The sequence below is a fragment of the Aedes albopictus genome, chromosome 2 (genome assembly GCF_035046485.1).
Source record: "Aedes albopictus strain Foshan chromosome 2, AalbF5, whole genome shotgun sequence".
Lineage (NCBI taxonomy): Eukaryota > Metazoa > Arthropoda > Insecta > Diptera > Culicidae > Aedes > Aedes albopictus.
Genome location: NC_085137.1, coordinates 516211209 through 516283297, shown reverse-complemented (window position 1 = coordinate 516283297; position 72089 = coordinate 516211209). Strand labels below are relative to the sequence as shown.

At 39.0% G+C, this 72089-nt stretch overlaps 1 protein-coding gene across 1 annotated transcript; it reads left to right on the top strand.

The window, feature by feature from the left end:
• Positions 1-45003: 45003 nt before the first annotated feature.
• On the top strand, positions 45004-47040 carry LOC109409791 (uncharacterized). The gene is made up of 2 exons (XM_019683295.3): positions 45004-46389; positions 46518-47040. The coding sequence occupies exons 1-2, from the start codon at positions 46285-46287 to the stop codon at positions 46818-46820; spliced, it is 408 nt and encodes a 135-aa protein (XP_019538840.2). The 5' UTR covers positions 45004-46284; the 3' UTR covers positions 46821-47040.
• The last annotated feature ends 25049 nt before the right edge of the window (positions 47041-72089 follow it).

The following is a 72089-nucleotide window of genomic DNA, read 5'->3' as shown; positions in this document are numbered from 1 at the left end:
CTGTGTGTGCCGATGAAATGATCGAAATGAGTGTGTGCACCACTTATATAAGTTTCGTCGTGTCGCCTCACAGAACTATGCTTGATTGTGATTGGTTGGGTAAGACTGATCTCGAGCTTTTACTAATTTTCAGCTCCAGCCTCAGTCAAGGCACATCATTCAATTGAGCCCCAGCTAGGAAGCATAAATTTGTGGTGTTGTAGGTTTAAAGCTTTTACCATAGTTGATGACGTCAAACCCGACATCAACCTATCATTCACCTATTTTGATTTTAGCCACCAAACCTAACATAGACCCAATAGTTGATCGATGTTGGTCCAACAGTGGCCCAACATTCGATAAAAATTGACCCGACTTTAACCCGACATTCGACATTTTTTCAGTCTGGCGGAATCCAGAAAGAAATCAGAGGGAACAGCTTTTATACCCCTAGATTAGCAGATGCAGCTCCTCCCATTCGGCTGGCTTTCCAGAATATTTCATTTGCATGGCCCGCCCCGCCTGCTTCAGACGCTTCAAACGATTAATCAACCCAGAAATGGAAAAAAAATTCATTAAGCGTTAAAGTAAACAAAATATTGGATGATTTAGATCATTTTAATTCGAAAATTGTTAGAGTTAAACAATGTTTTACGGAAAATAGTTCTGATAGGGTAATACGTTGCTGAATTCTGGGTGGAACCATTAGTGGCCGGAATTCAATCATTCATTTTTCGGGTGAACCACACTTTTCTCGATTGATGGAGTAAAATTATCTGATTTACAACTCTTGAAGAATCATTTTTTGGTGATCCTGATAAGGACCGTTTGATAAAGTAACGATTTCAGGAAGAAAATGGCATGAAACCGCTTTGCCACGCAATGCGTGTTGGTTTTCTCCGTGCTAATCCTGCAGGATGCCACCGAAAATTGGTAGGCCGCTTTCTGCCGTGGATAAGATTCATGACGCTATCAGCACGATAGCCGAGAGTCGCCGATGGGTAGTGCTCAGGTGTGGAGGTGACATCCACCCTGCTTGACTGATCCAACGAAAATGACGAAAGAAATCAGAGGGAGCAGCTTTTATGCCCTAGATTAGCAGATGAAGCTCCTCCCATTCGGCTGGCTTTTCAGTATATTTTATTTGCATGACCCGCCCCGCATGCACCAGACGCTTGAAACGGTTAATCAACCGAGAAATGAGAAAATTTCCATTTAACGAATAAAGTAATCAAAATATTGTAAGGTTAAGATCATTTTAACTCGAACAACGTTATAATTTATCGATGTTTCACGAAAAATGGTTCGGATAGGGTTGATAAATTCCGGATGGAACCATTAGTGGCCGGCATCATCATTCTTGCGGGGCCACCAAGCATTCAATCTTTCACTTTTCGGTTGCACCACACTTTTACCGATCCATGATGGAATGAAATAATTATCTGATTCACAACTCTTGATGAATAATTTTCTATGGTCCTGAAAAGAACCGATTGAATATTGAAAGATTTTAGACAAAAAATGACATGAATTTATCATGCCACGCAATGCGTGTTGGATTCCTCCGTGCTGAATGCTGAACGCCGTCGAAAATTGGCCCGCCGCTTGTTGCCCTGGATGTTCCTGATGCTATCATCAATGCGCCACCGCCAATCAATCGGCGAAAGGGCCGAGCCCCGAGGACAGCGACGCAACTCGCAAATTCGTATGTCGCTGATCTTTCTGTGGATTTTGCTGCCTCTGCCACCACCGCCGAGCAATCGATGAAACGTATTCTTTCCTTCGTCTGCCGCGTTAGACGGTTAGAAGGCGAATGTGCAACAGCACCCTTGCCGACAACCACCGACGCCGAACCAACACGGTCGTCAAAGAATAATGAGCGAAAACGCAAACGAAGAAAGTGGGCAGCTCTCGTTCGATGCGTTCACCTCGAGACGACAAAGGCAAATGAGGGAAGATGCGAAGAAGCAGTAGCTTTTATATTCGACGGGAGCATCCAAAATGTGCTCCAAAATGTGCTCAATCGTGATTGGCTGGAATAAACATGGGTTCACTTTTCCCAATTTTTCAATAGTTTGTTATTGAAAAACAGCAAATATTATTATTGGACATAATTGGTGTAAAGATTTGCAATCGATTGGTGCCAAAATTTTGAAAATTCAACAAGAAATGGCTGAGCTATTAACGCTCAAAATCTCCACTTTAAACGTAACGCGGCTGATTTCTGAAAATTTAGAATGACACCCGGTATAGAAAAGAGAGACGTAGTCCTACGTCAAAAAGCGTACAGAGGAGGGGAGGGGTTCCAAAATTTGAAAATGGCATGGACTAAAGTGTCTCGATTATACTAAAGTGGCGAATCCTTGTCGTTTTGACAAGTCTCCTGCTCGATTGGAGCAATGGGGATGGCATGAAAACGACTGTTCCAGTTTTGACGTTTCTCCTCTTTGTTTTATCCAGGTTCGTTAACATGGACTTGTTGTCCCGACAAACGTCGTACTTCCTACCTACTGTGTTTATTGACATCCATTTTAAAAACAGAAGGATTTCAGTTTTGTTTCGTTTTTCTTGCATTTCTGGTCACTTTTAGGGGAAAGAGGGGCATAACGCCCCGGCTGAGCATATGTGGCCATAAACCTGAAAAGATGCTTATTTTAACCCTCAAAAGCCCTAGACGAACCACTTTTTGACGTAGGACTACGTCTCTCTTTTCTATACCGGGTGTCATTCTAAATTTTCAGAAATCAGCCGCGTTACGTTTAAAGTGGAGATTTTGAGCGTTAATAGCTCAGCCATTTCTTGTTGAATTTTCAAAATTTTGGCACCAATCGATTGCAAATCTTTACACCAATTATGTCCAATAATAATATTTGCTGTTTTTCAATAACAAACTATTGAAAAATTGGGAAAAGTGAACCCATGTTTATTCCAGCCAATCACGATTGAGCACATTTTGGAGCACATTTTGGATGCTCCCGTCGAATATAAAAGCTACTGCTTCTTCGCATCTTCCCTCATTTGCCTTTGTCGTCTCGAGGTGAACGCATCGAACGAGAGCTGCCCACTTTCTTCGTTTGCGTTTTCGCTCATTATTCTTTGACGACCGTGTTGGTTCGGCGTCGGTGGTTGTCGGCAAGGGTGCTGTTGCACATTCGCCTTCTAACCGTCTAACGCGGCAGACGAAGGAAAGAATACGTTTCATCGATTGCTCGGCGGTGGTGGCAGAGGCAGCAAAATCCACAGAAAGATCAGCGACATACGAATTTGCGAGTTGCGTCGCTGTCCTCGGGGCTCGGCCCTTTCGCCGATTGATTGGCGGTGGCGCATTGATGATAGCATCAGGAACATCCAGGGCAACAAGCGGCGGGCCAATTTTCGACGGCGTTCAGCATTCAGCACGGAGGAATCCAACACGCATTGCGTGGCATGATAAATTCATGTCATTTTTTGTCTAAAATCTTTCAATATTCAATCGGTTCTTTTCAGGACCATAGAAAATTATTCATCAAGAGTTGTGAATCAGATAATTATTTCATTCCATCATGGATCGGTAAAAGTGTGGTGCAACCGAAAAGTGAAAGATTGAATGCTTGGTGGCCCCGCAAGAATGATGATGCCGGCCACTAATGGTTCCATCCGGAATTTATCAACCCTATCCGAACCATTTTTCGTGAAACATCGATAAATTATAACGTTGTTCGAGTTAAAATGATCTTAACCTTACAATATTTTGATTACTTTATTCGTTAAATGGAAATTTTCTCATTTCTCGGTTGATTAACCGTTTCAAGCGTCTGGTGCATGCGGGGCGGGTCATGCAAATAAAATATACTGAAAAGCCAGCCGAATGGGAGGAGCTTCATCTGCTAATCTAGGGCATAAAAGCTGCTCCCTCTGATTTCTTTCGTCATTTTCGTTGGATCAGTCAAGCAGGGTGGATGTCACCTCCACACCTGAGCACTACCCATCGGCGACTCTCGGCTATCGTGCTGATAGCGTCATGAATCTTATCCACGGCAGAAAGCGGCCTACCAATTTTCGGTGGCATCCTGCAGGATTAGCACGGAGAAAACCAACACGCATTGCGTGGCAAAGCGGTTTCATGCCATTTTCTTCCTGAAATCGTTACTTTATCAAACGGTCCTTATCAGGATCACCAAAAAATGATTCTTCAAGAGTTGTAAATCAGATAATTTTACTCCATCAATCGAGAAAAGTGTGGTTCACCCGAAAAATGAATGATTGAATTCCGGCCACTAATGGTTCCACCCAGAATTCAGCAACGTATTACCCTATCAGAACTATTTTCCGTAAAACATTGTTTAACTCTAACAATTTTCGAATTAAAATGATCTAAATCATCCAATATTTTGTTTACTTTAACGCTTAATGAATTTTTTTTCCATTTCTGGGTTGATTAATCGTTTGAAGCGTCTGAAGCAGGCGGGGCGGGCCATGCAAATGAAATATTCTGGAAAGCCAGCCGAATGGGAGGAGCTGCATCTGCTAATCTAGGGGTATAAAAGCTGTTCCCTCTGATTTCTTTCTGGATTCCGCCAGACTGAAAAAATGTCGAATGTCGGGTTAAAGTCGGGTCAATTTTTATCGAATGTTGGGCCACTGTTGGACCAACATCGATCAACTATTGGGTCTATGTTAGGTTTGGTGGCTAAAATCAAAATAGGTGAATGATAGGTTGATGTCGGGTTTGACGTCATCAACTATGGTAAAAGCTTTAAACCTACAACACCACAAATTTATGCTTCCTAGCTGGGGCTCAATTGAATGATGTGCCTTGACTGAGGCTGGAGCTGAAAATTAGTAAAAGCTCGAGATCAGTCTTACCCAACCAATCACAATCAAGCATAGTTCTGTGAGGCGACACGACGAAACTTATATAAGTGGTGCACACACTCATTTCGATCATTTCATCGGCACACACAGCAGCGGACGGACAGCACCGAGCGGCAGCAAGATCCCAAAAAAGATCCGCTTCAACGGATGAGCAAGCGGGTGGCACCGCCCTCTGTCCAATGAAGCCTCGATTCTTTTCGGATCCATCGGCAGTGGAGGCAGCAGCGGAAGCAACATCCAAAGAAAAATCCGCCTCGGCAAACGAAAATTCGATTGGCGTCACTTTTCGTTTGCCGGGGCCCCGATTCTTTCATGGATTGCCGGCGGCAGCAGCAGCGAGATCCCAAAAAAGATCCGCTTCAACGGATGAGCAAGCGGGTGGCACCGCCCTCTGTCCAATGAAGCCTCGATTCTTTTCGGATCAATCGGTGGTGGCGGCATGGGTGGCAATGAATTATACCAAAATGGTTCTTTTAAGGGCCCCAAAGCTTCCGAAAGAGTTATTTGGAGCATTATTCAATTATTTCTAAAAATTCAACTAATTCTAATTTTTATAGTTTAGTTTATCGATAAAGTTTAATTTTTATACTAAATATACACCGCTGTATATTTGGTATTTGAAATTCCAAATTTACTGTCAATGTCATTCCAATCGAGTAGGAGACCTGTCAAATGCGCTTTAAGGTTGAAGGATTCGTCATTGACATATTCGTCATCATTGAAAGTTCGAAAGCAGTTTTCTCATTCTAAACTGAAATTTCTGCAGTGAAAATAAGTTCACTGTACTCCAATCTTCAGCCGCAATACAGTGAATACATTTTCACTGCGGAAATTTCAGCTTTGTACGAGAAAACTGCTTTCGAATTTTCAATGATGACGATTATTTCAATGACGAATCCTTCAACTTTAAAGGCATTGCTCGGCAGCATCATCGTCATGATACGGGAATCATCATTACCAGCAACAATCGCCAGATTTCGAGTCTTTAGCATATAGTGATTTTACTCTGCCGTTATTTTTGCTAAATAGATACACGTTTACTTCATCTGTGAGCCCCAAATTCTTTATTATGCGTTAAAAATTAGTCCTACGTCAACATTGCGGTTATGTCTCAGACATTACACACTCCTAGTTTTTTCAATCGGCTACTACTCAAAGACCATACAATCAAAAAATTTGAAACCAATTTTAAATTGAATGCGGTTAGTTGTTCTTCCAATATCTGGGTGTGGCATCCCCCCTGACCCCTCCCCCCTTTCTGGGTATTGAGAAATGCCTTGCCACGGGGGTATTTTTCGGCAATTTTATTGAATATCACACATATTATCATTCTGAAATTTGTAATGTAAAATGTATTTGGCCATAAAATGATCGCTCTGTGCTATGGGCATGTCACCGCTATGGAACCAGTTCCGGACAGGTTTCCGGACATAATCTCCGGAGGAACCTGCTACATACTGTATACTAAGGTTCGCATTCATAATCCTTTTTTGCTGCTTCAAATATTGAATTTAGAAGTATGATGTCTTAGAAGAGTTTGTTCTATATACTTAATTCTTTATTTTAAAATTTTCACCTAGATGATTAATCCACCTAAAAGTGCGATAGGAATTCACTTTTCTCAAAAATAAAAATAGTGTATTGGTGTCTTCTACAAAATTGTAGAAAAGGGTATTATTGGAAAGTTTGCCGAACCAACTATTACCTTATTTGCTCAACTTTAAGAGTTATGTGTCATTGTTTGTGGACGACCCCTTGTAATAGGTTTTCGGATATAACTTTTTCTATGGATTTTTAGGATTTTTCGAGTGTTCTACAAAGTTGTTCTTTGTGATGGAATACACCTCATTCTGCTTTTTTCTTCGTACTGGATTAACGCTCCAAGCGGTACAGCGCCTGCATCTCAACTTCCAAAAATTTCAAAAAGACTCTATGGAGTTTTTGGTGAAATTCTCTTTATTTTTTTATTTTCTAATGATTATAATACTCCTCTAAAAATTATTACTGTAAACTAAGAAAATTTTCTTAGTATTTATCCAGTAGTTCATGCCGGAGATCCACTTGAAATTTCTTTAGAAATTTTTTTTGGCATTAATTCAATAATTTCCTAAAGAATCCACCAGGAAGTCCTATTGGAATTCCTCAACCAATTCCTGCTGGTAATGCACCAGGAATTCTTGGTGGACTCCTAAGAGCAATTACTGAAGAAATCTTAGCTGATATTGTTTGAAAAATTCCAGCAAGAATTCCTGAAAAAAAATAGTAGAAATATCTGAAGCAATCCTAGCAAGAATGTCAGGTGATGTTTCTAGGGAAATTCCTAAAGGTATCCTTGAAAAATCTCTGGAGAAATCACAAATGGAATTCCTATAGGAACCCTTGGAGGAATTTCATGCAGCAAATGTAAAGGAAACTTTGGAGAAACCTTTGGGGCAATCTCAGCAAGAATTTCGAGAGAAATTCCATTATTAATTTGTGGAGGAACTTAAAGAGGATTTCTCAAAATACTTTTTCTTTGATTCCTCCAAAAGTTTCTCTTTGCATTTTTCTGAGCATTTCTCCAAGAATTCCTTCAGGACCTCATTTACGAAAAACAACTCTAGAATGCCCAGTCCACAGGAATTTCTACAAAAGTTCTTTTTGTGATTTTTAAAGGTTTTTTTTTTTCAAACATTCCTCTACAAATTTCACTTCAAATTTTCCCAAAATGCCTGCTTGGTTAAAACCACGAATTCCTCAAGTTGTACTAGAAGAACAATACCTCTTGGAATTTATCAAAGAATTCTTCTGGGATTACCTCTAGACATTCTTGTTGGGATTTATTTAATTATTATTGATTGGATTCATCCACCAACTACTACTGTAACTTCTCTTCTGTAACATCCTTCAGAGTTTCTCTTGCGCTTCTTCTAAGAATGTATCTAGGGATTGTTTCAGGAATTCCTTTTCGTTTTCTTATTGGAAATCTCCTTCAGATTCCTTTGAGAAATTAAGTTTAAATTGATTCAGATTTCTCGAGGAATTCGTGATGGGAAACCTCTTGGAAGTCTTGCTGAAATTCCTCAAGCCATTATTGACAGAAATTATTCAGCAATTCCTGGAGAATTCTTAAAAGCATTTACAGCAAAATACCATCTGGAAATGCTTGTGAAATCCCAGCAGAAATGCTTGGAGAAATCCTGGTAGGAGTTCTTGAAGCTATCACAGCAAGAATTCATAGAAATATTCCGGGAGGATTTGCATAAACTGTAGAATGTTTCTTAAAGGGACAATCCTTGCCGAGGGAAGAATCCCGGCAGAAACTTCTAGCACAATCTCATCAGGCATTCCTGGAGGAATTCTAAGAAGATTTCTCAAAAGATTTCTCCAGCATTTTTTTTAGGGATGACTGCTGGGATTCCTCTGAAGATCCCTCTGGAATTTCTCCTTGAAATTCTTCTCCAAGGATACCTCTAGGAATTCCTCTTGCAATAAGGACTGTTCAGTAAAGAAAGTGGACACCTGTTTTTCAATAGAAAATATTTATTTTCGAACAAATTCATAAGTTTATTTTTTATTTAATACAATCAACATACATGTGGCCGAATTCACGTGAGTTTCAACATTTACTTCGCATTTCTGAAGAACGCTTGGACTTTCCTCTTGATACCTCCCATTAGATTCTGCACAACTTTCTTCGTAACATTTCGTTGTGCTGCAGACCAAATTTTCTTGAAGCAATCAACAGAGCTTGCTTCTCCTCCATCTTTCTTGAGATGCCGCCTTATTATTGTCCAGTATCTTTTCACAGGACGCAGTTCAGGGAAGTTTTGTGGATTTTGCCCTTTTTTCGACAAAATCGACTTTTTCCGTCTTGAGCATCTCTAGTGTAGAAGAAACGTAATGAGCGGATGCCAGATCCGGCCAAAACAATGGAGGATCCGTATGTTTTCGATATATGGGTAGAAGTCGTTTTTAATGCATTCCTTTATGTTCTTTTCACCGTTGATTGTTCCTGTTGTGAAATACGAAGTACTGTTTAAGCCGCATGAACAATAGTATTGCCACACCTAAAACTTTTTTCCAAATTTTTCGGTTCTGATGTACCCTCCATCATCCAGCACATCTGTCCCCTGCTCAGCGTTGAAAAATTGCGGTACCGGAAGTGATACTAGTACACAAATCTCAAAACGACAACTTTTTGGAACACCATTTGTGCAGAATTTATCTGCTAGTCGCTAAGCTAATCCAACCCATCGCTCAAAATTTCTCACTTTTTTCGTTTTCTTTGAATGTGTTGCCGAAGTGAACAATGTTTTTACACACTGAGCAAAAATTCGCAATTTTTTGTTTAGTTTTAACTCTAAACTATTGGTAAACAGATGTCCACTTTCTTTAATGAACGGTCCTTACATCCAGTAAACAACAGGGATTCCAAAAATACCTTCTGGTATTTCTTAGAGAATTCTTGCTGAGATTTTCATGGAATATCTCCAATAAACATAAATATTGCTCTTTAAAGTCCTGTAGGAATTACTGGAGGATTCTCTGCAGATATTGCATTGGAATCCCAGAAAAAAAAATCAGGAGGGTACCTACCTGAAATATCTAGAAAAAACCCCAGTAGAAGTCATGGAGCAATTCCAGCAGTAGTTCATAATATATTCTCAAGAGGATTCCCAGTAGAAATTACTTATTTCTGGAGAAATCCATGATAAATTACAGCAGGAATTACAGGAGGAGTCCCAGCAAGAAATTCCTATTGGTAATGCAAGAAGAATTGAGGAGTCCAGGTGCAAAGAGGTGTAAGTGACCATTTTGTTGATTTTGAGCTGAGCATATAAAAAAAATTCTTATAATTTTAAGCTTTTAGGAACTTTTTCAAGATTATTTTTACGATGAATTGCAATGAAGCAGAGAAAATTGGGTCCATTTTGAAACCATATACATTTTGCGTGGGGGAAAAATTAATGGAAAACTTTATTTACTCAAATTTGGTTTACTCGAAAGTATATTTTTGTCACTTTCACCCATTTGCTTCTAACCTCTCTTAATTCTTGTGTTAGTCCTTGCAGAAATTTATGGAAGAATCTCAAGAGCAATTGCTGGAAGAATTCTTGGTCAAAACCTCTGAAAGAAGCACAGGAGGAATTTCTGAGAGATTCCATGGAGAAATCCCTTCAAATGTCGCAATGAGAATTTCTGCAGGAATCCCAGGGGATATTCTTGTAGGATTTTTGAGAACAAAATCTGAATGTATCCTGGAGAAATACCTGGAGGAACCCTTGAAACTATTTCTTCAGCAATCCCCGCAGGAATCGCTTAGAGAAGCTCATCAGGTTTTTTGAAGACATTCATCTTGCAATTTTCCTAAGTAGTTTTAAACATATTTTTATACATATTCCTTCTGTGCTACCTTCAAGGACTCCTCCAGAGATTTCTCCAAAGTATGCTATAGCAATTGTTTCCAGCATCACTTCTGGAGAAATCTCAGTAATAATTCTTAAAGGAATTTCAAGTTGCTTCCCAGCTGGAAAATTTGTAAGAATAATTCCGGAATAATCGTCATGTTAATCCCCGTGGGAATCAAAACGAGATTTTTTTTTGAAAGAATCACAGTTGTAACCACTAGCGTGGCCAGATGTTCCTTTTTAACTCGTTCTTCAGGAACAAACAAGAGAACGAGAATCATGGAAAAGATGGAACTTACTCTCACTTCTATTCCTCTATTTCTCATGATTATAGAAGAGAATGAATGAGAAGTAAGAAAAATAATCCGGATCTAATGGGTGCCCAGGACCGAAAGTAGTAAGTAAGTAGTGACTGTAATTGGTTGAGGTATTCCAGCAATAATTTCTGCAAAAATCATGGGAATTTTCCCAAGTATACTTCAGGATGGTCTTTTAGGCTTTCATCCCAAGTTGAGATGCAGTCGCTGTTCCACTTGGAGCGTTAATCCAGTACGAAGAAAAAAGCAGAAAGAGGTGTATTCCATCACAAAGAACAACTTTGTAGAGCACTCGAAAAATCCTCAAAATGCATAGAAAAAGTTATATCCGAAAACCTATTACAAGGGGTCGTCCACAAACAATGACACATAACTCTTAAATTTGAGCAAATAAGGTAATAGTTGGTTCGGCAAACTTTCCAATAATACCCTTTTCTACAACTTTGTAGAAGACACCAATACACTATTTTTATTTTTGAGAAAAGTGAATTCCAATCGCACTTTTAGGTGGATTAATCATCTAGGTGAAAATTTTAAAATAAAGAATTAAGTATATAGAATAAACTCTTCTAAGACATCATACTTCTAAATTCAATATTTGAAGCCGCAAAAAAGGATTGTGAATGCGAACCTTAGTATACAGTATGTAGCAGGTTCCTCCGGAGATTATGTCCGGAAACCTGAACGTTCGGAACTGGTTCCGTAGCGGTGACATGCCCATAACACAGAGCGATCATTTTATGGCCAAATACATTTTACATTACAAATTTCAGAATGATAATATGTGTGATATTCAATAAAATTGCCGAAAAATACCCCCGTGGCAAGGCATTTCTCAATACCCAGAAAGGGGGGAGGGGTCAGGGGGGATGCCACACAATTTCAGAATGATAATATGTGTGATATTCAATAAAATTGCCGAAAAATACCCCCGTGGCAAGGCATTTCTCAATACCCAGAAAGGGGGGAGGGGTCAGGGGGGATGCCACACCCAGATATTGGAAGACCAACTAACCGCATTCAATTTAAAATTGGTTTCAAATTTTTTGATTGTATGGTCTTTGAGTAGTAGCCGATTGAAAAAAAGTGGTTCGTCTAGGGCTTTTAAGGGTTAAGGTCGTATTCTGCCTTAAAGAGCAGTTTACTCCTTTACCTAAGAGACTTCAACTTTTGACCCGCGTGTCCACAAAATTTCCCATTCAAATAAACAATTCAAAAAAGTGCTACTTTTTAGGGGCCGGGAAACTGCAGCGGGCCAAACGCTTTTTTGGGTGAGGCAAAACGCCCGCTAGCATTTCCCGCTTTGACTTGTTGTGAAATACCTAGGGGCTCCATCGAACTCTTCCCAGCGGCAAATGAAGGAGTAGGAGACGCGTGGTGGTTTAATGCAGTACTTCCCAAACTGTGCGCCGCGGCGCCCTGGTGCGCCGTGAACATTGCTCAGGTTCGCCGTAGGCTCTTGAGCAACATTGAAAAGAACAAACTTTTATTACTCAAAATGCGAAACATCTTTTTTAGCTTCTTGTACCGACTTTTTGAACCCTCTAGGCAGAATACCCTCTTCGAATGAGTGCAATCAGTATTGTACCTTTTAATGCCACCCTATTTTGATTAACTGACACAGAGGAAGATTACAAGTGGTAGGGTGCCTGTACCAGTTATCGCACTACCTAAGAAAAACTATTTCTACAAAAATAAGAAGAAGACCGACGAATGTAAACAATAAGTCAAATGATTGATTTGTTTCAATACTTTACAGGAAAAATATAAAAACGGAGCCAAAACTACTTTTAGTATTTATTACGGCGTGTGCCAATGATAGGAACCCTGTACCAGTTATGGACACATTTGTTAATTTGGGTTCCACTTCGCACTACTTACATGCATTCCTTATGGGAGTTGCCATAACTGGTACACTATGGCGAAATAGGGTGCAAGGAGGCCGAAAAGTTAAGGAAAATGATTTATTTCTACCATAATTTGAGCAAATTGTGAAGTTTGAATGATTGCAATCAACTTTTGTGATCGTGATCTGTTGTTCACGATTTTTTTCTTGTTGATTTGTATCTTTAAAGGTTGAAAGTCAACTATGGCGAATTTGAGGTACTATAGCCATAACTGGTACACTGAGCCTAATCGAAATACATACGCGTATCTGTCAAAGGATAACCAAAATAGAGCGCAATTAAAAGGTACAAAACTGATTACACTCATTCGAATCTTTTTTGCTGTTTTGTTTAGTAAAATTAGTGTCACATTCTTTTCTTATTACATTTCAAAGTCTTGCTTTTTTGAGGAAGTCATCGAAAGAAAATCACTAAAAGAGGATTTCCTTTTCCAAATTTTTAGTTAATCATATATAAGGGAAATTGCCTATTCTCGGCCGTTTTATTCTCTTCGTCTTTGTCATTCAAAGTAAATATTTCAAGGATCTGTTTGAAGTTCTTTACAGAATTATTACTGTCAATGTTTCGGTCTTCACGTTCTCTCAAACGTTTCGGAATGACAGTTTCACTAACATCACTATCACAAAACAATTCTACGATAATTTCATGTATTTTTCTGAACACTTTTCTCTTGTGTTGTGTCACTTCTAAAGTTTCTAAACAATCTATTTTTATATCTATTCTTCTTGAAATTTGACAAACTTCTTTATATTACAAATTTGAAGATTAAGTTCTGTGATAATTTTCTTGATTCTAAGAAAACGTCATATTGAAGATTTTTTTTGCGAATTGTATTTAAAAATTTGGAAATTTTGAAAATTTTGAAATCATAAAACTTTTTTGTAAAAAATTGTTGGTGCGCCGCGATATTTTTGAAATTTTCAAAAGGCGCCGCGGTGGCAAAAAGTTTGGGAACCTCTCTGCCCATAATCGCATAGTTGACGTAACCACCATTGACAATGTCAGCATTCACAAGCTAATATCTATCGCATGTGCATAATTGTGACCAGTTTTATTCAATAGATCGCAAGATCTAATCACTAGCTAGATGTCGATGTGAAAAAAAATCATAAACTTTTCATTATTCATTGTTAAAATTTCAAAATTGTGTTGAAAACTAGACTGGCGCTTACGTCAACTATGCGAATATGGGCAGCCTGGTTTAATGGCTTTCATATAATCAGCGCTCAATGTTTTAATTTATGTGCGCTGCAAATTAGGGAATCTTCCCAAATGTGGAAAACCGTCGTTTTTCACGCTTTTCTTACGACAATAGCAGCCGTTCTTTGGCTTGAACTGCTCAGTTTTAGTTATAGTTTGCTTGTATTTAATGAAAATCTCCACAATATGATGAAATTGCGTGAAGGCATTGTGCCCCCGTGGGCGTTATGTCCGCAGTTCCCCTACCAACTATTTTTTCAAACAGAACCCTACACAAATGCAAGAGTGAAAGAGTTTTACTTCCGTTGACTCGTTCCCGAGCCTATTCATAACATACAAACACCATTCCATTTTTATTTATATGTAATATAGATAACTTTTCCGAAATCTATACTACCAGAAGATAAGAAAACGTTAGTGTCCATCCATTACAATACTATCTTATCTATTTTTCCAAAAAATTGACTAACGTTTTTAAAGATAGCAATTTTGATTTATATCGCACACTGAAATGGCTGAAAAACAATCAGCTTATGCACTGCAAGTTAGCAAGATAAATCATTAACATTTGTTTTCTATCTAATCTAGTTGTTATGCGTACCTATTTCTAGCAATGTCGTTTTTCTAATGTTTTCCAAATGAAGAGTTTGCAGCTGAAATGCATGGATTCCCAATCCACGGAAACAGATAAACAAAAAACTCTTTTAATTTTTTATCAAAATGTGTCAACGTGTCACATTTTCCATTAAATTAGTTAAACCTTCAAGTCAATCAGAAAATGGACGCGGTGCAAAACTGCCACCACCAACAACTGTCGCATGTGACAGTAAACTTTTTATTTAGGAAATAGAAAAAAAAAAAATCAAGGCCTACTGGATGGCACCCGGAACCAGCAAAGTGTCATGCACGGCAAATACTCTCTGACAAGTGCAACCCATACCAAGAGACACTATAGGAAAACATCACGATCCCCATTCAGCTGTATAAATAACAATGTTTTTCTCTATCAAATCGTTTAATAAATTTTGTATTTAATTCTGCTCAATTTCATTTATTTGGTGTCGACGATGTTCGCTCGAGTCTTTTTTTCGCCATGTTTTAGTGCCATATTTGTGTCTCTCACACTTCGATATGGTGGCATGTCTTTCTCACTTTAGGATTGGCGGAACCCCAAAAATCAGTGCAATTTGTTCTTCCATTGTGCGGAAAGGTGGTTGAATAATCAGAAATTATTTTTCTGCACTTTCCCTGTGAAAGGAGTTAAAAAAAACGGATGAGGTAGGGGTGAAACTGACGACATTGCTCATTTTTGTGTTGTGGTGTAGGAGGGAAACCCTTCAACATTTTAAATGTGTCTTTTGAGTTCCACGTGTTTCTGACAATATTTGAGTTTTTTTAGGGTTGCTGTGATTTGAATTGTGTTGCAAAGCGCATCAAATTCAACGAGTGAGAACAAAGCCATGATTCAATCAAATCAATTGACGTTACTTGCCGTGTAAAACAGTCTACTTCGATTTCTAGGAAAATTTCACCATCAACCCTAGCAATTATTGTCAGTTTTCCTGGACGTCATAAATTTCCACTACATTGCACATTCAGGAGACCTCGAACTGATTTGCAAAATGGACGTTCACCTGAACGAGCAAAACATATTTTCGGGGTTTACATTTTCCATTGTTTTTTTTTCTCTGCGCCAATGTTTTTTCTTTCATTTTTTCGCTTCTCAGGTTAAAATAGTGGCGAGAAGCCCTCATGCCACGTGTCGATGGTTGCTGTTTTAAATCATACGCCCACCCAGCGCTCCAACGTGTCAGAATACACAATGACACCCAAACGCCCCCTCCTTCCCCACCACCCACCCAACTCTAATAAATGAAAATAGTGATAATGAGAAACACAGAGAACCAGGAAGCGTCAAACGACAATCACATGAAGTGACATGAGGAAGCGTTCTGTGTTTTTTTTTCGTTTCACTGCAGATATACCGATTTTTTCCCCCCGAACCCGGACCCGATAGTGTTCGATGAAAAACGCGCCCTGCATGTCGATGGGGATAGGTACACAATGTTCGAAAAGTGTCTGGCTGACAAGCCTTAATGGAATTTTTCCCCTTTTGATCGCGCGTTTGATGCTCTCTTTTTGATAGCAAATTTGCCAAAAAATGTTAGACATTATGCGGATAGGAAAAAAAAAAAAAGAAACGGAACTAGTCAGATGGTAAACAATCGTTTTGCGATTTGTTATTTATAAATTAATCATCTAAATTGATATTTGATTCTGGACACGCTGGAAATTTCGGGGTTCTATCAGGTAGGTAGAAATGCTGGTTGAAATTGAAAAAAGTTTGGATGTTTTAAAAGCAGCGAACATACACGACAATGTTTGAACTATAGGTTGATGATCATTTTAAGTGTAGAATCATACCCAGAGTTCAAAAATACAGGAAAGTGGATATTTTTTCAACTTTCCATTCAAAGCTGACGATTCAATGTTGCTCTCTTCATACATATCATTCTCCGTAACCAATGTTTCTATTGAACTGAAATTTTCCATGTTACTCGCTAACATCTTTTATTTCCAAGGTAGGTACGTTGGGAAATAGTTTTTGAATTGAAATGCTTCTGTTGGATTTCCCCATAATCGGTTTTTGAAATTCCTCCAAGATTTTCTGCTGAGTTAGTTCTTTCTCGTAATCCTACAGGATTTAACCCATATCCCCCCAGCGTCCTATAAATAGGACAGTCCTATTGATGTGAATATCTTCAGAATTATGCAAAATATTAGAATACTTTCTTCAGAGAATATGCTCATAGTTGACAATATAGTTTGTGACACTTTGGTGGCGTAAACGGTGCTGCAAAGATTACATATTGGGGTGGTGGGGGTAAAGTGGACAGGTGGGGTAAAATGGACAAGGTACAGTTTCATGGCTTTTATTGTTTTTCAAAATGTTTCAATGATTGGAGCTTATGCCTAAGCATGAATCATTATACTTTTGCTGATCTTGAACATTAAAATCAAATAAACCTTCTCAAGATGACAAAAACTTCAAAAATCACGTGAAAAATCGGAAATGATGTAAAATCTGCTTATAATTGCTAAGGTTTTCTCGTAAGTTATTCTCAAATTATTACAAATTTTAAACCCTAAACCAATAAAGTCCACGTAGAAGAAATTTTTTGACAGAAAAAAAAATTTAAGTTTTGTAAAAAAAAAGTTTTTGGAAATAATTTTAACAAAATCAGACCGTGGGGGTAAAATGGACAATCGCTTCAAATTTCACCAAAATTTCATATTATTTTTTGGAAACTTCAGAATCATCAGCCGTCATACCTATCGTGAGATATTTGAAGCAAAAAGTTGTAAAAAAATATTTTATATCAACAAAATATAATTTTCATCCAAAATAGTGCTTGTTTTTTACACTATTTTTACAATAATTATTTAAGTGTGTTCTAAAGTTTGTATTAAAAGTTTGAAAACAACAAAATAAAGGTATCGTATGAAATTTGATAGTTTGTATTTAAAAACATAGAAACAATATGCTGTTGTATAACTTTTAACGACTTGTTCATTTTACCCCATCGATTGTCCATTTTACCCCCACCAAAATAATCAAAGAAAACAATATTTTTTAAATGCAACCCCTTACAAGATTTCTAGAGTATATCATTACCTTCCATGTTACTCGGAAAAGCAGATGGATTTTGCCGCATTTCCGCGGGAAACGACCAAAATGCTTAGGTTGTCCACTTTACCCCCACCACCCCTTGTCACAATCTATAAGCTTCATTTTCAAAAAAATATTTCCCTGGAATCTTGACAAAGGTTAATAATTTATAATTCATTTCATCGGCAGAGTTGTTGTTTATATGCTTGTATGTTTATATTTCTGTATGTTTGTCTATTTGTATGTTTACATGTATGTATGTTCCGGCATAGTTCTGGAATGCGTCAATATATTTCAAACAAATTAGGCATACACATTCCTAAGGATGCACTATGGGGGATTCCCATACAGGCAGGCGGACAAAAATATTTTCATCATAAGTATTTTCGAGGATTTGTTAGTTTTCTTTAGTTGATTCGGCCAAAATATATTGTTTATGAACATTATTAAACATCCAGATCAAATTTTAAAATGGGCGCATTTTTTAAATGGTTAAATAACTAAAAATATATAAAAAGTTTTTTTTTTATTTTTTTTTGTAGGTTTTGTTTTATTTTTTGTACCTGGAATGATTAAAATGTTGTGGAATTACTTCGAAATTGAGTTTCTAAGGAATTTTCTAAGACTGTTTGAGAATCGTCGCTTAATTTCAAGGGGCGCTCCCATGTAAGAAAAAAACGATGAATCTCCCAAGACCGCAATTTACCGCAGCATTTCGCAATGGAAATCGTTAGTGTAGACCTAAAGCTTGGCCATTAGGGTGTCCCAAAATAGAAAAAATGTCAAAAAGTTAACTTGCTCACCCTTAGAATGATAGTGGGGGGTCCTAGCAACAATAGTTCCATACATGAAAACTCAATCAAAAAATATTTAGAGGTTGCACGCATCGATTTTTTGAAAAATGAACGATTTTTGGTATTTTTACCAAAAAAATGCTAATATGAGTTGAAAAATAAAAGAAATAAAAGTCATCAATCATAGTAAATCATAGTTCTGGTTCCCGCAAACAAAGTTTGGAAGGAACTTGGGTCATCAAAGCTGATTTTATATATTTAGCAAAGGTTAAAATATAAAAAAATCGCGATTTTTTTCACCAAATTTTTCAAAAATGCTCAATTTATAAGGATTTTAAATTTTTTCCTGATATTCGCAATTCCCTTATTTTATAGCAAATTTTGTTTAGATTATTTCGGCTGAAGACAGTTTTGAGCTATCTCCTTCATGAGTTGAGATATCGGCATAATAAAGATAACACAATCAATGAAAAAAATCGGATTTTCTTATGTTATTTGTTTTTTTTTTCATTAGTTTCTATGACTACCATGCAAAAAAAGCAAATAACAAATTTTTGACATGTTATGATATGCAAGTAGGGTAATTGTTCCCTTCGTTGTGGTAGTACCTAATGTTGCGGTAGTGGCAATTGAGCACTTTTTCGACTGAAATGTTACCAAAAGGCATTTTTAATGTATTATGCTTAAATTATGAGATTGCACCATTTGTGTGCTTAAGATTTGCCCAAAAACCTATTTTAAAAAAATATTTTCCTTAATTTTTTTGCTGCTGTGTTCCTATTGTTGCGGTAGTGTTCCTAATGTTGCGGTATCCCATATGATTTCAATGGGATACCGCAACAATAGGAACCAAAATTAAATTTTACCTCCATAATAGGAACAGTGTGCCTATTGTTGTGGTAAGCGATTTATGATCAAAAACAGAGAGAAATGATAGTTTTTATATTTTTCCAAGCAAATTTGGATAGAAAACTACCAACTAACGTTTTGCAACCCTTCATTAAATGGTACGATCATTGTTTTTTAAATGAATTTACCTTAATACCACAACGATGGGCACACTTACCCTATACATTTTTGAAGATTTCCAGAAATAATTGGGTTACTTTGATAAGTTTTCATTGATTGTGCTTACCGGTTCAAAGAAAGACTCAAAAAGTGGCTCGTTGCGATATTTTAATAATATAAGTGACCGCAAGTCAGACAATCAAAATCCATGTGTGAAGTTCTATGATATATTTTGAGTGATGTGTAGATCGCTCAACAATGTTTACCTTTATCAAGTAGACTTTGGTGCTCTTGTTAAACAAACATATAGGTTCTTTCTAGTTATACCAGAACTAATGCTCTAACATTGAAAACAACTAAAATGAAAATAAAATAGCTAATATCATTCCCTGTTGTGCATTTGGACGAGTCGGACGTGTGCTCCGTATCTCACCACGCGATAGACCTCGTAGAAGTAGAGTTTTTTCCCCCGCAATTGCGGAAGGTTTTTTATATCGTGCGTTCTCCTGCTTGTGCGAAGTGTAGTGTCGCAAGGTGGTATCCAGCGCAACGCGGAAGCGAGGTGCTTGCATCATCGTACATCAAGGTCAACGAATAATCGCATCCAAAAGTCATCATTATCGCCATCATCAGCCCCTCCGTCAACAAAGAGGACGGCGGCGACGGGTGCGAAGGCAGACGCGACGGACAGCTTTACCATCTGCCTGCCTGTGATAAATATCTACCTGCTCCGGTCAGATAAGTATCACTCTTTCGATACACTCTTTTGTCCGCCCAATTTGTTTTGATCGCTTTTGTCTATTGTATGCCCAGTCCACATTCGACCACGTGCTTTTTTGACATCCATAACAGTGGTTCCCAAACTACTGTATACGGGTAAGGGTGTACAAACTGTAAATAACAGAACATTTTTTTTTGTTTTTTTTATTAGCTATTTTTTCTTTTTTTTCAATACCGTTTTTTTTGCATCCTACAGGGTGCGCTAAAATAAACATAAGAATTGAATTCGTATATTATTAGTACAAGTTTTTTTTTTGCTTTATTTTTTTTTAATATATTATTAACATTGTTTGGTTTACAAACCAAACAGTTGTCGTCCTAAGGAAGAAAGTGCACTGTAAATACTTTAAGGTTTTTCTCTTCCTCTTTTGCACTTTTGAGTTATTTTCCATAAATTTGTTTCCACATGGACGATTCGATTGGAGGCGAAACGCCTCCCAATGATATCATTGCTCGTACGCGGTTTTATCAGCCATCTTCGCCTGGACCTTGGGTTGTCTATTTCCGGCGCAAATGCAAACCATTGAATATGCTTTCGATTTCTCGAGAGCTGACGCGTAAGTATCCTGGGACCGTTATTCACCAAGTGAAAGCATCCAAGCTGCGTGTTACCGCACCTAGCTACAAAGCAGCAAATGAAATTGCTCAACACGAAGCGTTTACTGTTGAATACGCGGTCTATGTGCCAGCACGAGAAGTGGAGGTGGAGGAGAAGATCCTCGACGAAATGCTGACATGTGAGGACATCAAGACCGGCTTTGGTCGATTCAAAAATAGGTCAATTCCTGATGTGGCTATCCTAGACTGTAAACGCTTATCTAAGGTTTCCATGGAAGGAAATAAAAAGGTGTACTCGCCTTCAGCGTTTTTTCGAGTGACTTTTCCAGGTTCCGTCCTCCCGGAATTTGTTGTAATTGATGGTGGTTTCTACCCAGTGCATCTTTTTAGGCCGAAGGTTTTTAATTGTACCAAATGCAAGCAGTTTGGTCACAGTGATAGCTTTTGCGACAACAAGCCCCGTTGTGGCAAATGCAACCAAGCTCACTTGGAGGACTCTTGCACACAGGAAGCGGAAAAATGTAGCTACTGTGGCGGAGATCCACACGACTTGCAAGTTTGCCCGGCTTACAAAAGACGCATTCGAAATGAGAGTCGCTCTATCATAAAGCGCTCCAAACAGACATATGCGGAGATGGTGAAATCTTTTAAAACACCAGATTCCGTGTCTGAATCAGCTGTCCCAGTTGAAAATCCCTATCAGGAGTTGTCTTCCGATGATCAGGACGATGGCGAAACTGATGAGGGTGGATCTCTTTCGGAGGTACACGCACCTGGAAAAAGGAAGTCATCATCTTCCCCGGGATTGCGCCGAAAGGTCTTTTTAAAGTCTTCCCTCAAAAGTTTGCCTAATGATAAAGGAGACGGGGTAAACTTAAAAACTCCGAAGAATCAGGTTCCTCTAGCTTCAGCTCCATGTTGTAGCAAGAACCTGTCACCCCCGTCTCCGCCTGTTAAATACACTTCAAAGAGAAATAATCGACAAGGTAGCAAGAAAAAAGCTCCCAAAGTTCCTCGCAGTTCAAGCAAGCCTCCTAGACCCAAGCGAGGACTGTTTACTTTTAGGGTTCTCGTGGATCGCTTATATAATGCCCTCAGCCTTCCAGAAACATTAAGAGGCATTATTGATATGTTTATACCTACAGTAGAAGAATATTTTCGGAATCTGACACAATCATGGCCCCTCCTTGCTGCGATCATATCTTTCGATGGATAATTCTTCAAGTGAGGTACAAGATATGATCACTGTGCTACAGTGGAACTGTCATAGTCTAAAACCTAAATTAGACCTGTTTAAGTTTTTGATTCACAACTCTGATTGTGATATTTTTGCCCTTTGTGAAACATGGCTTTCTTCTGAAGATGAACTCAACTTCAACGATTTTAACATTATACGCCAGGATAGAGATGACCATTATGGGGGAGTACTTTTGGGGATCAAAAAGACTTACTCATTTTATAGAATTCCAATCGCGACTCATCCTGGCGTAGAAATCGTCGCTTGTCAAATAAACGTAAAGGGTAAAGAACTTTGCGTGGCTTCCGTTTACATTCCTCCAAGAATTTCAATTAACCGCCGTCATCTTTGGAATGCGGTTTCTGCACTATCACATCCAGTTTTAATTCTGGGTGATATGAACGCGCATGGTACAGGGTGGGGCGAACCATATGACGATAATAGAGCGGCCATTTTCTATGATTTGTGCGACGATTTCAATTTGAACATTTTAAATACAGGGGAAGTGACACGTATTGCATCTGACGGCAAAGAAAGTCGTCTCGACCTATCACTGGGGTCAAGCTCACTATCATTCGATTGCTTGTGGAAGGTAATCGAGGATCCTCATGGTAGTGATCACTTACCCATTATAACCACCATAAAGCATAATAGTGAAAGGTCAGACCATCCAATTCAGGTTCCTTTTGACCTCACAAGGAATATCGATTGGCAAAAGTATGCAGAAGCGGTATCTTTTGGCATCGAATCATTCAATCCCCTCCCACCTTTGGATGAGTATCGATTCCTGTCTGAACTGATATATGTATAAGAGTACATTAGAATCACAAAAACGACGTGTTCCAAGTGCAACCTTCAAAAGAAGACCAGCCACACTAGGTTGGGATGATGATTGCACCCAGTTGTATCTTAAAAAATCTGATGCTTTCAAAACTTTTCGTAGGCACGGTACCTCAGATCTTTATCAAGAGTACGCAAAGCTCGAAAGACAGCTGAGAAACCTGCTGAAAGCGAAGAAGCGTAGTTATTGGCGACACTTCATTGAGGGTCTCTCAAGAGAAACTTCAATGACAACGCTTTGGAGAGTGGCTCGCAACATGCGAAACCGCTCTTCTTCTAATGAGAGTGACGAATACTCCAACCGTTGGATATTCAGCTTTGCGAAAAAGGTCTGCCCAGACTCAGTCCCAGCACAACCGATTTCTTGGGAAACATCCCCAAGAGACGGTTCTCTGGACAGACCCTTCACTATGCTGGAATTTTCTATGGCTCTTCTTTCATCAAACAATTCCGCTCCGGGACGCGATATGATCAAGTTCAATCTTCTAAAGAATCTCCCAGATATCGCGAAAAGACGATTACTGGACCTGTTCAACTCATTCATGGAGAACAACATCGTTCCGCATGAATGGAGACAGGTCAAAGTAATAGCTATTCAAAAGCCTGGTAAACCAGCGTCTGATCATAATTCATACCGCCCAATTGCTATGTTATCATGTTTAAGGAAATTGTTGGAAAAAATGATCCTATCACGACTCGATCATTGGGTCGAATCGAATAACTTGCTTTCAAATACACAGTTCGGGTTTCGCAAGGGCAAAGGAACAAACGATTGTCTAGCGTTGCTTTCAACAGATATTCAACTGGCCTTTGCGGAAAAGGAGCAACTGGCTTCAGTTTTCTTGGATATTAAGGGCGCCTTTGATTCAGTTTCCATAGGAATATTGTCAGAAAAACTGCACAATAGTGGACTTCCAGGAATTTTAAATAATTTCTTGTATAATTTGTTGTCAGAAAAACATATGAGCTTCAATCTCGGACAACTGACAACTTCCAGAATAAGTTACATGGGCCTACCCCAAGGCTCATGTTTAAGTCCCTTGCTTTATAATTTTTACGTGAAAGACATTGATAGTTGCTTGGAAGGACAATGCACGCTAAGACAACTTGCAGATGATGCTGTGGTTTCTCTAAAAGGCCCACATGCAGAAATGTTGCAAAGACCATTGCAAAATTCTCTAAATAATCTGTCAATCTGGACAAGAGATTTAGGGATCGAGTTTGCTCCGCAAAAAACTCAATTGGTTGTGTTTTCTAGAAAGCGGAACCCAGCCCAACTGAAACTCAATCTTTTGGGAATAGAAATCGACCAGTCTTTGACTTCGAAATACCTTGGGGTCTGGTTTGATTCAAAAGGCACTTGGGGTACCCAAATCAAGTATTTGGTGCAAAAATGTCAACAAAGGATCAATTTTCTACGCACAATTACCGGAACATGGTGGGGTGCTCACCCGGAAGACCTCATAAAACTTTACAAAACGACTATTCTCTCTGTTATTGAGTATGGCTCTTTCTGCTTCCACTCAGCAGCAAACTGCCACCTAATAAAGTTGGAACGAATTCAATACCGTTGTTTGCGTATTGCTCTCGGCTGTATGCACTCAACGCATAATGCGAGCCTTGAGGTCCTGGCAGGGGTGAAACCTCTCCAGAACCGATTCTGGGAGCTCTCGCTAAGGTTACTTATCAAGTGTGGAGTGAGCAACACACTTGTCATTGAAAATTTCGAAGAAATGCTCAGTCTGAACACTCAATCCAAATTAATGAGAATCTATCTGTTCTACATGTCATCTGATATAAGCCTACCAAGTTATAATCCTCCCCGTGTACACTTCACTAATGACAGTTCCTCTGTTAAATACGATCTGTCCATGAAACAAGCTATTCATGGAATACCAGATCAACTTCGATGTATATCTATTCCTCGCATTTTTAACGAAAAGTACCAAAATGTCAATTCCTGTAAGAGATTCTTCACTGATGGGTCTCGCATAAATGGATCCACTGGTTTCGGTGTTTTCAATGAAAATTTCACCGCCTTCCGCAAACTTCAGGAACCTTGTTCGGTTTATGTTGCTGAGCTGGCAGCAATCAACTTCGCTTTGGGGATGATTTCCAACATGCCCGTAGACCATTTCTTCATCTTCTCGGATAGCCTTAGTTCGATTGAGGCACTCCGGTCGATGAAACCTGTAAAACATTCATCTTACTTTCTTACAAAAATAAGGGAGCAGATGGGTGCACTGGTCGAAAGATCATACAAGATTACCTTTGTATGGGTCCCCTCACATTGCTCAATTTATGGCAATGAGAAGGCGGACTCTCTCGCAAAGGTGGGCGCAGAGGAAGGTGAGATCTATGATAGAAGAATTTCACATGATGAATTTTTCCATTTTGTTCGCCAGAGTTCTCTTCAAAGTTGGCAAAATGATTGGCGAGATGGCCAGCTGGGACGGTGGTTACATTCCATTATTCCTAATGTTTCTTTGCGAGTGTGGTGGTATGGTCTGGATGTAAGTCGCAATTTCATTCGCGTGATGTCAAGACTTATGTCCAACCATTACTCGCTAGACGCGCATTTACACAGGATTAACCTCGCGTTGAGCAATGTTTGTACTAAGTGCGGTTCCGGTTATGATGACATCGACCACGTAGTTTGGCAATGCCCGTATAATGACGCCTCCAGAGCGCTACTTTTGGATACCCTTGAGGCCCGAGGTAGACAACCCTTTGTTCTTGTGAGAGATGTGTTGGGGACCCGCGATGTCACATACATGGGATGTATTTTCGACTTTCTTCGCTCTGCTGGTATAAAAGTTTAATTTGCTTGTGTTTTCTTCTCCAGTTTTTTTCTCTGTTTTGTCCTCTTTGTGTTACCAAGCTGCTCCTGGCCATCCGGAAGACCAAGTCCCACAACAAGTTGGTACCAACACCACAAGGCACCGAATACGCTAGCAAGATGCGATTCACCCCCGGATGAGCAGCAGTGAAACCTTTGGCCCAATCCTTACCCTGTCCATCCCTCAAAATGTGACCTTCTAACCTCGAGCTGCCACGAGTACCCTGGCTTCCACCCATTACTAACAGATATCATTAAAAAGTTATTACTCTGTATAATGTATACTATTAAGTACAAAGAAAGATCCTCGGCTCCGTAAAGCGTTATACGCGATTGAGCCCCAAATAAACGAACTAGATAAAAAAAAAAAGCTAATAAAAACTGTAAGAAAGAAACATATAGTTTTTTAGTTTCAGCCAATCGACATAAAAAATTAAATATGTGCATGGAAATGCAGGTATTTTCACGAATATAAGGATATTTTTTCTTCTTTTTATTCGCGAATTTTAATTAAAGCTAATTCTTTACACAATATTGATTTCTATTATATAATTTGATTTTAAAAGTAAACCATTAGCGCACATATTTGCAGCTAGGGTTGGATTTCAGAAAACATCAGGATGTTTGGATTCCACTATTATTAAAAAAATAAAACTTAGTGACTGGCCTAATATGTTACAAGAGGTGTTAACCTAAGAAATGTCAATGTTGAAATCTTTCTGCTGCGCTGCTTACTTGTTAAAACATAATTTTCAACCAAAATTACAAGTTTAAATCGGTGGCTGGCTACTGTTATCTGATCAACAGATGAAATCTAAGAAAAAAAAAATCTTTTCGTATTCACAAAGCGGATGTGAAAAGTTATGTTCAGCATATGTAGATATGAAATGATGATTAACTCTCAAAACATTTACATATTGTTACTGTCATGCTGTATGAATCAGTAATGATCAAAGCAACCCAATAATTCCTGAAATTTTTCAAAAATGTACATTTGCACATATTATAATGTCTAAAATTTGTCGTGTGTTGTTTTAATTGCATGGTAGTCATGGAAACCTGAGTGTCGCGGACTGACTCAATATGCTCTCTCAGCGGGAGCCAAACATCGGGAGCCAAACATTGAAGATTGAGGTTATGTTAAACCTTTTTGAACCTGTGTGATTGGTTGAAGAGTATTGTTATCTAGGTGCTGCGGTTGTAATCAAAACTGTTGTCACGATATCTCCATTTGCCGCTGTCAAGCCGTTGGAAAGCGAGGAGAAGGATGCACATTGTTTTGAGCCTATTTCAGATAATTTTTTAACAACTATCCATCAAAATTTCCATCGCGAATGGAAAATAATAAACTTTTAACACGAGAACATCATTGGAATAATGGTGGATTGATCATGTTTACCATTTCCGAACAGCGTCGCGACGGCGTGTTTGACAACCGCGCTGAGAGAGGTGGTTGCAAGAAAATTGAACGCTCGTGCGTGTTTACAAGCTGTGTGCCGGGAGTGAGTAGGTGTGTGTTAGCGAGCTTGAAAAATAAATCCGCTTCTATTCGCACCACTCAGATGGAAACTAGTGAACAAAATCGACTAACGTGAGAAAACATGATTTTTTCATTGATTGTGTTATCATTATTATACCGCTATCTCAGCTCATGAAGGAGATACATAGCTCAAAACTGTCTTCAGCCGAAATAATCTAAACAAAATTTGCTATAAAATAGGAGGATTATGAATCGCAGGAAAAATTTTAAAATCCTTATAAATTGAGCATTTTTGAAAAATTTGGTGATAAAAATCGCGATTTTTTGATATTTTAACCTTTGCTAAATATATAAAATCAGCTTTGATGACCTAAACTCCCTCCAAACTTTGTTTGCGGGACCCACAACTATGATTTACTTTGATTGATGACTTTTATTTCTTTTATTTTTCAACTCATATTAGCATTTTTTTGGTAAAAATACCAAAAATCGTCCATTTTTCATAAAATTGATGCGTGCAACCTCTAAATATTTTTTGATTGAGTTTTCATGTATGGAACTATTGTTGCTAGGACCCCAATCTATCATTCTAAGGGTGAGCAAGTTAACTTTTTGACACTTTTTCTATTTTGGGACACCCTATTGGCCATGGATTTTGGGCCTGGGAATGTATGGGAAAAAATGCCGATTAACAAAACATGAATTTCATGCTTTTTTCAACTTCTTCTTCTTCTTTTACCGCTTTTCTTACAATTGTTCAACTATTTCACTAAACCACCTGCTTGTTGGAAAGCTTGTTTCATAACCTTACCAATGAAATATTGAAACCAATAGATAATAACGATATTAAGAAAAAAATCAATTTGAAATTTGTTGTTGTTTTTTTTTGCGAAAATCACATTTTTTAGCTTCATTGCACAATATCTTTGTAACTACATCAGCTAGAAACTTGAAATTCTGGATTTCTCATATTTTATATGTTTATTATTGATAGAAAATTTCAGAACAAGCATTGGTGAAAGTCACTTTTCTGATTTTTGTCCGCCTGATATCATATATGTAGTGGGATGTGGAGGTGGTAGTGGGGGTATTGGAATTCAAGATGGCGGCCAAAACTTCAGAATGTATGGTATTTAAGGGCAAAGCTGCTTCGGATACTGTGGAATATGTGTATCTATCTAACGGGCTTCATGAATAGAACTCCAAAATGAATCTCCGACGCCATTTTGAAATCCAAGATGGCGGACCATATCCAAGATGGCGGCCATGAAATGGTAGTTTGAGCTGTTATACCATGCAATATAGGTATCTATCGATCTGGCTTCATGAGTAGAAATCAAAAATCGATATTTGACGCCATTTTGCAATTCAAGATGGCGGCCACGGAATGGTAGTTTGAGCTATAATACCATGCAATATGGGTGTACATCGATCTGGCTTCATGTAGAAATCAAAATCGATATTTGACGCCATTTTGAAATCCAAAATGGTGGACCATATCCAAGATGGGTATCGCCATTGATCGTTCGGGCTTGATTAGTAAAAGGGTAGAAGGTCAGGGTAGATGGTAGGGTAGCGGGAAGGGTAAACGGTGAAGCAGACGGTCGGGTAGAGGGTTTGGGTGAAGGATAGAGTAGAGGAGATGGAGTAGAAGGTTATGGTAGCAGGTAGGATAGACGATAGGGAAGATAGTGAGCAGGGATGGCGAGTAGAGTTGAGGGTAGGGGAAGGGTTAGGTTAGAGAGTAGGGTAGACTGTACGACTAAGCACAATATAGAGAGTATGGTGAACGGTTAGAGTAGAGGGTTAGGTAAAAGATGTGGCAGTGGTTATGGTAGAGGATATGGTAGAGGGTAGGGCAGGTGGTAAGGTTGAAGGTTATAATGGAGCGTAGGATAGAAGATTGGGATAGAGAGTAGAGAAGGCAGTTAGGTAGTGGAAGGATGAAGAATTGAGATGATTTTAGATCCCGAGCAGGAGCGAATTACTGACACATAACTGCAGCATACCAAAGTCAGGTATCATACCTAGACGAGGTATTGGTAGGTTATCCTGGTACTGAAAATAACTTATTTTGGTATTTTGTAGGTATTGATAAAATACATCAACCAGTTATTGGTTTGGTTTTGAGGACTGCTTGAGGTATTTTTCAATTATGGAAAAATCGCTATTTGTATGGAAAAATCGCCGATTATTATTTAGGTATTGCCATACCTGATGTCATTATTCACGTGTTATGCACAGAATACCCACCAGTTATTATTTTAGATATTTTACCTCTTATGCAGAGCTGCTTAATACCTCATTCAGGTTGTTGGTATTCGGTTTTCCATACCTGAGTTTGTTATTCTTCAGCTATTTTCTCCTGCTCGGGATGAGATGAGTTTTTTTTCGAGATACTTTAAGGAATTCTTTCCGGGATTTCTTCAGGCATTCCTTTCGAGAATCTTCCCAGCAGGGTTCCTGATTTCCACTTTTCATCTTCTTCCACATTCGAAGACAGTCAGCAGCGAACGGTTGAGTGATGCGATTGACATTGTGCATACGAATTTTTGATGTTTTCGAATTATTTTCTTTGCTAATCTAGCATTTCAACAACAATACAGTAAAAATGTATGCATTACATGCAGAAATTCTCTTCTACTTATGATAATAGCCGCTTCGATCGCTCACCAGCATTCTTCACCATTCGCCATTCATTCATTCGCTTGCGATCCAAACTACGACGAATGGCAACGAATATTCATGTCAAGCAGCTGGCTCATCGCTTCCCACTGGTGATGGGGTTGCGTGTTTGATCACGACGATCCGTTTGCTGCATCTTTCTCGATTCGCTTCAGCAAAGAGGAGTGTATATGAATGGAGTGAGGCGAATATACCGATCCTTGCTTCCCAGGATTCCCCCCGGGATTCCTTCAGATATTGCTTCCGAAATTGCTGTACGGATTGCTCCGGGGTTCTTTTCAGGGATTTTACAGGGGTCGCTTTGCAAAATCATTTCAGTTTTTCTTTTCTGCATTCCTTCAGCGATTCGTGCTGGAATTCCTTCAAAGATTCCTTCCGGAATACCTGCAATGATTTCCGAAAAAAAAATATATGAAAAATATAGATTTTTGCCGCGATTTTTTTCAGGCAATACTAGATGATAGAGACATCTTCTATGATTCTTGCAGGAATTCCTGCTCAGCTTTCAGTAGGCATTCCTGTAATTGTCCTGTTAAGGATTCCATCAGATATTTTTTACGGAATTCCTTCAGGAATAAATTCAGGGATTACTGCCAGAATTCCTTCAGAATCTTGAAAGAATTCTTACAGCATCCTTTCATGGATTTCTCCTGGAATTGCTTCACAGACTCATCCGTATATACTTTCAAAGAGTTCTGTGGAAATATATTCAGAGAAATATATATTCAGTGGAATTCTCTCAGGTATACGTGCCGGAATCCTTGCTGGCTTCTCGGGAGCGTTTCAGGCATTCCTTTCGGGATTTATGCAGTAATTCCTCCTGGGATTTCTTCTGTGATTATTTCAGGGATTCCTACCAAGCTACCAGCTGAGATTCCTCTCAGGATTCTACCAAATATGCCTCCCGGAATCCCTTCAGTAAATCCTCCCGAGATTCCTTAAGGAATTTCTAACGGGATTGTTTTGTAATATCTTGAAAGGTGTCTTTCAAGTGTTCTAGCCTGCATTCTTTTAGGAAAGTTCCTTCAAAGATTCCTTCTGAGATTTCGTAAAGGTTTCCTTTAAGGAGAAACATCAGAGAGTACAAATATGGCTGCCACAATGGACGACTTGAAGCCCTACTCGATAAACAAGTGCGGCTTGGTTCGATGCTTCGTTCACCTGATTTGTGCCTCTAAAGTTTGTATGCACCTTAAGTGTGTATTTCACCTTAAGGGCTGCTGTTAGGAATGCTCCAGGGATTCCAACTTGTAATTTTTCAAAGATTTCTGTGAAACTTGAGAATCTTGCGGGATTCTTTTAGGTATTCGTGCCAGGATTCCTGCCGAGGTTTCTCCAAAGATTATTCCCGTTTTTTTACATTCTTCCTGGGATTTCTTCAATTATTCTTTCAGGGTGCCGAGCTTCCAGTCGGGATTCCTTGCGTAACTTCTTTAAGGATCCTATCAGGGATTTTGTACGGGATTTATTTTGATTTAGCTTGAGAGTGGGAGAGTAAGAGAAACAGAAAGAAATAGGCTTTTTGATGCTTTTAGATATATTTAGTGAACCATAAAGTCATCTGACAGTCATTTTCTCATTTTTCTTCAGTAGTTGTCCTCTCTTTCACTAATTATAGATGCATTGTATCTATACGAATCAGAATACAACGATTGTATACAATTTGTGCTTAAATAAAGCCTGCGTACTTACGAATCGGTGCACTTTCAACCGGCTGCAGATCAACAACGGTTTAACCTAGAAAAAACCCTAATTAATCCACCTAGCGGTGATGGCGCCTTTCTCGTGCCTTTGAAACCCCATTACAATAAAAATCAAGCGAAATGTCGATGTATATCGCACTTTCATACAATTAACAGTAATCCATTTCATGATAGCAGAAATCATATCGTTTATCTAAACTTTTAATGTTTGAGCCTCAAACTCTTAAGAAAAAGACGCTATCTTGAATTTGAAGCTGCCATTTAGAATTTAAGATTGCCATCTTTTGCCATGTTTTGGTCGCCAGTTTTGGCGTCCAGACATCTTCCCTACGAAAAATATACTTCATTAAACAGCCGCCATCTTGATTTTGGACCAACATCTTGGGTATTCAAGTCGCCATTTTTGGAATCCAGAAATCATCCCCACACCAAATATACCAAAAATTGTTTCAGGCCCTAAAACTCCATTGAAGAGCCGCGATTTTGAATTCGGAGCCGCCATCTTAAGTTTTAGTGGAGCTTCTGGTCTCCAGTGTTGATTTCCGCACAAAACTCGCCAACCATGATGTATCGCATGATGGGGCTAGTTCAGTTTTATATACGGCCAGTTCTACCGGTGCTGGTCCGGATCACTGAAATGGCCATAACTTCGGAACGCCTTTTGGCCGATCTGGACCATTTTTAATAGCAAACAATTCCAGTTAGATTCAAGCTATAATCCGAAAAATCGGCCAATGGGAAGTGCCTTTAAAGTGAGTGAACTTATTTTGCGCACATACATACATACATACATACATTCATACATACATACATACACACATACAGACATAATCTTAATTCGTTGAACTGATCCTCCGAGCCTTTTTTCGAAAAATCGGTTTTTGAGTGGACATATAGTTTTGTAGTACACTAAGTGTACGAGAAAGGCAAAACATTACTTTCGAGCTTTTTAGCTTTAGTTATCTAACTAAACAAATAGATTCCAAGATCTTTTTTGGTAGCAACTTTAATAATCTTTCAAATGCGATAAGTTTGACCATTTTCAAGTTATAGCCAGTTTGAGACAAGCAAAGTCAAAAACATGTAAAGTTCAATTACTACGTAACGGTTGAGATTTGACCATATGCGTAAAACATTTTTTTCACCGGTCTGAACCTGCTTGCTAACGTTCATGAGGTTATCAAGAAATCCTAGCTTTGCTCTGTCGCATATATTTAGCCGCTTTCGGAGGGGCACCCGGAACTGGTTACGGAACTACCGGCTGTCCCTAATGTGGTCTTAACCTATTTCTTTGATAACCAGTCATCAGGTAATCAGAAAAACCGTTATTTGTTGTATCGTATGCATGGGTTTGGTACTCTTTTATATTTGGCCACATCCGCCGGGACCCCCGGAACCGGTTCCGGAACACTACTGGTTTAGATATGGACTAATATTGTTTTCCTGCTAACCGTTCATCAGGTTATCGAAAATGCCGCTGTTTAATGTGTCGCATGCATGGGTTTGGTACTCTTTTATATTTGGCCACTTCCGGTGGGACATCCGGAACATTTCCGGTTCAGATATGGTCTGATACTGTTTTCCTGCTTACCGTTTCTCAGGTTATCGAAAAAGCCGCCGTTTGATGTGTCGAATGCATGGGTTTGGTTCACTTTTATATTTGGCCATTTCCGGCGCGATACCCAGAACTGGTTCCGGAATACAACCGGCTGTCTCTAATGTGTTACTAACCTATTTCTTTGATAACCAGTCATCAGGTTATCAGAAAAGCCGTTATTTGTTGTATCGCATGCATGGGTTGGGTACACTTTTTTAATTGGCCACATCCGCCGGGACCCCCGGAACCGGTTCCGGAACACTACTGGTTTAGATATGGACTAATATTGTTTTCCTGCTAACCGTTCATCAGGTTATCGAAAATGCCGCTGTTTGATGTGTCGCATGCATGGGTTTGGTACTCTTTTATATTCGGCCACTTCCGGTGGGACATCCGGAAGCGGTTCCGGAACATTACCGGTTCAGATATGGTCTAAGACTATTTTCCTGCTCACCGTTCTTCAGATAATCGTAAATGCCGTGGTTTGATGGGTCGCATGCATGGGTTTGGTGCATGTTCATGTTTGTCCCCTTCCAGGGGTACCGATCCGGAACACCTAAATGGCCATAACTCCGAAACGGCTGGACCGATCCGAACCATTTTCAATAGGAAACAATGGGACCGGATTCTGCGTCGAATAAGCCGTTGATCGTTAAAATCGGTTGATATTTACTGTCTAAAAGTGAGGTGACCTTTTTTTGTACACATACACACACACATACATACACACACACACATACACACACACAGACATCATCTCAACTCGTCGAGCTGAGTAGATTGGTATATGAAACTTGCCCCTCCGGGGGCTCTATCAGAATTTCATTTTTGGAGTGAACATATAGCCTTTCGGTACACCTTGGTGTACGAGAAAGGCAAAAAATGTTGTAAGAAGAAAATGAAGCTTATTTATTGTATTTTGTAGGAAAAATATGAAAAATTCAGTTTTTATTTCTTCAAGATAAAATTTTGACCTGAATATGAAATTCATGCCATTTTATTCTGCACAAACCAATGATCTTCAACATTCGCAAATTTCACAGCTTACGTTCTGATATTTCCACAAGAAACAAAATTAAATTCATCATAGATATGCTCAAAACAAGTTACGACATTAAACTCTTGACAAATATGGTTCACAAGACCATTATAAACTTATAGCCTTATTGTCCTTTCATGCTCTATTCAAAACATAATTTTACTCAAAGTAATTTTTAATGAAAAAATATTTCCTGGGAACGTTTTTTGGATATACAATTTCCCAATTCAAGTGGCCCAACTTAATTCATATCGAAACCTGCATTATTTTTGGAATTATCAGCAGTTTTCCCTCACAGTAGTCGGAAATTAACAGTCATAAGGCTAACTCCTCATAATAAGCCTAAAATAAGATAGTTTTCATGGATAAAACACTGAAAATCATATAGATTATGGAACTATAGATGTGATTCTATGATCACAAATAAAAATTTTTTTGAGTAGATTCAGTTTTATTTAAAAAATCTTTAGGTATATCACGCCAGCAAAGCACATCCAATGAATTTCGTCAGCAATAGTCCATACAGCTTTCGAGCCACGATTATTCATATTGTTCTGCATCAAATCATTGGTTTCTTGTATACCAATAATATTCGTATAGTATCCTTCCCGTATGCGTATTTGCCGAACAAAAGTTTATGCGAAAACAACTTTTTTTACCTTAAATATCTATGCAAGCCTTTGATTTACCATAAAACCCTTCAAAGGCTTACCATAGCTATATTAGAAATTTTAAAACACTCATGGAATATTTTACCTCCCTAAATCAACAATCATAATACAAACAACTATTCTATACCTCGTAATTGGTGGGTTTGGTAATTATATATTCCTACACAAATCTTGAATCTGACAATGATTGGATTTTGCTCAATGTGTGCAGAAAAAACTGGCTCTATTTACGAATTCAGATCAACAGTTCATCTAAAATTATAAAAACAGCAAATTTTATATGCTTCCTACAAACTACAATAGATAAGCTTCAATTGCTTCTAAAAACACTTTTTTTCCAAGTGACACCGTTTTTGAGCGGCAGCCGGTTGAAAGTGTACCGATTCTAAAGTGCGCAGGCTTTAGAGCTTGAAAAAAAATTTCAGATATCGAGGATCATGTTTATGTTAATGGAGCTTGACTGTTGATAATGGGTTAAAGATAGCTTTCTCTTTTGAGATACATTATCGCTATTATATGGCTCATCAATAAAGCATAACATGAACTCGGTAGTCTTGTTTGATCTAATTGTTAAATTATTACTTCACCTTTTTGTAATTTCTGCCTTATGTATTTCAGTCTTTTGTATGCAATTCTCAATTCCAATTGATAGATCGAATAAAATTGAACTTTTGGGTGTTTTATCATTATTCACGTAGCCGAAAGACACATTATCTTTTCGGTGTACCTTTGATAGTGCCCAGAATAACACCTTAAAATCCACATATTGTTCAATATTGCATACTGAAGATTTTACGTTGAATACTGCAGTTGAAACTATATGAAATTACAAGGGCCATTCGGGCGTTTATCGGGTTAGAGTTCTGCCCCAATTTATAAGTCCTTTTTCTAATTTTTTTTTTATTCTTAACCACTTAACCTATATATTTTTCAGCTATTTGTCTATTAGGGCACTACGTGAGCGATTCCAATTGGCGGCTGCACCTACATTTTGTACAGCGCCTAAATGTATTCTATTATATTCTTATTCTACTATATCGAACTGGTTTGCCTTTGTGCTGCTTTCACTTTTCTACCCTGTCCTTGGTAGAATGCTGAGCACGATGGTGAAATGATGTGTGGCTGTTTTTCCTTTTCCAGTCCGATTGAGGGTCGTCCATTATGGGTTGCTGCTCGTCGAGATCCAATTATCCGGGTCCGTTTGAGCTATGAGAGCTCAGAAGAGAGTCACGCGCCAGCCAGAATCTATACGGATCAGAATATAACGATAGCGTGAAATAGAGAGAAAATTATCAAATATTAAGGACATACAATGAAGATTTTTTTGGAACTACACCATAGATTTCATTTTTTTCGTCAAATCATGCTTATTTAATTGGAACTTAACCTTCGATAGCAAATTTATTTAAAGGTTTGAATTATGAGACACCTTGAGCGTTAACGGGTTAATGCTAATATATTAATGCTAATGCAAACCATTGGAATTTTTATAATATTGACATGTAAAAATAAAACAAGAATAATAGCTCCAAAATAACATTTAAGTTTAAAAAAATGCTGGAAAAACCTATTTTACACTAGTGTTTTGAAAACTAACATTGGTTGCTTGTTGAAAACCTTGAGGCTTCAACGATGTAACTGCATTTTGAAATAACAGTATTATTTTTAAAAAGCTGTTGATCGTATTTCATTCTTCCCATAATCAGGAGGAGAAGCATTTTCGTTATCTATTTTATTGTTGTAGATTGCGTGGATAAGAAAAATAAACAATTTACAGCTTTGGTAGAAGTAACTCTCTTCTTTTCTAAGTATGAAGTACTTTATGAATGTTCTCTAATAAAAATGATAGAAGTCATTATTTAAGAAGCCGTGAATTGATTACCTATCAGTTTTTTCGTCACAATCGATTTCGAGTTATCGTTATTGTAGCTTTGATTTTTTTGTTTGCAATCAGTATCATATCCTAATCGTAGATAAGTATCACTACAGCTCAGAATAGTTTTCCAGCAGGATTATGAAATGTTTCAAATTTGCCTCGAGGCTAAACTTCTAAGTAAGGGTAGAAAGTGTTCATTGAGTCGAGATAAAATGGTCATAAAATCAAAGTTGGATAATCGACTATTCACTGCATCGAGATACGCCATCGGAACCTCGCATCCGTTACTTTAATTATAATATTACGTTATGATAACCTTCATTAGATTTTAGGAGTTAAGTTTGCCTGAATTGTGCGTCTCTTTGTTACAGTCACTGCGAGTATAGATAAGCATAACGATTACTAAACTACTTTGACATATGGAAAGTTGATCCACAAAAGATTGATTTCACATCCTCATCCCGTGTGTGTATTCTATACCTAGCAATCCATCGGTTCATATCCGTTTTTTTTTTGTTCCTGACCAAACAAAACGAGCGAGTTCGCTTCTTCACCTACGCCACCGTATGTGTTCACCTGCACCTGTCCGTCCACCCTCTTGGTTTTACCCAGAGTGAGAGCCGTCTCGATGCCGAAATCAATTAACACTCCATAGAATATGGATCGGGCTCGTCCGTCCGATCCGAACCGAACCAAGCTGACCGACCATCCGCCCGCCATCATCATTATGAGATTGAAAGTTTTAGCCTCGCCAGCCATCCCAGTGCCCAGCCCAGTGTCGGCCGTTGGAAACAATGTTGAACCGGTGTTCGGAATGTGATGCGCGCTGGTCTGCTGCTGGCTGTATGCGGGGAGGTGGGAAAAGGCAAACATGCAGCAATTTTTGAAGAGATGGCATAGGGAACTTTAGTATAGAGTGTCCAGTCCAGTCCATACATTCTGTCCACGTCTGAGCCGCCACAGCAGCCGCCGCCGGGCCGGGCCGGGAATAATGGAACGGACGAACCCAATGCGGTCAGAATTGCTGCAGTGTTGTTTAATTTTCATTTAAAACCGTTATTGAAATGAGATCAATTAAATTGTTTATTAAATGGAGAGCTTGGTCCACAACAGGGCCCTTTCCGGGCCGGTCGGGCCGTAGCTCCCGAGAATGACAAAACAATGGGCGAGAATGAGCAGTTGATGGAAGTTTCATTGACCGTTGAAAATAGCTCTCTGACACATTTTTGAATTTCGTAAAATGTTTATCAAGGGGTTCGTGGATTTCCGGAAAACAGACAACAATTAGCGGTGGCTTGTTAAAGTGATTGCATCAACACATCCTGAATTTAATTTCAATAAATTGCGCGTCATCCAAGAAGATTCGAAAGGGACCAAGGGCGTAATCAGGTTTCAGAACAGGGGGCGGTGCGAGCTAGTCCCTAACTTTCAAAATTTCGTTGAAAGACGTTTTTTGTAAAACTGAAAAGCATTTTCCACGAAAAAAAAAGCAGAAGATACTTTGATCCTTTTTTCAAGGTTCATCGGGACAAGTTTAAACGGATGGGGCAAGACGAAACGTGAAGTTTTTAAATAGATATCAATACAATTTGAAAATTTATCCTTCGCCAAAAGATTGTTTGATTCAAAAGCTATACGATATAACATTCAAGGTGTTTATGATCATTAGATAGCATCATGTTAATCTACTGTTTATTCTTACCCCAACTCGTTTCAACTTGCCTTGGTGTATCTTAAATGAGCATTTACAAAAACTGATCTTGAACATATTTAACATTGAAAAATCAAAAAACAAAAATACGAGGGTATGTAATATGTATACACTATGCATCTAGTTTCGCCTTCAGCTTATTCCCCCCTATTCTTGTATGCATACCCGAGTAGAAGACAAAATCTCAATAAAAGCACATTTTGATATGGTAATCATAAAGTGATATTGGTTTGTTTGGCGTAAAAGAGTAAAAGTACTGAAATTAATAGCAAAAATATACTTTTCGACCAACACATTCATGTCATAGCACTTTCGAATGCTAACAAATAGCAGCGAGCTATTCGGTTGATCTTCTAATATCAAATTTTGCTATTTCAAGACCAACAATTGAAAAGTCCGCATTAACATTGCGTAAACAAACACGTTTCTGTTGACTAAGGGCTTTCTGAGATCCACCCACGCATCCACTTTTTTTCTGTGTTGGGGACATAATGCCGCTGCGACCATTAATTTGATCAATTGTGGCGCACCACCACTAACAGAAAGCTTGATGTTTGTTGGTCTTGATTTGTCAGAAGTGTCAGGAACAATTTTTTGCTCTTATTTTGAGTACGTTTACCTCTTATATCAATCAAACCAATATCATGTTTTGATCATAAGTACTTGACCTCAACCCGGGTAAATATATCAATTTTTGGCTGACGTAATATGACATATTTTCATTATTCCGGGACTGGTAATGTTCCTAGTTTTCATACCTGGAACAAAAAAATGTCATTAGGACCATGTACTGGAATAATTCCGGAATATCGTAATGTAGGTTATTTTATGGTATGCATGCTGATTTTTGCCGATAAATGCTTTTCGATATGTCAAACTTCATGAACTTCTTCATACTGGCCGCATTCCGGAACCCAGGTGTCCAGTTCCCAAGTCCTTCGGAAAAGTGACCATTTTTTTTATTAGTTTTGAATTCTGTCTAGTGACAAAAAAAATAGATTTTTTTTTACATATTTATGCGTTTGTTTACTTATGAGCTTCTCCTACACTAGCTTCTATCAATTCTAATTGGAGCCTTTTTTGCAACATTTTCAGCTTCTTGAAATTATGTCTCCTGGTGTCGTTCTGTAAATTTTCCAGTAGTTCCTTCTGGAATTCCTCCAGATCCTCTCGTTTTTTTTATCTTGTATTTGCTTAACAGGCTGATTCTGGCTGGTGATGTTACGGCGAAGCATCACCAAAAGTGTTAGTTCAGGCTCACCGGTCGAGGGAAAAAATCCGGGTGCCGCGGTTTGTTCTTCGTTCGGCGGCTAGGAACCCAGACAACCAGCGATGGAGGCAACTAAACAAAAAAAACAAGCTTTCTCTTCTCCAATCCGGACGCAAGCCCCCCAGGATAACTGATTCCATCGCACTTTGTGATTGTCCACTGGGTCACGACAAGTACCACATGGGTTTTCCAGATAGATATTTGCTCTGGGATTCTTCTGAAAGGTTCTTCTGAGACTTTCCTAAACTTTCCTGTGCTATTCCTCCTAGAGTTTCTCATGGGAAATTTCCAGGAATCATCTGTGATTCTTGCATTCGGGGATTCATAAATTTGTTTTTGGAATTCCTAACAAAATATATCAGATTCTTCAAATAGTTACCTCTCAACAAGCTCCATAGGGGATTCCTCCTGAAAATTCTTCTGAATGTCGTAGTCCGCTGTCTCCTGATATTCCTCAAGCAGTATACTTTGAACCTTCAATCTTCTGGAAGAACACACGAAGCATCCACTGGAAGAATCACAGAAAAAAGTTCAGTAATTCCAGAAATAGATTCTTGATTCTAAATAGATTCTACGCACCTGTACTGTACTTCGCGAACATTAATGGAGAAGGCGCACGGGTCTGTCATCAGGACACGATGTATACACTTTGCTTGTTGGACATTGAATGAATGATTTTTATTAGTTAGAAAAGTTACACATTACCTGAGGAAAGAATAAAGCATGTTCACACGAATTAATGCTGCGTGGTCAATTCGAGCCGCGCATGGGGTGTTAGATGACATCGGCCGGTCAGGTAACCAAAAGTCGGCACGTTGTCGTTAAGCTAAGCATAATTCATCATTTCTCGTGGGAAATAATAAATTTGCGATGCAGAAAAAGATGTTGTGGAATATTCCACTACACACCACAGTGTATGTTCTGTCAAGTAGAGAGTAGATTATTTGTTTGAGTAACTCCAAGAACTCCCTTGTGTAAAAATCATAAGATCTACCAACGCAATCTGTTGTCTTCAAAGCCTGGTTTCGTGTTCAAAAGGAATCGCTCAAGAAAGTTCTTGAGCGATTCCTGGCAGAAACTTTCTACAGAGAGTGTAATTTGAATTATTTTTTCTCCGCATTGCGTACTGCAATCGAAAAAAACGATCAAGGCAAGGAATTTTCCGTACATCAAGATAGGCCGAAAAATTTCTTCTGAACTGAAAACAGTCCTTAAGAGCTTAACGATTAAGATTCATACTCACACAGCCTCAGAAATAGCCTTAGGTATCTATGTTCTATCAAGTGTCAAGTTGTATTATTGTATAAAGGTTTCCGAGACCTTCCTGAGTTTAGACCATCTGATTTACTAACGCCACTGAAACGATTTTGAATTACTTAGAAACGCTTTGAAACGCTTCTGAAAGTACCCAGAAACCTCCGTGAAGTTCACTAGAAGGTCCAAAAGTCCCCCAAAACGTCTCAGAAACCAATCGAACGTAAGTAAAAGAAAATCGCGTTAACGCTTTGAAACGCCTCTAAAATCCCCTATGAAATCTCCGAAACCATCTCAAACACTCTTAAACGTATTGTAACATCTTGGAATGCTTGAAACGCCTCTGAAAGTCCCCAGAGACCTCCGTGAAACTCACTCGAGAGAGATAGAAGTCCTCCAAAACGTCTCAGAAACGTCCCCCTGAAACGTAACGTAACGTCTTGAAACGCTTTGAAACGCCTCTGAAGTCCCCCAAGAAACATCCGGGAAACTCACCATATTTAGAACCTCTGAAGTCCCCTAGAACCTCTCTGAAACCTGAAATGCATTGAGCCGCCTCAGTCTATAAATGTCTCTTAACCCATGAGTCTATGTGAAACTCAGTGGCTCTTAGCCTCTTAGCCTCCTTCTTCTTCTTCTTTATGGCTCTACGTCCCCACTGGGACTTGGCCTGCCTCGCTTCAACTTAGTGTTCTTTGAGCACTTCCACAGTTATTAATAGAAGGGCTTTCTTTGCCTGCCATCACATGAATTTGTATAAGCACGTACCATGATACACTATGCCCAGGGAGTCGAGAATATTTTCCCGACCGGAACGGGAATCGAAACCGTCATCTCCGGGTTGGCGATCCATAGCTCTAACCACTAGGCTAACTGGAGACCCCAGGCTATTACTCTTCGAAGCCACCTAAAATCCCTCCGAAACCTCCAGATACGTCCTGAATCTCCCATGAAGCCTCTGTGAAACTACCCATAGAACCTCAGAAGCCGCCTAAAACACCTCTTATACGTCTTAAAATGCTCTGAAACGCATTGAAACGCTTTAAAACGTCTCTGAAATCATCGGAAAGCTCATCTGAGAGCCTCTTAAGCCCCTTAAATACCTCTGAATCTTCTCGAAACACCTTGGAACGCCCTGAAACGCGTTGAAACGTCTTGAAACTCCTCTGAAACCCTCGTGAAGTTCCCATGAGATCCTATGAATCTCCTCCCCTTTGCATGTGCTAGCCACTTGCCTTTCTCAAACATCTTTGAAAACTTGAAATTTATTTTGGCAAAAATTCTATTTAGGCAGTCCAGATTCATTCCCTAAATAGAGGTGCGGGTGTAGAAAAATCACTGAAAAACCTAAAACAACATCTGGAGGAATTTCAGAAGCTCTTGAACAAAAAAACTAGCAAGTATCACAGTAAGTGGTGAGTATTCATATCTAGATAAGTTTTATATTCACCACTGATAACGGCATAGCCCATATAGCCGAGGCGGTAAACGCACGGGTATTCAGCATGACCATGCTGAGGGTGACGGGTTCGATTCCCGGTCGGTCCAGGATCTTTTCGTAAAGGAAATTTCCTTGACTTCCTTGGGCATAGAGTATCTTCGTGCCTGCCACACGATATACGCATGCAAAATGGTCATTGGCAGAGGAAGTTCTCAGTTAATAACTGTGGAAGTGCTCATAGAACACAAGCTGAGAAGTAGGCTTTGTCCCAGTGAGGACGTTACGCCAAGAAGAGAGAGAGAGAGAGAACGGCATGGGAATTTTGCGATGGCAGCGCCACCACGAAATTGCCACTTGTGTTGCCATTACAAATTACCGTAAAATTCCTCGGAACTGGGCATGGATCTCTGTGATTGATAGATATTTTGAGATCTAATCAATTCAGAGGGCCTCTGTGACGTTTCAAGGGGTCTCTGGGGGTGCTATGGTAGTTTCAGGGGGTTCAAAAAATTAAATAACATAAGGCAGTGACTTCTGGGTAGTGGCCAATAAGCTGAACTTTTGTGGCATATGTGGATATTTAGCGGTCTCAGGAACGTTTCAGGGTGCTCAGGGGAGTTCTAGGCAGTCTCAGGGGCATCTCAGGCGATCCAGGAACGTTTCAGAGGTCTCGGGAGGTACCTGTAGGTTTCAGTGTTGTTTAAGGGCGTCTGAGGGGTTCAGGAGGATCCAGGGGGTTTGCGGTGCGCTTCAGGAGGTCTGAAGGCGTTTCAAGGGGGTGTTGTAGTATTCCAGGAGTCTCTGGGGCCCTTTATGAGTTCTAGTGGATCTCAGGGTCATTTCTTGGCTCTCAGTGGCATTCCAGGGGATCTCAGGGACGTTTCAAAGAGGGGATGTTTCAGGGGATCTCAGAGGATCTCTGCTCAGTTTCGGGGAGGCTCAGGGACTTTTCAGGGGATTCCTGGGGATGTCAGGGAGTCTCAGGGGCACTTCAGAAGGTCTCAGGGGTGTTCGACGGTGTCTCAAGGGTCCCAGAGGGCTTCAGAGGTGTAACTCATTCATTCAGTTATTTAGCATTGCGTTGAAATCTAAATAAAACTGAATCAACAATTCTTCACCACAACACTCGATTCGTGACTGAAGTCTTTTATCCTCGGCCGCGATCCACACTTGCCAGATCGTTCGCACCTGGTCCGCCCACCATGCACGCTGCTCTTCAGGTCTTCTTGTACCATCTGGATCTCTTGCGAGCTCCAGCTTTGCAGGGTTGGTTTCCGGAATTCTCACAACATGTTATGCCCATCATATCCTTTCAGCCTTTACTTTCCGGATGCTAAGATCGCCGTAGAGTAAAGCTAGCTCGTGGTTCATTCTTCGCCGTCACACACCGTTCTCTTGCAGCTCGCCAAAAATGGTCCTAAGCACTCGCCGCCCGAACGATCGATACTGTCGTACGCCGTCTTGAAGTCGATGAACAGGTATTCGCGACTTTTTTGAGGATTTGCTGCACGGTGAAGATTTGGTTCATCCATTCATTACGTAACGCTAAAATTGCCAATATTCAGCCCTCCTCCTCCCTCCATAACGCTTTTTTGTTTGAAAATCCTAAATTTTTTGTATGGGCCGTAACGCTCGGTCAAACTTCCCTCTTCCCCAAGAGCGTTACGTAATTTGTGGACGACGCCTTAACTTTGGGTGAAAGACGACGGGTTATAACTTTGAAGGCGGGATTTAGAATTGTGATCGTTCGGAAGTTCTCGCACTCCAACTTGTCCAACCTGTCTTGTCAATGTAGCAAATGACCCCTTCTTTTCACTCTTCCGGTAGCTGGGGTGTAACTGTAGGTCTCAGGAATGTTTGTGTGGTCTCAGGGGGTACCTGGTACGCCTCATGGGCGTTTCAAGGGGCCTTAAGGATTTTCATGTAGCCTTTCATATTGTTCGAACGCTCCTGAAATCCGCATAATCCCTTTCAAATACCCCTGAGTGCCCTTAAATTCCTAAGCCTCCTTCACAAAGCCCTTTAGACCCCATTGAAACACCTCTGAAACCTCCATAATCGCATTAAAACGCACTTTAATTCTACGTAATCCACGTAGACCCATAAAATGTTCATAAAACCCCCCTGAAACAACCCTGAAAACCCCTTGGAGTGCTCCTGAAATGCTTTGAAATGCCGCGCTGAAACCTACATAATACCATTGGAACGCTCTAAAACTTCTTGTAATCAATTTGAAATGGCAGTGAAACACCTTGGAACGCCTTCAAAAGGCTTCAGAAGCCCCCCGAAACTCACTTGAAAACCCCTTGAAACGCCCCTGAAATGCTATCAAACGCCCTGAAAACGTTCCTGAAACTCTCTGAAATGCTTTTGAAATACCTTGAAATGACCCTGAAACCCCCGTAATACTGTTAAAACGCTTTTGAACTTCCTGTAATCCCATTGAAAAGCCTACGAAAACTAACGGAACGCCCTTAATTGGCTCCTGCAATCCCCTGCAAAAACATACAGACACGACCCTGAAGCCTCTTCGAGTCCCCTTTTTGGGCTCTCTTTCACTAAACTTCTCAGTTTCATTTAAAATTTGGGTGTGTTTTAGAAAAAGTTATAGCTTGTTGGATATTTTCTAAATAATAGTTAACATTTGCACGATTCTGCAAATTTATAATCAATGTGGCCTCGTGGCAGAAACTCGAACTAAAAGGCAACTCAACTGAAAGCCCTGGATCAAGGATGAGAACACTCACTTGCAAAGAATTACACTCACTTGCTGTTTTCTTTGCTCCAAAGCGTGTAATCAAGAAACGATGTATGGACGACTTTTGCCTTGTGGTTTTGTCTAGAAGTTTGCCGAACAGAGTAGGTGTCGCACACGCATACCGAAGTCTTGAGGGAGCCGCGAAGGCAACTCTCCACGAGATGAATGTAATTTACACTCACCTCGTGGAGAGTCGTTTTCGTTTTCACAGCTGTGTCACAACTTTGGTATGCGTATGCGACCCATACTCTATTCGGCAAACTTCTAGACAAAACCACAAGGCTAAAGTCCATACATTGTTTCTTGATTGCACGCTTCTGAGCTGAGGAAACAGCAAGTGAGTGTAACTCTTTGCAAGTGAGTGTTCCCATCCCTGCTGGATCTACCATACAACTTTGTCGTGGACACCATCTCTCTAAATCATCAGAATCCTATGTAAAATTAAAAATGTGCATGCCGTCTAGCGCTTTCAAGTGGTAGATTTTTATGTTACATGACCCATCATCTGTAAGTTCTGTAAGTAAAATCTGAGATTACCATCACTTACCATCTTAGTAGGAACAGAGCAATGTCGGATATTTCCTCGACCGTCCCGTTCGCCCTTAAGGCCTATATCATCGATTCAGCAAGTCTGCGGGAATTCAGCAAGGCCATGCTGATGGTGACGGATTCGATTCCTCCAGTCCAGCAAATTATCGTAATGAAAGATTCCTTGACTTCCTTCCGACCCTGTGATCCCCATTGGCTACGCCCATGTAACGTCCTATCATCCAAATGACACAAGAACCATCAACTGTGCAATAAATACAAATTAAATTAATGTCATCTGACCGCACGTGAGTAAAACTGCAATTAGTAGGAGCCTGCCGCCACACAAACACACCCACGTTTCAAATCGAAGCAACTCCGAATCAACCAACAGCAAATTAAAAGCATTTGTTCAATCAAGCCAATTTGATGAGGCGGCAAACGAGTTTGGGCTCAGCGCTCAGGCAGGGCAAGCTGCCTACTTCGATCGAAAAGTAGCTTAAATCGGCAGAAAAAATACACACACCCATCAGGTGTACGGAGGAGACACAGCGAGAGAACGAAACCCACTGAACCAAACCACCCATTCGGGGTGTAATCGTGTTACAGTAAACTTCACAACTTTTACTGCCCGCGAAAGGCAGACGACGAAGAGTGCCAATCTAGTGGGCCTGGAGGTGGCGGGCGGGAGGAAAAGTTCAACCATCAACACCCCCAAAACGCAGAAGGCGCAGGCAGCAAGGAGTCGGCCGGTTGATTGATTTGCACCAAAGTTGGCTGCTGGCTGCTGGGTTGCTGAGATCAACGAAACAGGCTGACTACTACGACGACGACGTCGAGAACAGACCACCAACCGACCGGAGAAGAGAGAAGTGCAAAGCACCTGTACATACCTACTATGATGGGTGGAAAAATGCACCAGAAACGACAAACTTCCGCTCGATTAATCATTGCTGCGGTGGTGCTGGTGTTGCAGTTGCTGACGCTGTTGTTGCCAGTGACGGTAATTAAATGTTTTAGTTTTCCGCACCAGCGGAGTTTCGAAGTGGTTTATTCAAACTATTAGAAACGGGATAATTACCCACCTTGGCTAATGAGGGAGACGGTTTTGTGTTGCACTTTCGTTTGTAGGAATGCGTCCAGGCGTACGGAGGAGATTCGCAGTTGAATGCGATTTATTTCAACGTGTTGATGAGCGAAGGACTGGACGTGAATGCCCAGCTGAAGGTGTTACAAAAGGCTCTGGATCGAGTGCGGTATTACATGGAGCAACGGGGAGCGGGACCTGATGAGAGGATTGAGCACCAGCTGGCACAGGTGCTAACGTTGATTCATCACAACTTGGTTGGTCTACCACTCAGTAACAAGACAAGGACTCAGATGTACGAACAAATGCTGCGGGTTGTTCACTCAATCATCGCAATGGAGAGGTAAAGTGTGTGATGTGATTGGAATGTGTGCTAACAATTTTTTGATAACAATGAATGATATTCAATATATGCTTGCTTACAGTTATCTAAATATTGAAGACACCTCATAGATATAAAGATATCGAGATAGGGTGGCGTGCCTTAAATTTGCGTTGTTTTTAAGTAAATTGATCTTGTCTTACAATTATACTCAAAAATTATACTTTTTGCACAGATCATTATTATTTTTATTATCAACAGAATGTAAACTGAATGAAGAGGGTATTCTACTTAGAGGGTTCGAAAAGTCGCTACAAGAAAATGTAAAGATGCGTATATTATTCTTATTAGAGGGCACAAACTCACACAAAAATGTCTTGAATAAAGCAAAGTAAAAGTATGCCTTCTCCCAAAATTTGAGCTTATTTGATTAAAAATTTAGACTGCACAAGCCCTTCAAAATTTGTATGGGAACAACTATAGGAAAACTATGTTTTTCATTCAGTCGACCGTAGTATTTTCCCAATTGACCTAGGCTATTTAACCCTTAATACTCTTAGACTACTCTATCAGCCGCAACTTTGCCGAAGACCGCATTCAAATCGGACGCCTCATTGATTAGTTATCGATTTGAAGCCAACTGGAGAAACTTTAACAGTGATCCTCTAGCTTCCCAGCAGGCAACATTGCTGTATATGGCGCCAAAGATAGCACACTGATTTCATGGCTTCTATGTTTCACTGCAAAATGCAGTGATGCCCACCGAATAGTTTAACCATCATGAGTAAAGATTTCGGTTTTGGATAAAAATCGATGGGGCATGCGATTTGAATGCGGTCTTCGGCAAACTTGTAGCTAAGAGTAGCTTAAGAGTACCAAGGGTCAACTAACCCTCTAGAGCACTTAGGGAAATGCTACGGACGATTGAATGAAAAACATTGTTTACCCATAGCCAGTGTTGGGAATACTCACTTGCAAGAATGATACTCACTTCTTCTATCTCAGTCCAGAAGCATGCATCGAAAAAATGATGTTTGAAGGGTTTTTAGATTGTAGTTTAATCTAAAAGTTTGCCGAATGAAGTAAAGGTCGCAAACGCATACCAAAGTTGTGAGAGAGCTGTGAGTGCGAGGTGAGTAAAATTAGTGTAATTTATACTCACCTTGTGCTCACAGCTCTCTCACGGTTTTGGTATGCGGCTGCGACCTTTACTTTATTCGCCAATCTTTTAGATTAAACTACAATCTAGAAGCCTTTCAAACATAATTTTTTGATAGCATGCTTCTGGACTGAGATAGAAGCAAGTGAGTATAACTTTTCGCAAGTGAGTATTCCCAACACTGCCCATAGTAAGTCCCATACAAACTTTGAAGGGCTTGTGCAGTCTCAATTTTCAACCAAATGAGTTCAAATTTTGGGAGAAGGCATACTTTCTGGTTACAAATCGAATAAGCGGTGTGAAGCAAAAACAATTTTTTGAACCACGCTATTAACCATACACATCGTAGTTGTTACTCCGTGATTGACCAGAACAATCAAAGTTGCCCAGAGAGCCAACGAATGAAGCTTGGGATTAACTGTCAATAACAACGCCGGCCACATCCTTCCTTACAAACATTGAAAAAGGGTAGGAGCGTTACTTCGACAACCGTTGCTATTAGAAACCACAGCATCCCCACAGTAGTCACGGGAAAGAGCACTTGTTAATGGGTCAGTGTAAGGCGTACTGTCTTTAATCGATTTGCTGCTAGTTTCGTAACCATATGGCTTCACAGACAGCTTCACTTAGGAACACATATTTAGCTCCTGTGGAATATAGGATGATAGAGTTCTACTTCTTTGTAGGTCTACAAACGACACGGTCGAAACGGAAACTTAGAAGGCATATCCAGAAATAAATCGTCGGTCATCCTCACTGCTTCCCCAATCGGCATCAGTGTACCCTTCCAGGGGTGACGTTGAATGATCCCTTCCTTAGTGAAATCCAAAATCTTGAGTTCCTTTAAGATATCTCAGGGTTCTCTTCAAACGGTTACAGTGAATGTCCAATTATTTCGCTTGAAAACGACTGAAGAAATTGAAGGCGGCACAAATATCTGGTCTTGACGAAATTACCGGGTATGTCAGGCAACCTAGGAGTTACTTGAACGGAGATTATGTAACTTATTCAGTTTCGTTCCTTCCAATTTCAGGTTTGCTTCAAGAGGAATTGATACAGGATTACACGTAGCCACTCCAATTCTCGTCAGCATATTCTTCAAATATTTGGGTTGACTAATTTTCATTTATCCCGTGCCCATATCTCGTTCTATCTTTAGTCCAAGAAATTACTTCACTTCACCCATATATGTCATTACAAAGCGGTTGAACATCATTTTCTTGTTTTATTGGATGAGTTCGAGATTGCTTGATACTAACAGAATATGAACCACATAAACAGGGGATAGACTAAATGATAGCAACAGGTAAAACTTATCACTTTTCAAAAAGTGTTCAAATAGCTGTAATTTTTCGAAAAGTGCAACAAATATTCTAAAATATTCACTGTAAGTTGATCGATTAGTTGTGTTAGTGGGAAAGATCGGGCTATTCTACACGAAGTTGGAAAGTTTCTAGAATAAAGGTACAGTCGGGTCTCCTATCAGACACTGCCACCCACTTTACGCCCACCGTAATTCCCACGTTGTCTTATAACCAATTAAGTTCAGTTTAGGTATATGACTAGCCTATAATATAGCCTTACTGCCGGCAAAAAATCAACGGGATTGGATGCAATACAGCTGAGAAATTGCAGTGGGCGCAAAGTGGGTGGTAGCGTCTTATAGGAGACCCGAATGTATAACTATCCGACAACCTACTTTGAGCTGTTCTATCTCCGGATTCAATGAATAGAATGCGATGAATTTTTGAGCATTTATCGCTTATATAAGCAATGAAAAACTTCTAACCTAACTTAAAATGCTTAACACGGAAGAAAATAATAACGATTAGATAACTTTCTAACATAACACCAAATTTTCTGAAACTTCAAAATAACAGAATAGCCGGCAAGAAATTGAAAAATGTAATAGGATGCATATTAAAAATAGACCAATTTACTAAAATAACATAAAATTAATGAAATCGCTACACATTCCTTAAATTGGGGAGAGTACATAAATTACGTTACGCAAAAAATTCCAATTTTTAACCCCCCCATCTCCAGGGGTTCTCAAACTTTTTCAGCTTGCGACCCACTTTTGATGTTTATTGGATTTGGCGACCCACCAGCACGCATTTTCATAAAATACGTCATTTTTCTGCAAATTCGACCTGACTTTTTTTTTAATAAATACACTTCATCAATTTCATACGTTCGTTACGTAGCAGTCAAACTCAAAAAGTATGTTTTTTTTTTTAATTTCAGTGTTTATTTCGTTTTTTTTTAAGTCTGAGTGAGATTAAGGTTCGTAAGTGTGCAGTTTCAGTAAACTCTTAGGGGTCTAAAGAATTTGAGATAAATTTCCAAATTTATGATGGCTCCAACGAAACACTACAGAACAGGTCTTAGGTATTCTCTCACACATTCTAGAAATAAACAAAAACAAAACTAGAATTTTAATATAGTCTTTGAAGATACCTGAGCAGAAAAGAATAGCAACAAAATAACATACCGAGGTATAAATCTCAAATAACATTATACCTCGATATGCCCTTCATTAGGTGGACATAAGAGGCAAAATAACAAAAATGAATACCATAATTTTGTATAAATAACACCTGAAGAATAACAAGTCTTGTTTTTTCAATAATGAATGCATACCATACATTTCAAGTGCTCTTCCAGAAGGTATGGAATAACAAAGTAATAACATTTCTTGCTATTAAATTGAACATTTTTCGATAGCTCCATGATGTAATAACAGAATTGGTTCTTCAGCTATTTTCGGCAAAAGGTTATTGCAACCATGACAAATTGCAAATGCTCCATAGAAAATCAAAATGCGCTCCTTAAATAATGAACATATGTTCCATGAAAATATGCAATGTTACCCATAAATAATTGAAAACGTTCCATACATTATAAAAAATGTACCGGTAAAACATAAAATTTTCTCATTAAAAGTGAAATTTTGCACCGATAATCAATACTGAAATGCTCCATGATAAAATACAAATGCTCCATAGAAAAACGCAAATGCTCCATAAAAAATTAAAATTGTACCCATAAAAAATTGAAATTGCACCATAGAAAATAGACAAATGCTCCATAAATATTTTCAAACTGCACTGAATAAAATACAATTTGCTTCATAAAAAAATAAAAATTCTCCATTACTTTAAACATTTGCACTACTAAAGCAGTGCAATTGAAACAATTCAGCCCTGTCAAATTAAATTATAAGAATATGCTATCTATGGAGGATTTTCAATTTTTCATGCAGCAATTCATATTTTCTATGGTGCAGTTTGATAATACTTATGGACAATTCATCTATTTTCTATGGTGCAATTTCAATTTTTTATGGTGCAATTTAATTTTTCTATGGAGCAATTTTCAATTTTCCATGGGTACAATTTTATTTTTTTTGTGGATCATTTGCATTTTTCTATGGAGCATTTGTATTTTATTATGGGGCATTTCCGTATTTTTTATCGGTGCAAAATTACACTTTTAATGAGAAAATTTTATGTTTTAGCGGTACATTTTTTATGAAGTATGGAACGTTTTCAATTATCTATGGGTAACATTGCACATTTTCATGGAACATATGTTCATTCTATATGGAGCGCTTTTTGTTTTTCTATGGAGCGTTTCTATTTGTTTATGGGTGCAATAAATAGGCTGCCGCTATTTTCCCAGCTAAATCAACAATACCACTATTGTGTATCTGTATGGTCATATGAATCTGCTTAAAATTTCTTGAAATTTTCATCCTTCATACGCACTCATTTTTTTCTATTTTGTTGAAATCACTTTTCAGTTTCATTTTTGATTTCCGTAAAAATTTAGATTATTGACATTCAGCAGAATTTTATTGAAGTTTAGCTTTACTGAAGGTCGGTAAAGTAAGGTTTCATGTCGAAAATTGGTTTTTATTTTTCGTTTTGCTGAATTTTTGTAGGTCCTTCTATTTTTTATTATATATATATTTTATTTGCTGAACTTGGCGTGTGAATCTACAATTATTCGAAAAGGTTATTCAGCGAAAAGTTGGTACAAGAATATAAATCTAGCTCAAAACACCAACTGCAAGCAAAAACTTGAACTTATTTTTTCCAAAAAAAAAAAGTAAAATCTTAAATAAACATAAATAAAAATTTAAAAAAAAATCTAAAATGTTACTCTGATTTTAAACTTTTTGATTGAAACCTCATAGTTTCAGAATCTATTTCAGAATGCAGACAATCCAATATTCCATGTATTCCAGACCAATGCCTATAATACAAAAGTTTGAATGGAATTAAGGAGAAACCGAATTCCTAGAAACTCTGACGATTCTCTAGAAGATATTTTTATATTGGAAAATGGCTAGCAATATCATTTAACATTCGTAAATTATACCATTTATTGCAATACGCACAAGCCTTCGCGACCCACCAAAAATCAACTCGCGATCCACCAGTGGGTCGCGACCCATAGTTTGAGAAACGCTGCCCTATGTCACACTTTTTGTATGAGACCTCTGAAATTTGTGTAAGGGTTGTCGCACTTTACTGAACCCCCCTAAAAGCGTGACGTAATTTATGGACGATCTCTTGTCAAGATGGTTATAGGTCTATAGGTGGCTGCCAAAACTCCAGAATGTATGCTATTCAACTGCAATGCGGCCTCGGATACTATACAATACGGCGTATCTATCGATAGGGTTTGAAGAGTAGAACTAAAAATAAATATCCGACGCCATGAAAACCAAGATGGCGGCCACGGGATGGTAGTTTGAGCTATGATACCATGCAATATGGGTATCTATTGATCGGACTTGATGAGTAAAAGTTTGAAGACTGTGTAAATAATAGGGTAGAGGGTTAGGGTAACACATAGGGTGAAGGATAGTGAAGGGCGTATGGTGGAGGATTAGGTTATAGGTTACGGCAGAGGATAGAGATTTTGAGATTTTCTTGAAATACCGCCAGGAATTCTTTCCGGGATTTCTTTAGGCATTCCTCTCGAGAATCTTCCCAGGATTCTTCTCGGGATTCCTTCAGATGTTCCTTCCGGATTTGCTGTGGGGATTGCTCCTAAGATCACTCCAGGGATTTCGGCAGGAATGGCTTTAGAAAATCCTGAAACGATTCCTTTAGTTATTCCATTCGGCATTCCTTCAGGAATTGAATTTCTTCATAGATTATTTCTGGAATTCCTGCTGTTATTCCATTAGGGATTTCTACCGAAATGAAATATGAAAGAATATAGATTTCTGCCGAGATTTCTTAGGTAAGAAATCATAATTCCCACGCTTTTTGCGCCATTTCTTTGAAGGGACAAAGTATTTACCTTATCATCACACAAAAATTCAGCTCATTACTACAAATTTAGTACTTCATCGAACGTGCCCCATTCCTTTGTAAATGTCTTCTGCAAATTTCTTAGCGATTTCCTCTCCGGAAAAATCTTCGGTTATCCTTACAAAATTCTTTTATACATTTCTTCAGAATTTGCTTGCAAATGTCCCTGGTAATTCCTTTTGGAATTCTTTCTAAAATTTCTTCAGAAATTCCTTCGATGATATCTCCAACAATACCACTAAGCATTTCTCTGATATGATCTTTGAAAAATCATTCGGGAATTTCTTAGGAAACCCCTCATGAAATTGTTTTGGGAATTCTTTCCGAAACTTCTCCGGCAAGTTCTTTGAAATTTTTTTCGAAAATTTATTTGTGAATACTATGCTGATATAGAAATATTAGTCAATTTCTTTGGAATATATTTCGGTAATGTATTTTGGGATTGGATTCGGCCAATTTTTTGTGAAGTTTTTATTATGTTTTCAGGAATTCCTTTGGCAACTCCACTATTGCATTCGTTTGAAAACATTTTAGGTAATTATGATGGAAGTTTATTCGTCAACTTTTTTGGGAATTTCTCAGGAAGTTTTTTTTTTTGGGAATTTCTTCGGGTTTCCTTTGAGTAGCCCTGCGAAAATTCCTTTGCAAATTGACATAAGTTGAACAAGCCTCAGGCTAAAAATCTCTCAGATTTCTTTGGTTATTCTTTTGAAAACCGCAATCCCTTTTTATATTCTTAAAGGAAACCTCATTGAAAATTTTTGAATTTCTTAAGGAATTGTCTGGGAATTCTCAAAGAAATGGCCGAAGCCATTTCCAGAGGAATAGCCGTAAAAACTTCCCAAGAATTTACAAACTGGACTTTACAAACAAATTGTCGAAAAAAAATCTTAAATCAAGTGCTGAACACCGAAGTATACTTTTATAATGCAAGAAGAGATCAGTGAATTTTCGAAAGTAATCAATACAAAGAAATCAGAATGAATTACAAATGGAAGCACAAAGCAATTGCCGAAGAAATTTGCAAAGGAACTGCCAAAGGAATTGCTGAAGGAGTTTCAGAGGAATTGCCGTTGAAATTGGAGAAAAAATCCAAAACAAGTTCAGGTCAAATTCCAATGGAACTATCGCAGAAATTCACAAAAAAAGAAACAATCAAAAGAAGGGAACCCTCAAATAATTTGCTAACACATAAGTTCCCAATGAAAATGACAAAGGAGTTCCAAAGGAATTTCCGAAAGAGGGATGAACGAAATTTTCAAATGCATTACTTGAGAAACTCCCAGAGCAATTAGCAAGAAATTTTCCCAGGAATATTCGAATCAACTTCCAAATATGTTGTTGACGAAATGGAATTATCATGTGAAGTTTTCAATTTTAGGTGATTGTAAAGGAAAACTCTAGGGTGTGCCAAATTTATTCTTGGGGTGCCAGGTACCCCTGGAATCCCTAGCTATGCCAATAATTGACACTGACTTTGACCCGTGACATCCAAGTTTCGCCTTCCACAACTGGAACCAGCTTTCTCCCACTTTAAAAATGTATTCAATTTTACCTATTCTGGATTCAAACGAAAAAAATCAAGCTTCAAGTTCACGTAAGAGAACACACTCACCACCCAGGAATGACATCGTTGAAGAAGCCTAATCTTGGAGCTTTCGTTTCTTGAGTGAAAAGACGACCACATAGGATAGGTTCCTTTTCGTTTCACACGGGACGGGAAACATCAGCCGCACACCGCATCACGTAACTTTTTTTTTCTCATCACTTTTTCTACCCATCCCGTGAAGATTGATGATAATGAAAATTTTACAGCCAGATCATCGCCCCATTATTATGGTTGTTGGCCCCTTTCTTTGGGTGTTTGGCGCAATTGTGGCACAGTATAAGGCGTTACCTAGATTTTCACGGAAGTCACCTTCAAACGTTGTTGATGGGGAACGGTTTGTAGGAATTGTAGGAACAGGAAAATCATCGTGGATCATATTTGTACCATAAAAATATTATCACTTTATAACATGAGAGAAGTTTTTTCGTTATTTAGTATAAAATGATACGATGTTTTGTACATTGCTTGATGCTATGGATGTGGATTTTTCCTAATCGGTTTGTTACAAATTTCGCCATATGTAGTTAAAAAATATAACTGTTAAAGCTAGGAAATCCTGCTCTGATAGTTTGATTCTTTGGGTAAATATTTTTTTTTTTTTTGATTCGAGTAGGATGAAATACAATGTCACTGTCAGGTATATCCCGCTTTGTTTATGAAACAGGATGGCTCTTCCAATCTAGTTGTTACGCAGAATCGTAACTTGTTCTTTGGCTTAGTTTGTCGAAGCGTCTGACTAGCGATACGCAATCGTAGGTTCGAAGCCCACCAAAACAAAGGATATTTTTTTAAAAGCCCATCCCTCAATTTGTGCAGTATTTCAGTTTTTTTATTATTCTCTCGTCATAAAATGTGAACTTATCAAAATTCTACTATTTTTTGAACTTACACCGGAAAAGTAGAAACATTGATTGATTGATTTGTCTTTATTAAAGAGACCCAAGTAGAAACATCATGAATTAAACCTTTTTAATAAACACTATGTATTTCACAGACGATCAGAAGAAATTATTTTAGTTCTGATTTGATACCCAGGAATCTTGAATTGATTAAAATTTACTAAACCTTTAAAACTGGCGCTCATTCAATCTTTAACAAAATTGTAGAAAATTTCTGAGTCTTTCTGGTCACGTGTACTTTTCTCATCATCAAACCATCTTCCAATCGTACTCAACGTTTTTGCACTCCTCTATGTTCAAATGCACAAAGGATGCCATGGTGCAAATATAAAGCGCGATTGTTCTTCGAATTGACTTCGCCTGCTTTGGTTAAACAACAAGGATCGAAAGTTTTCTCCACTTGCTGCTGGCTGCGCCGCTCACAGTTGCACTTGATATCCATTCTTCGATATGTGCACCGGGGCAGATCAAGTTTCATACGGTTATGATTTCTCTCTGTTCCGTGCAATACACCTTTGATTTTTTTTTGTTCTCTTCGACTATGAACAACACGTGACAACAAGGTGCGGGGTAGTGAATCAGAGTTTTTTTTTTCGATTTGTGTGGGATGAAATACGGAGTCACAGCCAGGCATGTCACGTTTTGTGATTGAATCGAATCAATCAAAGTATTTTTTTTTGTTGCTTTTCGTTGCAGTGAATGATAGTAATTTGCTTAATTAGTATGATATGGTAGCGTAAGCAATCGTATTAATCACATATTTAAATTCAATCCGGCTGCAATTACTGGAGGGATTGTCTATGTATCAATGGGATGTATTAAAGTTAGAACTTACTGAATTGGGACTACCGGCTGTATTCGGTGCTAGTAGATTGTAGCGTCTACGCAGTCTTGATGGGTTAAAGGGATTCTTCATTAACCAAACTGAAATGCAAAAATGCGTGTTTGATAAAAAATAGGTTTAATGAACCGATTTTATGTATCCGAATCAATATTACTCGACAGTTAGTGTTAGATAAGAAAATAAGAAAAAAGTGAACAATATAAAAACGCATCTTTCCTCTGAAAAAGGCACCATGCAATAAGACGAAACGTTAGGTTAACAATAATAACAATAATCAGAGTAATCTTATCGAAAACTAGAAAAGTCTTTTGCAACACAAAACCAAGCTAGTAAACAATTCTTCATACTTCTTTACAAACACCATATTACACTCTCTCACTATTGAAACTGACAGCGAACAAACACACTTTCACACACGGAAGAACTATCCGGATGACGTAGCACCGGCCAAATCATCAGCGGAATTACGGAATCGGCGAACACTTTAGAAAAATATGACAAGCAATTCAAAACACGTATGCTCGCGGCAACGCCTACTGCGCCTACTTTTTTGTGAACTTACTTCCATAGCCTGCTGAAATTATCTGGCAAAGAATGCGTAAACAATTCGTTTCGAAACCCCACAACAATGTCTTTGTTCTGCATTTACAGAAATCTAATCAAATACGATGGGTTACTTTGATCGCCACACCGCCGCCTCAGACCAATCCATAAAAACTAATCGAAGATTGTCTCACCATATCGCCAACTTTGTCCTCTGCCAAGAAGAAGGCGGGAGAACGTCGGACAACCATTCGACTTGATTATGATCCCGTCACCCCGTCAGGACATTATGATAATTAAGCTAATTAGGTTTGATGGCACGAGTCTTAATTCTATCCGGGCGGCAGCCAGCTGCAGACCCCGGCGTTCGTTCGCACCCAGCCAGGCCAGAACACATGTCTACTTCCTTAGAACTAATATTCCGCATCGGTTCTTCTGTATATCCGTGTCCGTGTCGTCCGTGTTCATTCATCTGCTTGCTCATCTGCCGGGCTATCATAATCATGTCCCCGGTGGCTGCTTCCCTTTGCCTTTCATGCATTGGCAGTCCCTGGGAAGAAAATTGAACTTATTGCCGGAATGGTTCTATGGAGTCTGTCTCGTGGCGGGCCAACTGGATCCAATGCGGCCGGTTTGGTGGTATATCATTGACATTATTGTGGATTGAAAGGATGAGAATACCCAACAGCAGAAGTAGCAGCGAAGGATACTAACGCTTGTGTTGGACACTACGCTGGTTGGATGCTTCATTGTGAGCCATGCATATCTGAGAAATTATGTTTGCTGTCTTGTCATGGAATCCTTAAGGCTTCTATCAATTGTGCGGACCATTTTCTCATGCAGTAAACCTTCTAAATCAATCTGTTGATGTATCGGAGTTTATGGATATATTGATGATTTAATGCAATGTTAAATAATTGAAACAAATTATTTTTTCTAAAATGACGCATTAGGCGCCATCCACAAATTACGTAACGCTCTAGGGGGAGGGAGGAATACGGCCAATTCTAGTGCTTTATCTGACGATAGCGATCGCCATTGATTCAATACAAATCGATATCGATCGATATCGAAAATCTCTCACTGGTTGACCGGGATGTTTCAGGCAATTTGGCGATAAAACCCTCAAGATGAAGAGAACAAACCTGTCGATAATACCCAAAGCCTTCTTAAACGACGGATATTGCATGTGCTGCAATTTGCGACCGGACGAACAATGTTTCCGTTACATGGAACTACGTTTTGTATGCCTTCCAATACTTTTGAGTTGAATTTTACAGAAATGACGTATGTTTACACGCAAAAACATTAGATCGATTAGAATAAATACCAAAACAGTAGGTACTGCTGTTCTAATTTCGCCAAAAAGCATACCAAGTAATGACTGTTATTGTATTGTATTATATATATATTATATATAACATGGAATTTGACTATTCTACTATTTTGCTTCGACCTTAGGGAGCATCTATTAAGTACGTCACGTTAAAATTGGAAATTTTCAACCCTCCCTGCCTCATCCAAACGTGACGATAAACTTAATGGATGACCCCTTATATGATAGATTCAATTTCATTGCTTGAAATAAGAAAAATGTGAAATATAACTAAATTATATCTACATCTGTTATCATATCTGCATATGATATAATTGTGATAGATTAAAACAAAATCACTAACGACAAATCAAGTCTATTATACGCCAACGTGCTCAATGTGACGTCATACTACCCCGCTCATGTGCGTCTGACAAACAAGGATTTGAATGAGGAAACTGGCAATACGTAGAACCAGTAAAGCTTCTATCACCACCCTCTTCAAGTGTTGTGATGGCCTCGTTGGCAGAGGCGTCAGATTGCTACCGATGGTAGGTATCTTGGTTCAAATTCCCTTTCGGATCCGAAATTTTATAACGTACTAGAAACTTTTTATATGTTACCTAGCTTTTCTAAAAATAGAATAACACACTTAAAAATATTTACCCAAAAGTAGCCAAGGAATTATAACACTATTTGTTATAATTATGTCAAATTCTACCATATTTCATGGAACAAGTTTTGTAATATTTTTGTTATGATCATAACAAAAGTTATTACATTTTTGTTCTTTTCATGTGGGAACTTTGTTAGAATTTTTGTTATTTTAACTACTAACCAGAGTTGATGTACACGTGCTGTAGTCCCATGTACGGGAGCCACATTGCAAGCGAGCTCCCAGGAGCACTGTACATTTTGAGACTGAAAGTTGTGCGCCTCATTTTTCTCAAGATGTGACTCATGAGCTTCGTCTCATGCGCTGATTAAATTAGAAAATTTCACGACAAAAACTTCCTAAACGAACGAGAATTGAAACCTTAACCTTTGCATTGAGAGTTCCTAGTCGTATCGCATAGGCCAACCAGACACTTGAGTTGTGTACGGAAAAAAGTTGTTGAGGTTATTCGTTACCAAGAAGATGTTTTTCACCTTAGATACCAACAGCTCACGCAGCGCATGAGACGAGCTCCCCGGGAGCTATGCGCCAAGCTCGCACCCACCAGAATTTCGTGAGCCTCCTAGCAGCGCAGCACACTGCGATTTTGAAGAGCTGGAAGACAATTTGGTGTGAGGCTCGCTGTCACATTTTTGTACACATGAGCAATGGGAAACTCTGCTACTAACGGTACATGTTTTATAACAACCCTTGTTATAAAAAATTATTGTAACAAAATAACACAGCTTGTTATAATTTTGTAATGTCCATCTAGTCGGGTTACGGCCCATACAAAAATTTCCGGGGTTTCATACAAAAAAACGGCCAAAAATGTTGATTTCAGCTTTACGTAATAAATGAATGATGCCTTAAGGGTGCTTGGTCAAGTCATTTTACAAATTCACTTACATATGACATAATGACTGGAATTATAACGACTCACAAGACAATACATTTGCAAAAAAAAATGAGTGGAAATGGCGTCAACCTATTTTAACTTTATAGTCTTGAAGCGATGTTTATTAAGTGCCCAACGTTTCTACACGGGGTTAATGCCTTCTTCAGGGGGCATTAAGCGTAAACATATTCACATTACCATACACAGTTGATTTTCAAGTAATAAGAAAATGCAATTTTTTTGTTAACAATGCATAATTATAACAAATCGACACCACTTAAGTTTTAATTGTCTGTAAATTGTCCCTTTGTATGAGCCGCATCAGCTTAAACAAAAAAAGCGCAAAAACCCTCAGAAACATCTTGAACGTGTTCAAACTTCTCTGAAACATCCCTGAAACTGTTGGCAGGCCATAGCGAGGCTAGCTAGCTCCGTCGATGACCGTTTCTTAATTACAAAGAAAAAAGAACGCAGAAGTCATCTGTCATCTAACTACATGACTGCTGACTGATATTTATACTTAAGTGTTTCGCTAGTTTTGTGTGGCTTCGTGGTCATGTGGCTAGTGTCACCAAGCTCTTAGTCGCATCGTGCTAAGGAGCGCGGGTTCGATTCCCGCCGCAGCGTCAGGAAAAGTTTTCGGCTGTGCCACTGGGCATTACATGCTAGTCTGTTGTCTAGTGTCGTGCTTCCTTCAAAGAGCGAAATGCTCACTGGAAGCATTGAACGTGTCCGTGTCTTTTAGTGTTACGGCTCTTTCAGTCTATATTAAGCAGCTAAAACGCCTTTTGCATCTGCTGTCCTACGTTTCGGCGTGTATTTTACCGTCTTCTGGGAGTTAGAAGGTGAAATACATACCGAAGCGTAGGACAGTAGATGCAAAAGGCGTTTTATTTGCTTAATATAGACTGAAAGATCCGTAAAACTAGCGAAACACTCGTCAATTACAGTTGTTAGCAGTCAGTCAAATTTATACCTTAACCCTTTAGAGCCGGAGGGGTCAATATGACCCCGGTGATAAAACCGAGCATCACAAACATATTCGAAACCAGCGGGGTTGCGGCAGCAGTGGTGAAATTATCCGGCTCCAAAGGGTTAAGGTCAGTGATGGAATCAGGGATGAGAAATGTACTGGAAAAAACGGTTACCGTCTGTACATTTGACATTTTTCCACACGAACATCACAGGCCCAACCAAACTCAAACTGTTCGAAAAATAAATGTCATAACATTTTTTTTCCTGCAGCCTTCTTCCTCGAAACGATTTCCAAGCGCGAGAGCGCCAGTACTCGAGCACAACGGCGACGGAAATTTCTGTCTCTCCCGTTTTCGCATTTTTCTGCGTTTCAAACCGCTTCTAGACAAACTTCTTTACATGCATCACAAAGCTAGAAGTGTGCTCTAGCTATTTGTGCAAATTGATTTAAATTATTTATTAAAACAAGTGAGTTATTGGCAGTTGAAAATATTTGACATTTTTCGCAATCACCCGCCTCAGCATGACTGCTCATAAATATTTTCGTGGGGAAGCGAAAACCATCAAGCGTCTGCTTGACTGCCGTCGGCACGGCGTCTGATGGTATTGGTGCTGCCGTTGTTTTGTTTTTATTTTACTGCCAGTATCGATGAACGGAAAAGAGAAAAATGTATTTTTGCCATCCCTGGATGGAATTACTCTCATCATGAAGCAATTCGCGAGTATAAAGCCAACACAATGCTTATTCACGGTTCCCAAGAGTAAACAGTGTGTGAGTTTATTCACACCAGCCTGCTTCGTGAGTAAGAAGCAAAACAAAAACAGAAACACTCATGAGTTTTTATTCGTGAAGAACTAGTGGAGGTGCGGAAAGTGCCTTTTATTGTGATTATAATAGCAAACCCAGTGATTATCCAACATAAACTAATGCCTTATGCTTCATTGCAGCACTGCCAGTCGTTAAAATGCGTTTTTCATCAAAATGCAAAAAAAAACTCATGAAGCTTCGCGAATCACATGCGAGTGCTTGCCAGCTTCGTTTACTCACGAATAAATAAGAGCGAGTATTCTCGGGCCCCTGTTATTCACGAGTAAGTTTGTTTTGGCTTGTGTCTGCTCAGCTGCAATCTTCTTCATTTTCCATCTTCGTTTAAGGTTCGATGCTACCTGAGCGATCCAAGCTACCTAATTTTCAACACTCTTAGCGTTGTAACCTTCGAAACCCGACCATCTCCACCTCCTGGTTCGAATCTCCTCCTCATTCCAAGCCCTGGGCAAGTGGCCTAACTCCGACGTTTCACATGCTTCGCACTTATATTCCGTGCTCCGTCCAGACTGCTTCATCTCTGAGCTCCTCCTCCGTATTGTCCTCTGGATCACTCCTCATGTCGCCAACCTCCTCGTCTAGGTGCGACCCTCGAGCTTCATTCGATTATCTAACTCCCCAATACATCGAGCTCCTTCCGGTGACCAGCCAGCAGTCATCCATTTGACCCATATCGCCTAACGTTCCCATGGATCCTGCTCTCCGTTGCAGCCAATCCACCGCCTATGGATTCCGCGCTGTGACTCCGCGGCTTATGCGGCCGATCCTTTTCCAGGTTGAGACGTGCTGTGGAATTCGCTCCTTGGCCCATAACCTGTTGAAACAATCACACGCAGTGGAACGCACAACAGCGGGACAAGAAACAAACTTTCCGGACCGGAGTAACGTAAAAACACTTGCGCACGGTTTTGACGATCACAAACGAATGATTTAGTTAATATTTACACTCAAGACTGTAAACAATAACAATGTTCGACAACACTCAACATGACCATGGTGTATCCATTAACATAGATGTTGTCTTCTTTACGAGGGATACTCCCATTCACGTATTGCAAATTCCCAACAGAAACGTCCTTGAAAGGACTGAGGAGCATGCCATCCCTGGTTAAAACCCACTAAAATCTTCAAAATCTTGGAATATCTTGAACCCTCAATGAAATCGCTTTGAACGCATCCTCAAACCTCCGAAAAACGATTTCAAGCCCGCAGAAATATTATTATACCAGTTTGAATCCATGAAATACGCTATGATACGCCTTTAACCCTAAAAGGGATACCTTCATGGCCTCAGGTTCGTCACCTCGCTGAGTGTGTTCCATCAAAGACGAGCTCTGAAAGGCGCCTGGGGTCCAATGGACCCCAGGTATCCCTTTTAGGGTTAAACTCCCCTGAAACATATCTACCTGGAATTACCCTCGGAAGCCCCCTAGAATCAAATTTGGAAGTGCGATGACATCCGAACTGCCGGATGAGATTTCCCACCGAATCAGGGATGATGATGATGATGATGATGAAGATGGTAGGTCCGGAAGTTTTCGGGACGAGGAGAAGATTGTAAAATTATGCAATTAAATATGAAAGTGATATTTGATCGAGTGTGCTAAGCAATGCAGATGACAGCGACGTCTATAAAAACGGAATTCCACCAAGATTTGTTTCCGGAATTTATCAAAGAATTCCTTTCAGGAATTCTGCTAGGAATTCCTTCCATAATTCCTCCAGTAAATCCTTTCACAATCCCTCCAGGAATACCTTCCGGGATTCATCCAAAATTTCCTTCCTCCAGGATTTCCTTCCAGAATTTTTCCAGAAGTTTCTTTCGGGATTCCTTCTGGAGCTCCTTGAACACGGAAAGAACACCTGAAGGAATCTTCGAAAAAAAAAACATTGTATAAGTACTGGATTGCACTCTTGAAGGAATTTTGGCAGGAAATCCCGAAGAAATCTCGGAAGCAATATCTGGACGAATCCTGGATGCAATTCGTGGAGGTTGCCTATCAGGCACTTATTGAAAAATGTCGAAAAGAACTTTTGGAGGGACCCCCGTAAAAAGCTACTTTATGGAATCTTGAAACGAAATCATTGAAGAATCCCGGAAGAATCTCCTGCAGGACTGGTAAAAAGAATTTCTGATGGAAGCCCGGAAGACAATCCTGGAGGAATCACGAAACGAATTCCTGGAGAAATCCCGGAAGAAACTCCTTGAGGAATCCTGAAACGAAATCATCGAGAATCCCGGAAGGAACTCTTGTAGGATTGCTAGAAGAAACTTTTGAAGGAAGTCTAGAAGGAACTCCTGGAGGAATCCCGGAAGAAACTTCTGGAGAAATGCTTGAAGAATCCAGATTAGATGTTCTGGTGGAATCCCAGAAAGAATCTCGGGAGGAACTTCTGGTGGAATTCCGTAAGGATTAAGGGACTTCTGGAGCGATCGTGGAACACTTAGGAGAATCCCGGAAGGAGCACTTGAAGGAACCCCAAAAGGAACAACTGGAGGGATAGCGGAACGAATTCTGGAAGACTTCCGGAAGGGCACTAAAGAATTAATTCCGGAAGGAACTTCTGGGACAACCCTGGAAGACTCCCATAAGGAAATTCGTGGATGAATTCCGGAAGGAACTTCTGGAGGAAACCTGGAAGACTGCTGGAAGAATTCCGTAAGGAACTCCTGGAGGAATTCCGCAAGGAACACCTGAAGGAATCTTGGAAGAAACTCCTAGAAGAATACCGATGGAAACAGCCTGTGGAATCCTGGAAGGACTCCTGAAGGCGCCCCCGAAAGAAGTCCGAGAGGAATCTTAGAAGATACTCCTGGAGAAATCCTGGAAGAAAAGGAACTCCTGGAGGAATCCCAGAAAGCACTTCTGGAGGAATTCTGGAAGACTCCCGGGAGGAACTCCTGATTGAATCCTGTAAGAATCCCAGAAGGAACTTCTAGAAGAATCCCGGAACGAACTGCTGGGTAAATCCCAGAAGGAATTCCTGGAAGAATTCCACAAGGAACCCCTGGAGAAATCCCGAAACAACACCTGGAGGAATCGCAGCAGAAACGCCTTGTGGAATCTCGGAAAGAACTCCTGTCCACGTATTTCTTTGAAAATTTCTCAAAGGGTTCCTCTAGAAATTTTCGTAAGGTCTTTTAAGGAGTTTTTTCACGAAATTTCTCAAAAGATTCATGTTGAAAATTCCTCCTGGGATTCCTACAGGGATTATTGGGAAATTCCTTAATGATTATTGCTACAGATGTTCGTGAATTCCTACTGGAATTTCATCAGAATTTACTCCAGGAGTTTTTCTTTGAGATTTCTTCGGAAATTCTTCTAGTACTTTTCCAAGAAATTCTTCTAAAAATTTCTTCGAAGGTTTCTCCAGGATATTCTCCAAAAAAATCTACAAAAGATGCAAATCCAGAAGAGTTTTTTTACAGAGATTCGGTGATTCTTGATTGGAAGAATCGAAGTAGGCCTCGCCGCGATCGGACGTGATTTTGTTTTGCCTGTCACGGTTTTTTTCGCTCTCCCGTTTTGTGCGGTTTTTGTGATAATTTGGCTAGAGCTACGCCATCCGGAGGTTTTAAGCATATGATTTGCGGAAGTCGTTTGGCACAATGGTTGTGTTGCAGTTTTGGAGTTCTAATCTCCAAATTGAAGATTTTCGTGTTGTGATTGTGGCCGGAAGGACTTGATATCGTTATTCCGCTAGTGACTGATTTGGTTATACGTCGCGAACAAGCGGACACCCACTTTGTATGCCGCATCGTATGCTTCTGCCAATGCTGTTAAGCTTTATTTTCTTGGTGTTAAAATTTTAAATCAGAACAGTGTGTTAGTGCATTGACTTGTAGTCTTGTGCTATCCAAAAAACATTGAGAACATTCGTACAACAACTATGCGCGCGGGTGTTGATCGTTTTTGTGGCGTGACATTTTTCAAGCAGTTATCAGCAGCATCCCACATCGAGAGGAACCTGGCTCAGATAAGACGATCATCAAATGGATATAAAACGACAAACTTGGTGAGGACGTTTCATGCTTCATATTTCTCTATTGCATATTGTATATTTTGAACCATATAATTGCAAATATCTCGGAGCGTTTGGTACGGTATGTCCACGCATCCTTCCTCCCCTGTAGATTCGAGAAGTAATTCGATGCTAAACGAAAGTTTATTATAGTCGAAGAATTTCAAAGAATCATCTCTGCGGTAAACGCTACGCAGTAGGCCTGGCCGCTTTGACGCTTGTGTCATATCTTTGATATGCTGCAAGCATCAATATTGACAAGAAAAATAATTGGGCGTAATCTAACCCGGTTATTTTCCAGGATGCTTTCTTGTACTGGCTGCGTATGCGTTAGATTAGATTAGATTAGATTAGAGATTCGGTGATTCTTGATTGATTGATTGATTTGTCTTTATTAAAGAGACTTTTAGCCCTTGGTTCGGTGATTCTTTCAAAAATTCGTCTAGGGTGTTCTTGTTGAAATTCAGAAATTTCCAGTAATTCTTCAGAAATTATTGTTTCAAGTGTTCCAAAACTCCTCCAAGTATCACTCCATCATCAGCCGTTGAAAATTTTGATTTTTTTTTTTAATATTTGACACTTCAATTCTTTTTACAATCAGATGCAGAGAACAAAACTAAATAGACAACCAAACACAGTATTTGATGAAAAAAATCACTGACAACAGACGTTGAAAATTTTGATTTTTATTAATGCAGAAAAGAATCTGTCACCCTTTGACAACCGCATGCAGCAGTTGCTGGGAATAAAACAGATAGTCCTATTTGAACTCACCGAAGTTTTTCAGATGTAAATATAAGCAGCATTGAATTCATCAAATAAAAAACTATTCATAACGTAGAAAAATGTAATGCTTCTCTTATTTAAAATCTGCAAGCGTGAGTAACACATTAGCCGTTTATATTAAAAAAACAAACACTTGCCACGGGCGCTACTGCGTCCACAAATCAACTAGTACATTCAGACTTTTTCTCAGGTATTTATACCTCTGATATTCTAAAAAAATTTTTAGGAGATTCTTCTGGAAGTTCCACCAAACGTTTTTCCATAGGTTCCTGCAAGTATTCATCCAGAGATGGCTATGGATTAATTCGGAGCTTTCTTCAAGAATTCTTTCAGAAATTCTTTAGGTGATGTTTTTTTTTCAAAGAATTTCTCTTCCGAAATTGCTTCATAATTTATTTTTTTAACATTTTCATGATGTTTTTGAATAACCTCTTACATGAAAACCTGCAGAGGGTTCTCTCATTGACAATGATTTTATTGCCCTTTTCCGGCTATACCAGTCGGCTAGTATGTCTGAAATAGACGTAAAAACTTGAAGTCTATTTCAGACATACTAGCCGACTGGTATAGCCGGAAAAGGGCAATAAAATCATTGTCATACATGAGTTGCGTTCTCTCTAGCGCAGTTGGACGGCCGTGCGTCCGTCCGCGTTGAGCGCTCAACGCATACTGAGTTTGCACCGATCATATGGTTGGTGACGAAGTATGTGTCAGTCGAGCTTCAATATCAACATTCTAAAAACAATACACGGACACTTGTTGTTCGTAGGCCGCGAGAGTGCGGGAGATTGGCATCTAAGAGCCGAAAGAGAGATAATGTTGTGAAAGACGGACCCGGTTAAGGGTGGTGCTTCGAATCCAGTTTGGCTTTCTATTCTGCAGAGTTGTAACTTGGTCTGTAGCTTAGTTGGTTAAAGCGCCGGACTAGCGATAACGGAGTCGTGGGTTCGAATCCCACCAAAACAAGTGGTAATTTTTTCACAAATTTATCTCTCAATTTGCCAACTAAACGTACTTTGCCTAAAAATACTTCAAGTTTTTACGTCGGTTCTCTCATTATTCCATTATTTTTCCAAAATTCCCATGTTTCCAAATTGGAAACTTTCCACAGGTTCATTCAAAAATTTCGTTTTTTAAAGACATCTTTAGCGGTTTTCTAATCCCTTTAGGTTTTTTTTTTCGTTTCTGCAGACTTTCAGAAATTGAATGCACAAGAAACTCATAAGAATTCCTTCAAAGGCATTTTTAGAAGTTTTTCCAAGAATTCCTTCAGAAAATCCTCCGGAGAACCCTCAAAGATTTATTGAGGGATTTCTGCAAGGATTCCAGCAGTACCTTGTTTACGATTCGAGCAGGATTTTTTTTTGCAAATTTGTGCAAACATTTTCAAGGGATTTCTTCCGAAATTTCTCAAGTAATTTTCTCATATTTTCATCTTGGATATAAGGAGATATCTTAAGAATTGCCTTCAGGTCTTCATCCAAGTATTTATGCAAAAATAACTTCAGAAGTTACTCCATGAATTTTTGTTCAGGAATTCATCCTAAATACCAAGAGATGTTTAACGAAACTTTTTAGACCACCCTCGAGGGGTTTCCTTAGAAATTCTTTCAGGGAATCTTTTATTGCAGTGTTTTATGCAATCTTTAGAAAAAAATTGAAAACAAAATCTCTTGAGGAATATCTGAAACAATTCCAGCACGATTCTGTGAAGGAATCATAGCAGATTTTTTTTTGACGGAATCGCAGGAGAAATTCATAAATCCATGTAGAAATTTGTGGGAGAAACCTTTGGAAGAATTCATAAGGAGATGTTTGCAATTTTACAAGGAACATCAGAAAAAAAAATCTATCGAAGAACTTTCCAAGAAATTCCTTACTGAATTCCTGAAAAAAATCTCTAAAATTTTGAAGAAAAATGAATTTCTGCAAGACTTCCTGAAGGATTTTTTTAAAGATCTCCGTTCTAAAATTTTATTTTTTGTTTCCACAGAATCTTTAGTGATTTCCTTTAAGATATTTTCGTTTCTTCAGAATTTTAGTGAAAAAATCTTCACTTAGAATTCCATAGACATTTTTATAAGCTTTTCCAGAAATTCCTGCAGAAAATCCTCCAGAGAATCTTCAGAGATAGATCTAGATAAATTTAGTGATTCCTTCACGAATTCCAGCAGCAACTATTTTGCTCAGGAATGCATCTTAATCAAAAAGTTTTTTTTAACTTCTTTAGACAATCCTTTAGGGATTTCCTTAGAAATTCTTTCAGGGATTCCTTTATTGATTCTTCCGTTAATTTTTCGTGCAATTTCTGAAAAAAAACATCTCCAGAGAAATATCTGAAACAATTCCAGCATGAATCTCTGAAGGAATCCTAGTAGATTTTACTAACGGAATCGCAGGAGCAATTCATAAATCCATGCAGAAATTTGTGGGAGAAATCTTTGGAAGAATTACTAAGCATTCACAAGAAATCTTTGAAGAAATTATCAGATTTTCTAACGGTTTCCCAATTTATGATGTTCTGGAGGATTTTTTTTATAATTTCCAAGGCAATTCTAGCAAAAAATTAAGCAGCAATCTCTAGGGAACATAGAACAACTTTGGAAGGAATCAATGGAAGATTATCGATGTGTGAGATGTTTTCATTCTTTAGAAATGTAGACAAGATTTCCTGAAGAAAAATTTTGGTAGAATTTCTGAATAAATCTGTAGAAGACTATCTAAAACTAGATTTTTTGAAGGAATTTTCTGAGGCATTTATGAAGGAATTCGTGGAGGAATTTTCAAAGAAATCGCTGCTGGATTCTCAATAGGACTCTATGGAGGAATTAATGAAAAAAATAATTGAAGAGTTTTTAAAAACTTTTGAAGGTTTGGACTGGGTAGTTGACTTATTTCTCGTGGGATTTCGGCTTTCAGTCCAAGAAAAGCGTTGGTTTTCTTATCTCATCGATCTCAGGAATCGAAACGTTGGCGATGAGATAAGAAAAATCAACGCTTTTCTTGGACTGAAAGCCGAAATCCCACGAGAAATTTGAAGATATATTTGCAGGAACCTCTAAAGATTTCTTAAGAAACTCATTGAAGGTTTTCCAGGATATAATAAAAAAAAAATGTGAAGTAGCAGAATTGTAAAATAGAATTATTAAGAAACAGAAGTATAAAAATGGCAGTAGGGTCTGAGACCATTTGGGCAGGAGCACCTATTTTGGGCACTTGCTGCTATAACTCAGTCAATTTTGAACCGATTGACTTGATTTTTGAGATAGGATCAGATACGCACAGTATCTAACCATGCTCAAAAATTTAAGTCAATCGGTTTGAAATTGACTGAGTTATAGCAGCAAGTGCCCAAATTAGGTGCTCCTGCCCAAATGGTCCCAGACCCTATCTACTTTTATAATATTTTTTGAAGGAATCAGTGGCGGTATTTCTAAAGATATCCTTGAACAAAATTTTCAAATTTATCCCTTGGGGAAGAAGAATAGGCAGAAATCCTTTCTGAATAAATTCCTAGATAACTTCCCGAAAGCCTCTCTAGATAAGAAATTTCGAGAGGAATCTCCAAAAGATTTTTTGTTTTTTTTTAAGATTCGCCAAAGGAGTTTCTGTAAGAGTTTTCAGAGGAATTATTTAAGAATTTTTCAAACAATTCTCTATTTTTATTTAGTTTTTGAAAGATTTTATGGAAGTAACCCAATGACAAATTTCAAAGAAATTCCCGGTGGAATTTATAAAGTTATTTCTAAAATATTTGTTTTGGTTTGGAAAAAAAATACAACTTGGAACATTTGCTGGAAAAAATAATGTTAAAAAATTAAAGAGCGTCGTCTGAGCACTTTCTATTTGAAATACTGTTTGTCTATACATGGTAGGAAATTTCATTGAACGCGAAGCAAATCTTCGGAAGTAACCTCAAGACATTCTTCAGGAATGATTAGGAATTTTAAGAAAGAAACTTTCACTATAGTTTAGAAAGCATATTAATTTCCCTTAGCTCGTTAACAAATTTTCTCAAAATATAATTGTAGAAAAATCCCAGGAAACATCATGGTAAATATTCAAACAATCTAGAGGAATCTGATTTATGGAATTCAGGAGAACGCAAAAACACATTATCAATCTTAGTTACTGTAAATAGTGAAACCTTGATAACATTCAAGAACACAATAGCCTTCTTAGGTCTTTTCGGCGCCCCTCTGTGGCTGGCGCCCTTTACGGGGCAAACCTGGCCAACCGTACGCTACGGCTCTGCATATGCCTGGAGTAGATTTCCACTTGAATCTTTGATAGATATTTTCAAAGATTGCATAGACGAATTTCTGGGGGAGTTAGTGGGATAATCCTTTAATAAATTTCTGAATGAACCATTAATATTTCTTTTCCTTGGAAAATTTCTGAAAGAACCTCTGTAAAAAAGAACTTAAAAATGTAATATTTATACGATATGTTTGTGAGAGCGCAGAGGAGTTAAAATCATAAAATTGATTTTATTATATTCAAGAAGGCGAAATAAACATTTCCCGGTAAAAAAAAGTAGATTTTCCTTACAATTTGGAAAAGCACAACATTTAAATAGAAGGTAAAGGTAGCTTTTCTTATATTTATTTATTTATGCGAAAGTGGAAATTTGTTATCTTTTAGTTTTTCCGTTCTTATTGTGTTTGCGCCTTTAAAGGTCCCATTAGACGCGACAAATATTTGGCAAAACAAGCCCAACACATGACCAACACAACATAAATCAAAGCAACCTTGGATGAATGTCCGGACTTCCATGGCAAATATTTTGCATAATGACAAACAATCTAATGGCTTCTTGGAGCGAAATTTAACGAAGCTTCTAGGAGATGACTTCACTATAAAGAAGCCTAAAAAAGAGTTTTTTTCTACTAAATCATCCACGAAATCACAAAAATTATTATCCCAAAACTTAAAGTTAACCAATCCCCCGGGCCAACACCAACCCGATGAACTGTCAAACCAAATGCTATTCTGCATATTTTCCCCATTTTTCCGTTGGCTTCCTGCTTTCACACGCGTGGATATTGCTTTGGTTTGGCAAATTCATTAGTTGCCCCCGAAATATATGCATGCATCTCCAAGGAAAACCACTATTTCTTCCACGTCACCGTCGTCATCACCATCATCGGTGGCAGCAGAAGCACCAGTAGCAGTAGCATCATCCCACCCACAATGTCCCAACACTGTATCGCATCATCGCCTACTAAGCGAGCACCGGGGACGCTACTGGTGAAGGTGTACGAAACGCCTCAATATCACCGGCTCCAGAGCCAACTACGACGTCGACGTCGACGACGACCGAAGAACAAAAAGACGATCCAAGCAAGCGGAAACAAAATTATCATCATAATACCGTATCCTTATCCTTATCACATATTGTTATATTCATGAGGGCAAACGGCACCTCTGCC

Excerpts from the sequence above, each read along its gene's own strand:
- LOC109409791 (XM_019683295.3), top strand. The coding sequence starts at position 46,285 with ATGATGGGTGGAAAAATGCACCAGAAACGACAAACTTCCGCTCGATTA. Across the intron at positions 46,390-46,517 it reads CGCTGTTGTTGCCAGTGACG|GAATGCGTCCAGGCGTACGG; the intron begins GTAATTAAATGT and ends TTTCGTTTGTAG.